At 46.2% G+C, this 60,948-nt stretch overlaps 1 protein-coding gene across 2 annotated transcripts; it reads right to left on the minus strand.

Moving 5' to 3' along the window:
* Positions 1-23,683: 23,683 nt before the first annotated feature.
* Positions 23,684-59,746, minus strand: LOC138672932 (tricarboxylate transport protein, mitochondrial-like). Of its 2 annotated transcripts, none has more exons than XM_069761383.1 (9): positions 53,545-53,785; positions 40,424-40,531; positions 33,988-34,087; positions 28,856-28,994; positions 28,472-28,556; positions 28,165-28,269; positions 26,274-26,389; positions 25,182-25,255; positions 23,684-24,082 (listed from the first exon to the last, which is right to left on the minus strand). In XM_069761383.1, the coding sequence occupies exons 1-9, from the start codon at positions 53,705-53,707 to the stop codon at positions 23,968-23,970; spliced, it is 1,005 nt and encodes a 334-aa protein (XP_069617484.1). In that variant the 5' UTR covers positions 53,708-53,785; the 3' UTR covers positions 23,684-23,967. The 2 variants fall into 2 exon arrangements, with proteins under 2 accessions (XP_069617484.1, XP_069617485.1); XM_069761384.1 differs by lacking the exon at positions 53,545-53,785 and adding an exon at positions 59,616-59,746 and having other exon boundaries at positions 23,824-24,082.
* Positions 59,747-60,948: the final 1,202 nt, after the last annotated feature.

The following is a 60,948-nucleotide window of genomic DNA, read 5'->3' on the forward strand; positions in this document are numbered from 1 at the left end:
TTGCCAAGGGATAACACAAGAGCGCAGACTCCTGTACAGCAAATAACAACGCTCAGGAGGCTGCGCCAAGCACCAAGGCGTTATTTGGGACACCTGTGCTGCGTCTCCTTAAAAAGCCAAGTCACGCATCCACTACAGTTTGACTGTAGAATGGGCTAAATTGTGTACGTCTTTCATTCAGCGTGTGCAAGTAGACAAATTAATAGAGCAACCTTTCACTTGTGCAGTATTAATACTGCACAAGGTGTGTCTCTTGTACTTTGTAACACCTGAGGGGGGGTTAAAGGTTTCCTTTGAAATTGGTTCAACTAGGCTTCGGCCTACACTCTGCTCCTCTCCTCCTCCTCCTGCTTCACCACGGGCTCTAACATCGCTAGTTTTTGCCCGCAAGTGCTAGCTGCACAGAGAAAAACACCCGCCATTGTGTTAGTGGGGTTCAGCAACGCCAGCTGTTCCCCCACTGTGTAGCCGGCAAAGTGTCCTGCAAACGCAACGCAGACACAAAGCTGCCTCCAGTGCAGGCTTCGGCCTACACTCTGCTCCCCCTGCTTACCCTTTGCTCCAGCACCACTAGTTGGGGCTCTAGGAAGACAATCTTTAATAGGCAACGCATCTGGGTTCCAGCACCGCCAGCTGGTTCTCGGCAGTGTTTTTGTCACAGGTATTCCCTCGTGCCAAACCTGGTTTCAGCACCGTCAGCTGTTTCCGGGTTGTGTCAAACTCGCTGAGACGCCTATGCTTGCCCCGTCGTGTTGCGGTCGGGTTAGCCAACTCCAGGGTGCCTCCAGTTTAGGAGCTTCCTATGTGGGCTGCATGAATTGGTAGTCAAGGCTGGTTCTGTAGTGCCAGTAGGCCCAGCTCCCCCTGTAGGACTGTTGGGGTTCGGTAACTGCGGCTGCCTCGCGGCCTAGCTGTTCTCTCCTCTCCTGTGGGCCTTCGGGTCCACCACCTGGTTCCAGCACCGTCAGCTGGTTCCGGGCCGAGCCTTTGGCTTAGGTGCCTCCTCCTGGGTATCCGAGTTCCGCCAACGCCTGGCGGTCCTCGGTAGTGCTTTTAAGCGCGGGCACCTACAGCTTAGTAACCGGGTTCCAGCACCGTCAGCTGGTCCTCGGTCGTGCCATTGGCTCTTGCACACTGGGGCAACGCATCCGGGTTCCAGCACCGCCAGCTGGTTCCCGGCAGTGTTTTTGTCACAGGTACTCCCTCGTGCCAAACCTGGTTTCAGCACCGTCAGCTGTTTCCGGGTTGTGTCAAACTCGCTGAGACGCCTATGCTTGCCCCGTCGTGTTGCGGTCGGGTTAGCCAACTCCAGGGTGCCTCCAGTTTAGGAGCTTCCTATGTGGGCTGCATGAATTGATAGTCAAGGCTGGTTCTGTAGTGCCAGTAGGCCCAGCTCCCCCTGTAGGACTGTTGGGGGTCGGTAACTGCGGCTGCCTCGCGGCCTAGCTGTTCTCTCCTCTCCTGTGGGCCTTCGGGTCCACCACCTGGTTCCAGCACCGTCAGCTGGTTCCGGGCCGAGCCTTTGGCTTAGGTGCCTCCTCCTGGGTATCCGAGTTCCGCCAACGCCTGGCGGTCCTCGGTAGTGCTTTTAAGCGCGGGCACCTACAGCTTAGTAACCGGGTTCCAGCACCGTCAGCTGGTCCTCGGTCGTGCCATTGGCTCTTGCACACTGGGGCAACGCATCCGGGTTCCAGCACCGCCAGCTGGTTCTCGGCAGTGTTTTTGTCACAGGTACTCCCTCGTGCCAAACCTGGTTTCAGCACCGTCAGCTGTTTCCGGATTGTGTCAAACTCGCTGAGATGCCTATGCTTGCCCCGTCGTGTTGCGGTCGGGTTAGCCAACTCCAGGGTGCCTCCAGTTTAGGAGCTTCCTATGTGGGCTGCATGAATTGGTAGTCAAGGCTGGTTCTGTAGTGCCAGTAGGCCCAGCTCCCCCTGTAGGACTGTTGGGGTTCGGTAACTGCGGCTGCTTCGCGGCCTAGCTGTTCTCTCCTCTCCTGTGGGCCTTCGGGTCCACCACCTGGTTCCAGCACCGTCAGCTGGTTCCGGGCCAAGCCTTTGGCTTAGGTGCCTCCTCCTGGGTATCCGAGTTCCGCCAACGCCTGGCGGTCCTCGGTAGTGCTTTTAAGCGCGGGCACCTACAGCTTAGTAACCGGGTTCCAGCACCGTCAGCTGGTCCTCGGTCGTGCCATTGGCTCTTGCACACTGGGGCAACGCATCCGGGTTCCAGCACCGCCAGCTGGTTCTCGGCAGTGTTTTTGTCACAGGTACTCCCTCGTGCCAAACCTGGTTTCAGCACCGTCAGCTGTTTCCGGGTTGTGTCAAACTCGCTGAGACGCCTATGCTTGCCCCGTCGTGTTGCGGTCGGGTTAGCCAACTCCAGGGTGCCCCGAGTTTAGGAGCTTCCTATGTGGGCTGCATGAATTGGTAGTCAAGGCTGGTTCTGTAGTGCCAGTAGGCCCAGCTCCCCCTGTAGGACTGTTGGGGTTCGGTAACTGCGGCTGCCTCGCGGCCTAGCTGTTCTCTCCTCTCCTGTGGGCCTTCGGGTCCACCACTTGGTTCCAGCACCGTCAGCTGGTTCCGGGCCGAGCCTTTGGCTTAGGTGCCTCCTCCTGGGTATCCGAGTTCCGCCAACGCCTGGCGGTCCTCGGTAGTGCTTTTAAGCGCGGGCACCTACAGCTTAGTAACCGGGTTCCAGCACCGTCAGCTGGTCATCGGTCGTGCCATTGGCTCTTGCACACTGGGGCAACGCATCCGGGTTCCAGCACCGCCAGCTGGTTCTCGGCAGTGTTTTTGTCACAGGTACTCCCTCATGCCAAACCTGGTTTCAGCACCGTCAGCTGTTTCCGGGTTGTGTCAAACTCGCTGAGACGCCTATGCTTGCCCCGTCGTGTTGCGGTCGGGTTAGCCAACTCCAGGGTGCCTCCAGTTTAGGAGCTTCCTATGTGGGCTGCATGAATTGGTAGTCAAGGCTGGTTCTGTAGTGCCAGTAGGCCCAGCTCCCCCTGTAGGACTGTTGGGGTTCGGTAACTGCGGCTGCCTCGCGGCCTAGCTGTTCTCTCCTCTCCTGTGGGCCTTCGGGTCCACCACCTGGTTCCAGCACCGTCAGCTGGTTCCAGGCCGAGCCTTTGGCTTAGGTGCCTCCTCCTGGGTATCCGCGTTCCGCCAACGCCTGGCGGTCCTCGGTAGTGCTTTTAAGCGCGGGCACCTACAGCTTAGTAACCGGGTTCCAGCACCGTCAGCTGGTCCTCGGTCGTGCCATTGGCTCTTGCACACTGGGGCAACGCATCCGGGTTCCAGCACCGCCAGCTGGTTCTCGGCAGTGTTTTTGTCACAGGTACTCCCTCGTGCCAAACCTGGTTTCAGCACCGTCAGCTGTTTCCGGGTTGTGTCAAACTCGCTGAGACGCCTATGCTTGCCCCGTCGTGTTGCGGTCGGGTTAGCCAACTCCAGGGTGCCTCCAGTTTAGGAGCTTCCTATGTGGGCTGCATGAATTGGTAGTCAAGGCTGGTTCTGTAGTGCCAGTAGGCCCAGCTCCCCCTGTAGGACTGTTGGGGTTCGGTAACTGCGGCTGCCTTGCGGCCTAGCTGTTCTCTCCTCTCCTGTGGGCCTTCGGGTCCACCACCTGGTTCCAGCACCGTCAGCTGGTTCTCGGCAGTGTCTTTTGCTCTTGTACCTTCTGCTCCCCATCCTGGTTCCAGTACCGTCAGCTGGTTCCGGGCAGAGCCTTTGGCTTAGGTGCCTCCTTCTGGGTATCCGAGTTCCACCAACGTCAGGTGGTCCTTGGTAGTGCTTTCAGGCACGGGTACCTCCTGCTTAGTAACCGGGTTCCAGTACCGTCAGCTGGTCCTCGGTAGTTCCATTGGCTCTTGGACCTTCGGCTACCCATCCGGGTTCCAGTACCGTCAGCTGGTTCTCGGCAGTGTCTTTTGCTCTTGTACCTTCTGCTCCCCATCCTGGTTCCAGTACCGTCAGCTGGTTCCGGGCAGAGCCTTTGGCTTAGGTGCCTCCTTCTGGGTATCCGAGTTCCGCCAACGTCAGGCGGTCCTTGGTAGTGCTTTTTAGCACGGGTACCTCCTGCTTAGTAACCGGGTTCCAGTAACGTCAGCTGGTCCTCGGTAGTTCCATAGGCTCTTGAACCTTCGGGTAGCCATCCGAGTTCCAGTTCCATCAGCTGGTTCTTGGCATTTTCTCAGCCTTCTTGTACCTTCTGCTACATTTCCAAGTTGAAGACCCTAACGTCGACGACCACAAAGACCACCCCGATGATGACGACGACGACGGCGGAGACGACGACGGCGGAGACCACGACACTGGAGACGACGACCCTGGAGACGACGACATGGAAGACCGAGAAGCAGAAGAACAAGAGGCTGCAGAACAAAGAGCAGAAGAACATTAAGCATAACACTTAATATCAGAGCAAAAGATATTATCTAAATTATATGCAGAAGAAGACTAAGCAGTGTATGGGGGTGAGTCCGTTCCTCCTCGTGGTGCCCCTGGATAAAGCCTGATGCTGCAGGCCAAACTGAACGCGGACAAATGTAACTTTTGTGACTGGCAGAACGGAAGGTGTAATCTTCCAACTTTTATAGATAACAACTACGGGAATGCCTGTCACAAATGAGAATATGATAAAGAAGTAGAATAGGAAGAATAATAACAGTTGAATAAAATGAATATGAAGAATGTAATAAAAAAAAAAAAGGTAAAGGATGAAGAAGAAGATGAATAAGGTGAAGAAGAAGTTGATGTCAAAGATGCTGATGATGATGAAGATGAAAGTGTGGGAAAAGTAAAAAAAAAAGAAGGGGAAGGGCGTGGAATAGTGAAACATCAATATCTGACAAAATAAAAAAAAAATTTACATAGTCAATATCTTTGTCACTCCGAACGTCTTTAAAAAAAAACAAAACAACATGCTATTCTATTTGATTGGGCTAAACCTCTATGACTTTAATGTCTCCGCCACCTCCCCAAATACATCCTGCATTATTCTTAGTTGTTTTCCTTCAAGTAGAATGAACCTACAAGGAAAGAAAGGGTCTATTTTAATTCCGATATTTTGGTCCCATTGACTTGCATTGGGATCGGGTATCGGTATCGGCGATATCCGATATTTTTTGAATATTGGCCGATCCTATCCGATACCGATACTTTCCGATATCGGAAGGTATCGCTCAACACTAATCTTGACTGGACTGCTTGGTGCAGTTTTGATATAATCCCGGTTTTATCTGTTGTAGATGTAGCAGTGGTCATTACATTATGCTGCTCTCAGATTAAATAACAAACTGTTGTTTAGTTTATCTGGTCTCTGTTCCTGCAGTGTTCAATTCTTTTAGGCATGCATAAAAATTCAGTAGACCGCACTTCTCAGCACCTCTAAAAAGGTGAGTGCTAGAATAGAGGCCAGACGATGTCGAAAGTAACTGCCTGCCTCACTATATTAAATGACTCTGATGGAGTCCATCCGAGTAACATTTTTCACAGATTTAGATGGAAACCCCAATTGTAAGTGCTTAGCGTAGGTCCGATTGTGCCCCGACAGAACATCACATTGCACTCAACCAATGTTATTCTATGGGACCGTGCACATGTCCAATTTTTTTCCGTGTAATCTGTCTGAGGGAAAAAATTGCAGCATGTGAGGTTTTCATGCATAAATCGAACCGCACTCTGGCACCTAAAGGTCAGCAAATGGCACCTACAAACAATACTAGGAAAATCTGCTTTCTAAGAGTCAATTGGCGATCCTCTCTTCCAGGCTCTGCCATGTGTCCAAACAAAAGTTTACGACCACATATGGGGTATTACCACACACAGAAAAAACAGGTAACAAACTGTATGGTCCTTTTTCTACTCTTATTTCTTGTGAACATGAAAAATCTGGAGCTAAAATAACATTTTAATGGTGAAAATGTATTTTTTTTATTTTATAGATCAATTGCATAAAATTCAGTGAAACTTGTGGTGTCAACATGCTCACTATACCTCTAAATTCACTGAAGTTTCTTTAATGGGGACTTTTTGGGGGTTTCTACTTTTCTGGTACGTCAGGTGTTCTGCTGATGTGACATGGCTCCCCAAACCATTGCAGCAAAGATTGCAGTCAAAATTGCCACTCCTTCCCTTCTGAGCAGTGTGCCCGGACAATATTATCTGGCCACATACTGAGGATTTGCATTTTCAGGAAAAATAGTGTTATGAATTCCAGAGAGATCATTGCGCATTGAGAATCGCAGGTCTTCCATTCAGCCTATGTGTTTTTGTTCCTCACATTAAATATACTTTTTTCCTTTGGCACAGAAGAGGTTAACGACTCTTTGTATGCTGGTTTGAGACATGCAGCTCTCTCACAGCTGCTCCTGTCTTGCTCATTTTCTGTCTCTATGAAACCTGGCCAGACCTTTTCATCCCTGCCTGAGAAAGCTTACTTCCTGGCTTTGCTGGAGTTGGTATGCTGAGTTTGGAGTTGCTGTTGGAGATTGTTATCTGCTGTTTTTGGGTGTATGCTTTCTCCTCACATTAAATATACTTTTTTCCTTTGGCACAGAAGAGGTTAACGACTCTTTGTATGCTGGTTTGAGACATGCAGCTCTCTCACAGCTGCTCCTGTCTTGCTCATTTTCTGTCTCTATGAAACCTGGCCAGACCTTTTCATCCCTGCCTGAGAAAGCTTACTTCCTGGCTTTGCTGGAGTTGGTATGCTGAGTTTGGAGTTGCTGTTGGAGATTGTTATCTGCTGTTTTTGGGTGTATGCTTTCTCCATTATCCTATTCCCATTTGGTTAGTACCTGCCTTCCTTCCCTATATTCCTCTCTACCCTTGATGAGTGTTTTTATGTAAGTTGCTTTTGGTTATCCATGTTTTTCTTACATGTTTATACACCAACATATCTCTCCTAGGCTTCCTAAGGGTACCGTCACACATAACGATATCGTTAACGATATCGTTGCTTTTTGTGACATAGCAACGATATCGTTAATGAAATCGTTATGTGTGACAGCAACCAACGATCAGGCCCCTGCTGGGAGATCGTTGGTCGCTGGGGAAAGTCCAGGACTTTATTTCGTCGCTGGATCTCCCGCTGACATCGCTGAATCGGCGTGTGTGACGCCGATCCAGCGATGTCTTCACTGGTAACCAGGGTAAACATCAGGTTACTAAGCACAGGGCCGCGCTTAGTAACCCGATATTTACCCTGGTTACCATTGTAAATGTAAAAAAAACAAACACTACATACTTACATTACCGGTGTCTGGTCATGTCCCCCCCCCCCCCCCCGTCAGCTTCCCGCACTGACTGGTGAGCGCCGGCCGGCCGTAAAGTACAGCACAGCAGTGACGTCACCGCTGTACTTTACGGCCGGCGCTCAGTGCGGGAAGCTGAAGGCCAGGGACATGACCAGACACCGGGAATGTAAGTATGTAGTGTTTTTTTTTTTTACATTTACAACGATAACCAGGGTAAACATCGGGTTACTAAGCGCGGCCCTGCGCTTAGTAACCCGATGTTTACCCTGGTTACCAGGGACTTTGGGATCGTTGGTCGCTGGAGAGGTGTCTGTGTGACAGCTCTCCAGCGACCAAACAGCAACGCTGCAGCAATCGACATCGTTGTCGGTATCGCTGCAGCGTCGCTTAGTGTGACGGTACCTTAAGGGAGAATGAGGGGACAGCTTTGGGTATATCAGGAGCATAGTAAGGTCAGAAACTCGGGCCTCTTTACCATCAAGAGTACCCCAGGACAGGGATAGTTAGGGTCCCAGGCCCAGGGAAAGTTTGAGGTCCCCTTCCTTACGAAAGTTCATCACAATCTGTTCTGGGTAAAATTGTGATCCAAAAGTTTTATAGCCAGTCTTCTTTTCCAAGCCCTTTCATGTGCCCAAAGAGTAGTCTCTGATGACATATGAGGTATCAGTGTACTCAAGAGAATCTGCACAGCAAATTGGGAGATACATTTTTTGCTGTTAGCTTTGTAAAAATGAAAAATGTGGGGCTACTTCAACACCATACTTGGGATAAAACAAATTCACGGCCCAATGCTATAAAATTCTCTAAAGTGCCTGTGGGTTCAAGATACTCACCCCACCCATAGATTAATTCATAGTAAGGTGAAGTTTCTACAAATTGGGTTATTGGGGGGGGGGAGGGGGTCTGCAAACTCAATATGGCATTTACAGTCTATTACTGCCAAAATTGCACACCAAAAGTAACATTTTCCTTCTTAGGCTGGTTTCACATTTGCGTTTTTTCCCCCTATACTTAACATTAAAAACGCATGCGTTTTTTTGCATGTGTTTTGCCGCCACATGCGTCTTTTCTATGTATGCGTTGTGTTGCAGAAATGCAACATGTAGTAATTTCTAGCGGCGTGTTTTTGCCGCAAAAACACGCATGCGTTTTTTTGCGGCAAAAAAACCTATTGCTGTCTATGTAAACGCATGCGTTTTTAAACACATGCGTTTGCATGCGTTTTTAAACGCATGCGTTTTAATAGAAAAACACAAGAATACACACTGATAAGCCAACCCCCAACCCTAACCCTTACCCTAAGGGATCCTAACCCTAACCCTAAGGGTTAGGGTTAGGATCCCTTAGGGTAAGGGTTAGGGTTAGGGTTAGGATCGCTTAGGGTTAGGGTTAGGATCCCTAGGGTTACTAGGGATCCTAACCCTAACTCTAGCTATTTCTGTTTAAAGTGGGTTTTCTTGTTGATTTTGATGATTGGCAGCTGTCACACACTTCTCATCATGCGTTCTAAAAACGCAAACGCAGGAAAAAACGCATGTAAATGCATCAAAACGCCGCGTTTGTATTAAAACATGCAAAAACGCATTCGTCTAAAAAACGCGGTGTTTTAACGCGTTTACATGCGTTTTTTTCACCACATGCGTTTGCGTTTAAAACGCTGCGTTTTTAAACGCAAATGTGAAACCAGCCTTAGCCCTGCTGTGTCCTCCAAAAATAGCTTCCAACCTCTTATGGGGTATCAGTATACTCAGAGGAAATTGTTCAACTCATTATGAAAATGAGAATTTGGGGGCTAAAGTAACATTTTCACGGAAGACACTTTTCACATCCCAATGTAATAAACTTTTGTGAAGTATCTTTTGATCTAAAATGGCCACCACACCACTAGATGAAGTATCTAAAATGGTGTCTTTTGTAGAGGCTTTCTGTTGTCTGGGCAACTCAGGAGCGCTCCAAAATAAAAAATAAAAATTTTGCTCCATCCCTTATGAGCCCTGCTGTCCTTCCAAAAGTATCTTCCCAACCACACGTGTGTGGTATGGCACAAAAGGGCAACAAAATTCAAATTCAAAGTTCCAAAATTTAGAATTTTTCATCAAATTTATTTTTTTTATATAAATGCTCGATCACTTTCAGAAAAGATTGGATAGGTCTATTTGGACACACGACTCATGGAGGAAATAGATCACACAATGACATCAATATATAAACCATTCTGTTCCATATGAAGCTTACAACAGAGCGGCAAGTGGTAATACATAAATACCAGAGATATTATAAAAAGCCAAGTTAAAAACAACATCACTAAATATGCAGGAAATCCATTGTACGAGACAAGAGATTTAATTTTTATTTGCTCAAAATATGAATAGAGGACCAAAAAAATGTAAAATATAGTTTGCACTTACTTTTGGGTGATGACTATAAATCACAGAGAAGCGGTAAATCATAATAAGGAACACACACTGGTAACACAATGAAGTTCCTGCAAGTACAACATGTTGTAATGATGGGGACATTCGCTCCATGCTATGACAAACTAGCGTAATTCAGCATATCGTAGTATGCCGCAATTCACATGAGAATATAATCGCAGATGGGAGCTGCCCCGTAGGTTAACAATCCGATTTTTTTTATCAGATTACACTCGTCCGATTACATCGCAAGTGGAAGCAAGCCCTAATAATTCACACAATTTTCACCTCCGATACAAGATGCTATTTTGAGTAGAATCTTTACCGTTTTGTCTACAAATGTGATTATTAACGATAGTTTTTAGGCTCCGTTCCACATTTTTCTCTATCATGCTAGATATCAATACACTATATATTTATATTGCGGTTTGTGATTTAAATATTTGTTTTGTTCATCATACAATTAAAAATATAATGATTCGTATTACGTGTCTTTTACAATTTGTACCACTAGAGGTCTCTGTTACATTTTACCTAGTGGCTTCAGATAAGCTGAATGCAGTACCAGACGTCACCACTAGAGTGGAATTCAGACACCTCACTGCTTGTAAACAAGGGGTGCCTAGACTTTCATCATCGTCTTTCTTCATTGCTTCTTACCATTTCATTACCTGGAGACCCCCGATATACACGTGGGTGAGCAGTAGAAAAGTCACCAGGGTGTCCTTGGTAGTGTGAACTGCTGTTGTGCTTGTGGCATTTGAGGCAAATTTTCGATCATTTGGCACCAAAAGTATTTTGGCCTTGGAGGGAAGAAAAGTTCATGATTCAGGGACTTCTGATTTGGGGTATAACATATTCATTGTTCTTATTTGGATTGTAGAGATTTTTTTTATTTTAGGACATCCAGCTGGACTAAAAATGGAGATGGAATTTAGATTATGGTTAGAGTAATAACTGTGAAAGGGCACAGTCAGATGGTACAAGGGGCACAGTCAGATGGTACAAGGGGCACAGTCAGATGGTACAAGGGGCACAGTCAGCTGCCACAAGGGGCACAGTCAGCTGCCACAAGGGGCACAGTCAGCTGCCACAAGGGGCACAGTCAGCTGCCACAAGGGGCACAGTCAGCTGCTACAAGGGGCACAGTCAGCTAAAACAAGGGGCACAGTCAGCTGCTACAAGGGGCACAGCTGCTACAAAGGGCACAGTCAGATGCTACAAGGAGCACAGTCAGCTGCTACAAGGGGCACAGTCAGCTACCACAAGGGGCACAGTCAGCTGCTACAAGGGGCACAGTCAGCTGCTACAAGGGGCACAGTCAGCTACCACAAGGGGCACAGTCAGCTGCTACAAGGGATACAGCTGCTACAAGGGGCACAGTCAGCTACTACAAGGGGCACAGTCAGCTGCTACAAGGGGCACAGTCAGCTAAAACAAGGGGCACAGTCAGCTGCTACAAGGGGCACAGTCAGCTGCTACAGGGGGCACAGTCAGCTGCTACAAGGGGCACAGTCAGATGCTACAAGGAGCACAGTCAGCTACCACAAGGGGCACAGTCAGCTGCTACAAGGGGCACAGTCAGCTGCTACAAGGGGCACAGCTGCTACAAGGGGCACAGTCAGCTACCACAAGGGGCACAGTCAGCTAAAACAAGGGGCACAGTCAGCTGCTACAAGGGGCACAGTCAGCTGCTACAAGGGGCACAGTCAGCTACCACAAGGGGCACAGTCAGCTGCTACAAGGGGCACAGCTGCTACAAGGGGCACAGTCAGCTGCTACAAGGGGCACAGTCAGCTAAAACAAGGGGCACAGTCAGCTGCTACAAGGGGCACAGCTGCTACAAAGGGCACAGTCAGATGCTACAAGGAGCACAGTCAGCTGCTACAAGGGGCACAGTCAGCTGCCACAAGGGGCACAGTCAGCTACCACAAGGGGCACAGTCAGCTGCTACAAGGGGCACAGTCAGCTACTACAAGGGGCACAGTCAGCTGCTACAAGGGGCAGTCAGCTAAAACAAGGGGCACAGTCAGCTGCTACAAGGGGCACAGTCAGCTGCTACAGGGGGCACAGTCAGCTGCTACAAGGGGCACAGCTGCTACAAAGGGCACAGTCAGATGCACATAAATACAAATATATTGGCCTGCACTCTATAATTGAGTCGGGGTGCTGGTGTGACAGACCATAGGGTCTATAACAAGTATTGTAATAGGATCCACCGCACTCCCTATGTGGAATATCTTATACAGAAATTCAATTTTTTGAAATTTGCTAATTTATTTTGTGCAAAAGAACAATCATACAGGTATATCAGATCAAATCAGAATTATTACAAAAATTGTGAATGCGACTCAATATGATTTCGACGTTTCGACCCTTCCCGGGTCTTATTCTTGTGGTCGCACTGTGAATATAAAACGATATATACAAATCTAAACATCGATAATAAACATAGATTATTAACAAATACAATACAACAGACAAATATATGGTACAATATATACATTATAGTTTGATTCTTTAGTAAGTGCTCCCCATCTGTAAACTATTAATACTATGAGGCTGGGCTCTGGTGAACACTGTAGAGGGAGTCTGTCAAGTGACATAGTATCTCACGAGAACTTCAATCTCATCAAGTAGGATTATTACCTTAGTCCAGGCTACGTGAATAGTTCTTAGAACAGAAATGATGTCCCTGTAATATCCAGGGGCTATGGAAAATGATAATTACATAAATAAACGCTACAGGAGCACAGTCAGCTACCACAAGGAGCACAGTCAGCTGCTACAAGGGGCACAGTCAGCTGCTACAAGGGGCACAGCTGCTACAAGGGGCACAGCTGCTACAAGGGGCACAGTCAGCTGCTACAGGGGGGCACAGTCAGCTACTACAAGGGGCACAGTCAGCTGCTACAAGGGGCACAGTCAGCTAAAACAAGGGGCACAGTCAGCTGCTACAAGGGGCACAGTCAGCTGCTACAGGGGGCACAGTCAGCTGCTACAAGGGGCACAGCTGCTACAAAGGGCACAGTCAGATGCTACAAGGAGCACAGTCAGCTGCTACAAGGGGCACAGTCAGCTGCTATAAAGGGCACAGTCAGCTACTACAAGGGGCACAGTCAGCTGCTACAAAGGGCACAGTCAGCTACTACAAGGGGCACAGTCAGCTGCTACATGGGCCACAGTCAGCTGGTGAAAGGGGCACAGTGAGCTGCTACAAGGGGCACAGTCAGCTGGTGCAAGGGGCACAGTCAGCTGCTACAAGGGCACAGTCAGCTGCTACAAGGGGCACAGTCAGCTGCTACAAGGGGCACAGTCAGCTGCTACAAGGGGCACAGTCAGCTGCTACAAGGGGCACAGTCAGCTGGTGCAAGGGGCACAGTTAGCTGGTACAAGGGCACAGTCAGCTGGTGCAAGGGGCACAGTCAACTGCTAGAAGGTGCACAGTCAGCTACTACAAGGGGCACAGTCAGCTGCTACAAAGGGCACAGTCAGCTACTACAAGGGGCACAGTCAGCTACTACAAGGGGCACAGTCAGCTGCTACAAAGGGCACAGTCAGATGCTAAAAGGGCACAGTCAGATGGTACAAGGGGCACAGTCAGCTGCTACAAGGGGCACAGTCAGCTGCTACAAGGGGCACAGTCAGCTGCTGCAAGGGGCACAGTCAGCTGCTGCAAGGGGCACAGTCAGCTGCTGCAAGGGGCACAGTCAGCTGCTACAAGGGGCACAGTCAGCTGCTACAAGGGGCACAGTCAGCTGGTGCAAGGGGCACAGTCATCTGCTACAAGGGGCACAGTCTGCTGGTGCAAGGGGCACAGTCAGCTGGTGCAAGGGGCACAGTCAGCTGCTACAAGGGGCACAGTCAGCTACTACAAGGGGCACAGTCAGCTGCTACCAAGGGGACAGTCAGCTGCTACAAGGGCACAGTCAGCTGGTGCAAGGGGCACAGTCAGCTGGTGCAAGGGGCACAGTCAGCTGGTGCAAGGGGCACAGTCTGCTGGTGCAAGGGGCACAGTCTGCTGGTGCAAGGGGCACAGTCAGCTACTACAAGGGGCACAGTCAGCTGCTACAAGGGCACAGTCAGCTGCTACAAGGGGCACAGTCAGCTGCTACATGGGCCACAGTCAGCTGGTGAAAGGGGCACAGTGAGCTGCTACAAGGGGCACAGTCAGCTGGTGCAAGGGGCATAGTCAGCTGCTACAAGGGGCACAGTCAGCTGCTACAAGGGGCACAGTCAGCTGCTACAAGGGGCACAGTCAGCTGCTGCTGCAAGGGGCACAGTCAGCTGGTGCAAGGGGCACAGTTAGCTGGTACAAGAGTTACAGTCAGCTGGTACAAGGGGCACAGTCAGCTGGTACAAGGGGCAAAGTCATCTGGTACAAAGTGGCACTCAGCTGGTAAAAGGGGCACAGTCAGCTGCTACAAGGGGCACAGTCAGCTGGTACAAGGGGCAGAGCCAGCTGGTACAAAAGGGCACTCTCAGCTGGTACAAAGGGGCACAGTCAGCTTGTACAAAGGAGCACTCAGCTGGTAAAACGGGCACTCAGCTGCTACAAAGGGCACAGTCAGCTAGTACAAAGTGGCACTCAGCTGGTAAAAGGGGCACAGTCAGCTGATACAAAAAAAAGGGGCACAGTCAGCTTCTACAAGAGGCACAGTCAGCTGCTAAAAGGGGCACGGTCAACTGATTCAAAGGGAAACTCAGCTGGTACAAGGGACACGCTTTTCTGGTAGAAGGGGCACACTGAGCTGGTACAAGGGGCATATTTGCTGATACAAGATGAATTCTCTGTTGGAACAAGTGGAATGCTCTGCAAGACAAGTAGCACTCTGCTGGTAAAAGGAGCATGCTCTGCTGGTATTTGGGAAGGGCTGTGCTGATATATGGGGAATGCTCCATTTGTGCAAGGACCATGCTCTTCTGGAACAGTGGCATGGTACAGAAAAAAAGGTAATACAGTTGTGTGAAAAAGTGTTTGCCCCCTTCCTCATGTCCTATTCTTTTGCATGTTTGTCAAACTTAAATGTTTCAGATCACCAAACAAATTTAAATATGAGACAAAGAGAACACAAGTAATCACAAATTGCAGTTTACAAATGAAGGTCTTTATTATTAAGGGAAAAAGAAATCCAAACCTACATGGTCCTGTGTAAAAAGTGCATGGCCCCTAAACCTTATAACTGGTTGGCCACGCTTAGGCTAGGGTCACATTGCGTTAGTGCAATCCGTTTAGCGCTAGCGCTAGCGGATTGCGCTAACGCAATGTTTTTTATGGGGCCGCGTTCGGGGTCGCGGTAACGTCCCCGCTCTCGCAGATCCCCGATCTGCGGGAGCGGGGAACGGACCGCGGGCGCGCCTCGGACGCTGCAAGCAGCGTCCGCGGCGCGCCAGGAATCTCCGGCGCGTCGCTAGCGCGTGCCGAACATGGCACGCGCTAGTGTAGCGCGTTCCCATTAGCGTGAATGGGCGCATTAACGGACGCGTTGCACGGCGTTAATTTCGCCGTGCAACGCTGTCCGTTTAACGCGGTCCCATAACGCAATGGGAACCCAGCCTTAGCAGCAACAACTGCAATCACGCATTTGCGATAACTGACAATTAGTCTTTTACAATGCTGTGGAGGAATTTTAGGACACTCATCTTTGCAGAATTGTTGTAATTCAGCCACATTGGAGGGTTTCCAAGCATGAACCGCCTTTTTAAGGTCATGCCTCAGCATCTCAATCCAATTAAGGTTAAGACTTTAACTAGGCCACGCCAACGTCATCATTTTGTTTTTCTTAAGCCATTCAGAGGTGGACTTGCTGGTATGTTTTGGATCATTGTCCTGCTGCATAACTCAGGTGCACTTCAATTTGAGGTCATGAACAGATGGCCAGACATTCTCCTTCATGACTTTTTGGTAGACAGCAGAATTCATGGTTCTGTTTACCACAGCAAGTCTTCCAGGTCCTGATGCAGCAAAACAACCCCAGACCATCACACTACCACCACCATATTTTACTGTTGGTATGATGTTCCTTTTCTGAAATGATGTGTTACTTCAACACCAGATGTAATGGGACATACATCTTCCAAAAAGTTCAACTTTTGTGTTGTCAGTCCACAGAGTATTCTCCCAAAAGTCTTGGGGATCATCAAGATGTTTTATGGCAAAACCGAGAAGAGCCTTTATGTTCTTATTGTTCAGCAGTGGTTATAATCTTGGAACTCTGCCATGCAGGACATTTTTGCCCAGTTTCTTTCTTAGGCCATGTTCTCACCTTCAGTATTAGGTCAGTATTTTACATCAGTTTTTGTAAGCCAAAAAGTTATAAACTAGAAGCCTGCTCTTCATATCTGTTTGTTAGACATGGTACAATTGCAACAAGCTGACACACAGCCACAAGTCACACATCATAGGTCCACTAGTCACAGGTTGGGGAGTCCTTTTCCAGACCTTGTACTGTTCAAAGTTTAATTTTTTTCTTTTTCTCCACTGTCTGGGGGCACTGTCCCAATGGTTTAGATTTCCAGTGGATCAGACTATACGGTCGCAGCTGAAAGTGTTGGCACCCTTGAAATTGTTCCAGAAACTTAAAGGGTACCTGTCACCCCGAAAATCGCGGGTGAGGTAAGCCCACTGGCAACAGGGGCTTGTCTACAGCATTCTGTAATGCTGTAGATAAGTCCCCGATGTTACCTGAAAAAGGAGAAAAAGTCGTTATATTATACTCACCCAGGGGCGGTCCCGCTGCTGGTCAGGTCAGATGGGCATCTCTGGTCCGCTGCGGCGCCTCCCATCTTCATTACAAGACGTCCTCTTCTGATCTTCAGCCACAGCTCCGGCGCAGGCGTACTTTGCTCTGCCCTCTTGAGGGCAGAGGATAGTACTGCAGTGCGCAGGCGCTGGAAAGGTCAGAGGCCCGGCGCCTGCGCACTGCAGTACTTTGCCGGAGCCGTGGCTGAAGATCAGAAGAGGACGTCTTGTAATGAAGATGGGAGGCGCCGGAGCGGACCAGAGACGCCCATCCGACCTGACCAGCAGCGGGACCGCCCCTGGGTGAGTATAATCTAACGTCTTTTTCTCCTTTTTCAGGTAACATCGGGGGCTTATCTACAGCATTACAGAATGCTGCAGATAAGCCCCTGATGCCGGTGGGCTTACCTCACCCGCGATTTTCGTGGTGACAGGTTCCCTTTAACTATTTCTCCCAGAAAATTAGTGCAATTATACGTTTTGTTATACAGTACATATGTTTATTTCATTTGTGCGTATTGGAATAACACAAAATGACAGTAAAAAAGGCAACTTAGACATCATTTCACACAAAATGGTCCAGAAAAATTGTTGACACCTTGCCAAAATTGTGGGTAAACAACTTTGTGATGGTCGTTTAAGCTTACCTATGGCAAGTAACAGGTGTGGACAATATGAAAATCACACTTGAAACCAAATAAAAAGGGGAGAAGTTGATTCAATCTTTGCATTGTGTGTGTGTGTGTGTGTGTGTCACACTAAGTATAGAGAACAGAAAGATGAGAACTGTGTGAGGACTTGAGGTTACAAGTCCATCTTCAGAGATCTTTGTGTTCTCTTGTCCACAGTGTGCAACATAATCAAGAGGTTTACAACCCATGGCACTGTAGCTACTCTCTTCAGACCTGGACAGCAGAAATAAATGATGAAAGTTTAAAACACAAGATAGTGGATTAGCAGCCTCAATTAAGTCCCCCCCCCAAAAAAAAAAAAATCTGTCCTGCAGGCTCAGGGAGCATCAGTGTCAGTGCAAACTATCTGTCAACATTTGAACTACTGTATATACTAGAGTATAAGCCGACCCAAGTATAAGCCGAGACCCCTAATTTTGCCACAAAAAAACTAGGAAAACTTATTGACTCGAGTATAAGCCTAGGGTGGGCAATGCAGCAGCTACCGGTAAATTTCAAAAATAAAAATAGATACCAATAAAAGTAAACTTAATTGAGCCATCAGTAGGTTAAGTGGTTTTGAATATCCATATTGAATCAGGAGCCCTATATAATGCTCCATACAGTTCATGATGGGCCCCATAAGATGCTCCATACAAAGTACGCCCCATATAAAGCTCCAAAAAGTTAATGATGGGCCCCATAAGATGCTCCATATTAAAATATGCCCCATTTAATGCTGCATAAAAGGTTAATGATGGCCCCATAAGATGCTCCATAGAATATTATGCCCCATAAAATGCTGCACAAAGGGTGATGGCCCCATAAGCTGCTCAATAGAATAATATGCTCCATATGCTGCTCCATAAAGGTTGATGGCCCGATAAGATGCTCCATAGAAGAATATGCCCCATATGCTGCGATAAAAAAATAAATAAAGACATATACTCACCTCTCATCGCTGGGGGTCTGGTGCAAGTGTCCTGAACAGGCGGGGACACCGGCATGCTATGGGGAACAGGTGCCGGAGTCGCCGCTGGCTCAGGACACCGGCACTTGCGATATTCACCTGCCCACGTTCCACCGCCACGCGCCGCTGTGTCTTCCGGGTCTCTGCAGTGACTGTTCAGGCAAAGGACACGCACTAACCACGTCATCGCACCCTCTGACCTAAACGTCACAGCCAGAGGACCCGGAAGACAGAGCCCGGCGGTGGAACGGGGACAGGTGAATATTGCATAGCTCACCCTCCCCCGTCATACTCACCCTATCCTGGCGTGGTCTCAGCTTCTCAGATGGTCTCTGTTGCCGGCAGCTTGTTCCTGTGTTCAGCGGTTACATGGTACCGCTCCTTAAAGTAATGAATATGCGCTCCACGTCTATGGGAGTGGAGTCGCGTCCATATTCATTACTTTAATGAGTGGTACCACGTGACCGCTGAACACAGGAAGAGCTGCAGGTGCCAGAGACCATCTGAGAAGTAGGAAAGTGCAGAGACGGCACCGTGAGCAGGTGAGTATGATGTGACAGCCACCACTCCTGCCGTTCCCCCTCCTCCGCCGACCCCCTGGGACAATGAATCGAGTATAAGGCGAGACTGGCACTTTTAGCCTAAAAAAAAAATGGGCTGAAAATCTCAGCTTATCCTCAAGTATATATGGTAAATTAAATGCTATGGCAGGAGACACGGGAGGAATCCACCACTGACACAGAGGCATAAAAAAGCTAAAATGCAGTTTTCCAAAATGTATGCGAGCAAGCCAAAATCATTCTGGGAAAAAGTCTTGTGGACAGATGACACAAAAATAGAGCCTTTTAATAAAGCACATTATCCTGTTTACTGAAAAATGGAATGAGGCCTACAAGGGAAAGAACACAGTACCTACAGTCAAACATGGCGACGGTTCAAAAAAGTCTTTTTTTGTTTCCCCAGATTGCAGGTGTTTTACTTTATAGGTGGTCATCGCCCCACCATACTAGCACTCTGCCTAAGTTATATTACTCCTATCCTTTGTGCACTATAATGTGGCGGCGTCTTTGTGAGTATCTTAGTCATACCCTTGTTTTTTATCCTCTCCAGGATATTCTTTATAAGCATTCTTTACAAAAATTATTTTTGTTTCCTGTTTATTTATGTTAGGTGCATTGATTGGGTACTGTTTCTTTCCCCATGAACACAGCCCTACTGGCTATCATTAGCACGGTACATTCTCCATTGTGTGGGCTCTTATGGTCACTTATTGTCTCACTTTCTTTGACACGGGGGTAGATATTTGCGGTTCAACCTACTGCCTTTATATCCTATTCTAGTATGATATTCCATTTTGACCTCTTGCCTTAAGTGAATGTTGTATGCCAATTTATTGTTTATATGTTACTGTATGTTATCCTGTATATACCTTGGTTATTTTTGTACTGGTTGTACATCATTTTTTGTTTCTTTATTTTCTTATGATACTGTAGTGACTGATGAAAGTCCCTTTGGACTGAAACGTTTCGAGTGCTACAAATAAATCTATTCCACGTTTACTGAAGATGAGTACTAGACTTCTTTTTTTTATTTGTATTGATGGTCTGGGAACCTAGTCTATGCACCATATAGTGACTGTGCACACGGTGTTTTCACTTACATGATGCGGGAACAGACATTGCTCACGATATGCTGTGTCAGTCATTCGTCGTAAAAGGGTTAATATAGAGGAAAATTAATTTCAGCCTATTGGTTCGGCCCTCCACAACAGTCACGGTCTCTCTTGTGGCCCTTCGGGAAGATTAATTGCCCTCCCATGCCCTACATGTATCACATGGTTGGTTTATTTTCACATATTTGAGGTTAAATAAATCAGCATGGAGCCTGAAAATGTCCATCAGATTAGGAGCTTTTGTATTTGGCAAATAATAGCCACACAGTTACATAGTTAATATGAATGATTGGCACAAAGTTAGAAAAGACAAAAAACTTGAGCAAGGTGCTATAGGTTAAAAAACAAACAAACCAAAAAACAACAAAACATAAAATCCTTCATTCACATACCATTCTGCAGGCTGAGCAAATACCCATGTGGGATATATTGGTATTTAAACCAAAAAACAGATCAGAAGATAATATGACTGCCTCCAAAAGGTAATTCCAGCAGGGCACACTTAAAGGGGTTGTTTGGTGAAAAAACTATCCACAGAATAGGTGACTTATTGATCAGTGGGTGCCTGACTGACCCCTGGAACCCGCACCAGTGGCAGGACAGAGCACATTTATCCCAGCTAGACCCGGGTCACATGAGCATATAGCACCCAATGCAAGAGCATTGCATACAATATGCTCAAACTCTGCTGTGAGCGGGAGCAGAGTGTCAGTGTGCTGTGCTACGATCAGCTCTCATGCGAGAATCGGATCACAGATGAGGAGAAGCAGGAAAGATTAAAGGGAATCGGTCACCCCCAAAATCGAAGATGAGGTAAGCCCACCAGCATCATGGGCTTATCTACAGCATTCTGTAATGCTGTAGATAAGCCCCCTATGTATCCTGAAAGATGAGAAAAAGGATAGATTATACTCACCCAGGGGCTGTCCAGTCCAATGGGCGTCGCGGTCCGGAGCCTCCCATCTTCTTACGATGACGTCCTCTTCTTGTCTTCACGCTGCGGCTCCGGCACAGGTGTACTTTATCTGCCCTGTTGAGGTCAGAGCAAAATACTGCAGTGCGCAGGCGCTGGGCCTCTCTGACCTTTCCCGGTGGCTGCGCACTGCAGTACTTTGCTCTGCCCTCAACAGGGCAGACAAAGTATGGCTGCGCCGGAGCCACAACGTGAAGACAAGAAGAGGACGTCATCCTATGAAGATGGGAGGCCCCGGACTGCGACGCCCAACGGATCAGACCGCCCCCCCAGGTGAGTATAATCTAACCTCTTTTTCTCATCTTTCAGGATACATTGGGGGCTTATCTACAGCATTACAGAATGCTGTAGATAAGCCCCTGATTCCGGTGGGATTAGCTCACCTTCGATTTTGGGGGTGACAAGTTCCCTTTCATATCTCCATCTTCTCCATTGCCTGTTTCGGTGTATATCGGACTACACTGGGACGACATTTGAGTGCAGTCTGATGTTTTGCATGCACCCATTGACAAGATACGCTGCCAATCGCAGCATACAATTGTTTTCTCATGCAGAATCAGCTTTAAAAAATAAAATGACAGATCTTCTCTCCCTCAATGAATAACACCGGCCAGAGTGCAATGCGAGATTTTCTTAGAATGGATCTGCTAATATGCATGTCCAACTATTCCCTGTGGAGCACCGTGCTTGACTTTTTGTGACAGTCCAATGGAGAATGAATGGAACAGAAACCTAACGGGGATAAAAGTGCCCTATCGGCAATAATTATTCCATGTTTTGCAAATATGTGAAGGTTCCAGAAGTTAGATAACTTCCTGACTGGTGGGTATCAGCTATTCTGTGGATAGGGGAAAACTTGTTTTCACCGGAGAATCCCTTTACCATACAAATGACATAGAAAAGGTGTACACTTGTTTTGTAATGTGCCACCCAGTGGGTGATTAGTCTCACTCAATGCAATTCCGTTGTAATATAAATCATTAATTGTGTCTTCCCATGTTACAGAGTTGTACATTGATAGGATATGCCATCACTTTATCATCGATCTCTAGGACTCCCACCAAACCAGAGAATGTAGGGGCCACAGCACCGATGTAGCACTGTGCCATGTTACACAAATGCCCCTGCCAAATGCTGTGTAGGGAGCTGCAATGTAGCCCCATTCAAGTAAATGAGGACCCACTGCAGTTCCCAGCAGAACCAAGTAACTCCGTGCACAGTGTGCAAGAAAACACAGCGCTGTGGACATTTCTCTACCAGCATCATCAGGGGTCTCAGAAACCAATCATATTTGCACCACATTTACTTAGACTTTTTTTTTCTACTCATCTGATAAGGGGGGCATGGATTAGTCAGAAGATGGTGTAGTCATGGTCAAAGAGGCGTGGCTTAAAGTGTGACACGGTGCAGTAAAATGGCAGCACACAAGACAGGATGTTACATTTTCCCAAAAGTTTGTTCCTTTAAATCATTCAGTACTTAATGCTGGTGGATCCGCCTGGCTGCAGTCTGTACAGACGTTCTCCCATTGCTCTGCCATTTTGGTTTCCAGATCCACTTGAAGTGTTCTTGAACGACAGATCAGAGTAATAACAGTGAATCTGGAGGAAGAACCAGTGTTGTGAGGTTGTTACAGGCTGCGGCCAGCGCCATCACTGAAGAAGTCAATGCATGAAAGAGGAGATCATTCTTAAAAGGGATTAGAAAAGTTATTTTTTCCCACAAACAGCAGTACATTGATCCAACAGCTAGTACAATTGTGGCTTATGCCATTCACTAGGATGAGGTGCGACACCGGGAACAGTCCCCGGCCAGTCGTGTTATTTTACCAAGTTGTATATTTAAGGGTTTTATTAATGTTAGGAGGGCAGGGGCCTACGGTTTGGTTTACGCCACATGTTGGTCACATAAAGGGATATACTTCCGTTGATAAAAAATATATATAACATATCAAAATATTTTAAAAAAATACAGAAAAATCAAAGACATATTGATATGAACTTACTGAGAATTACTTCTGAATACACCTGGAATAATCGCCAAGGTCCCTAAGGCACATTCACACTATCAGTATTTGGTCAGTATTTTACCTCAGTATTTGTAAGCCAAAACCAGGAGTGGAACAATCTGGAAAAGTATAATAGAAACACATCGCCACTCCTGTTTTTATCACCTACTCCTGGTTTTGGCTTACAAATACTGATGTAAAATACTGACCAAATACTGAATGTATACATGAGGCCTTACTGTTTGCATATCTGCGTACATCAATTTGACAGGTTTTTATATCACACTTCATGCAGATTTGCTTCAGAGTAAAGTATAGCAGTACAATCGTGAGGTCACGTGTGTAATGTCTATGGATCTTAAGTTGGCAAATTGGAAATAACCCTTTATCACTTAACTACAGAACGTGCTGAACTCTGTAACCACTGGGCCCCTAGCGATCCCAAGAACAGGACGCTGCCCAATTGGAGTGGTGACTGTACAACATGCATGCCAACACTACAATTATTGTCTATGGGCCTAGACAGCCAAATACAGCACCCCTGTCGCAGAGATTAGGCATTTCAGAACTCTGTTCTCAGGATCAATGGGGGTCTCAATGATCAGACCCCCAGCATCACCTATGTCTCACAAGCAGATTCAGACTTCGATTGGTCTTAAAGAGCACCATCTCCACCAACCATTGGCTTATAATGTGTTTACTTCAACTGGATAGAGGGGGGGGAAAAAAAAAAAAGCTGCGGCCAGACTTATTTCTCAGAAAAACCACAGATTAGGCATGATCATTATCTATATGCCAAATCATGGTTTCACCTCCTACATCTGCTCTTAGGGCCCAGTTGATCTTCTGGTATCCACCAATGATCTAATATGTGTATGGGCAGATTTATACCAATTTATCTTCTATGGGGAGACTCAGGTGAGAGCTGTATTGTCCCTGCTGTGGTGATGTGGATAAACAGATAGCACACCCATCGGTCTCTGTCATGTAAATACATCAGATCCACATGAACATTATTTCAGACAAATACAGCAGAAATAATTCACAATAGTGTGTCGGACAATCACAGACTGCAAGTTATTTGGCAGCTTTAAGGCAAATCCAGATATTAGACGAACATTTACCATAAATTAGTAACAGGTTAAAATGACATTTTCTGATCGTTTACAATAAGCACAATCCATACACGAGGTAAAATGTCGATAGAAAACACGTCCCTCCAGAAGGCTGAGCGCAGCTCTCCCAGTCACACCATGATGTTAGGAGGTCTTCCAAACTCTGTTCAGAACTTTAACTACTTCTTCATAGATGACAAAGACGATGGCAACATCCAGGCACACTCTGCCCAAACGTGGCACGGTACCCTTATAGAACCTACAGACGAGAAATATTGGGATTTAGTCCATATTAAAACAAAAAATACAAATTGTGATAACCACCAAAGACTAGGGATTCACTTAGGCTGGGTTCACACAGCGTTCTGTGGCTCCGTCAGGGCTTATGTCAGAACCTCTGCAAAATGGGATTTGTGCATATGCGCCATCGGGGCCATTGACTAGAATGACGCAAAAGACGTCAGCGTGTGTGCACGGCCATCCATCATTTTCAGCTATATACTCTTAGTGGGGGGCAGGCAGCAAGACGCAGACTACTACATCTGCAAACTGCATATGAAAGCCCTGAAAAGAAATGAAGATTGCAGAATGGAACTTGGTGCTATTTTATTAACTAAACGGTAAACAATCACATGGGGGAATAAAAATATTTTTTCATATCAAAAGGTGTCCATAAAAGCAAGCGATTATGTCAAATGCCTGCCTTAGATTCGACCTTCAGTGTCTCATCTTTCTGTGGTGTTGTCCTACACATGTAATAAATACCTACAATTACTTTGCAAATTATAACATTGTCTGAGTGCGGCTGTTTTTCTTTAAGTTATATTCCAAGGAACACAAATGCTATGCACTATAATGTGCTGAAAGTAACTTGTAGGATTTCAATCTCTACGGGGCAGTATACTACAAAAAAAAAATGTAGTCGTATGCTTACATGTAATAGGAGGAGATATTCAAACTTTTTAGACATTAAGTGGAGTGTTACTTTAACAAGTTGACTGACTAAAAAGGAGCCCCCACTTGCCATAATGGTAGAAGAGGCAACACATGGCTATAAAAATATGGCGGAAGTTGTTAAGTTGGAAGCTAGGACTGGATATTAGACAGAAAGACGGAGAACACAGTTGTTTTAATGCAAGTTTTTGGTCATTTCTCATCTTCTAATAAAATAATTCTAGCAATTGTGCTTTGTTATACATCTGGAATAACACTTGTAATAATCATTGTTTAAATGTATTGCACCAGTAAAATTATGTTGGGCTACTGGGTAACTGGGACAAGTTCTATTGCTCGTTCTGACTTACTACCACATTATGTTATACACTGGGAAGAAATTCTTATTATTATTGGTTACTTACGCCAAGGGACCCTCATTGCGAAGTATCTGGCTTGCACAGTCTAACGTGTTCTTATATTTGTGAGCCTCCAGTCCCTGGGAATCAGAACAAAAGTGACCACATAACACATTATATAGGAACAGAATAGTCACAAAATAGATGGTCAACATCATCAACAAATGGAATACGGCGAGATTAGTGGGTTTAGGTTTTCGTCGGGGGTTCCTATTGTATTAAAAAATACCCGACCACTGAAAAAAACAAAGTAGAAAAGTTGGATTCTTTAGGATCCATTTGAAAAGTTGCCATGGCTAGATGATATAAGCATTCCCAATCGTAACAAACATCAAAAAACATTTTAATTTCAAGTGTGCTCATCGTATACCGAAAAGTTCTGCAACCTTCTAATGCTTTGTGCAATAATTCTTCACGCCTTTTTTTGTCCGTTGTCACTGAATGGCAATTGCCATTGTATGACTGCAGCGGATGAGTGATTGGAGTCAAATTTAAGGAGTATACGTTGAAGAATTAGCAACAGAAAACAAAAAGACAAAACAGACTTCTGCCCAAATGTAGCAGCAGATCTGCACATGGAATGGTTCGCTCATAACAGGAAAAAAAAAAAAAAAAGAGCTTTTCTGGGCAGAATTCATGCATATAAGGAGCTTCCTGTAGAATTCAAATTGTGCAGATTTTTTCCTTTGCATGTATTAAATACTCCATTCATATGTACTTGGTACAGAATGTCAGCAGATTTCATGAAGAATGAGGCCTGGGTGCCCACAATCCGGAAGTAGCAGCGCTTTGGACGAAGCGAATGTTCCCTGCATTGAAAGTGCTGCCGTCTACTGAACGCAGGTGATTCCGCTTATGTTCACTGCATCCAATACATTGTAAGGGTGAAATTTCCCTTGCGGAGACTCGTGTTTTGGAGGGAATGAAAACGCCAAAGATCGAAATGTTATCCAACAGTCATTACCGCCTATCCCTGCAAGGATCCTGACAATTTATAAGATCAACACATGCCAGGAGAAGGGACCATGTTAAATAACCAAAGTGCTTGCAAACTGATTCATTGAAATAGGGTTAAATCTGCACTGATAACGTCATTACCTGCATCCTGGTCTTGATAACATCTAGAGGTGTATTACCAAAGACGCTGGCAGCCCCAGCAATGGCACCAAATGTTCCTGTGACAATAGGATTAATTGGCCTTTGGGGATCATCACCTAAAACCAGAAGCAAAGTTATCTGTAAGAAATAGTCAAAGGATGGACAATCTTATAGAAAGAAAGCAAATACAGGTTTCTCACTAAATTAGAATATCAAAGAGTTAATTTATTTCAGTTCATATATTATATGGAGTCATTACAAACAGAGTGATCCATTTCAAGTGTTTATTTCTGTTAATGTTGACGATTATGGCTTAGGGAGAGTAAAGACTAGTCCGGCTCAGACCCTGGCTAGCTCTTCCCAGCGCTGCTAGAAGTGATTGACAGGTCTCCCATTCGGCACATGCAAAGGACCTGTCAATCATCTGCAGAAACGCTGACAAGAGCCTGCCAGGGGTGGAGACTAAGGAGTCTGCTCTCCAGCTATGGTCCCCCGCTGGATCGTCATGCTGCCTGCGCATTGGGCAGAATGACAGACCGGTTCCCTCTAAAATACTAACAGGAAATCAAACTCATCCTCTTCATTCCCTGCCGGTCCCATTATGGCTCATACCTGACTCCCTACGGCTTTCTGGTCCCACCCTTGACAAGCAGGAACTGGCTGAAAATGCATTCTTAGCCAACCACTGGATGATGCTTTTTTTTTTTTTTTTTTTTTTTAAATAGAGAGTCTGAGGCATTTAAAGAATAAAAAAAATCCCTTTGTAGGTTGTCATACATATTCTATAGCTAGTTCACAGAAAAGTCTTACCAATACCAGGCAGATTACCACTGCACTAGCAGGATGCAACAGAGCCCCCATTATAAAGCAGGGGGCAGCACAAATGCAAACAGCCACTCGCAAACTTACCAATTCATGGAAGGGGTGGCTGTGTAGTATTATAGATGTACACAGATTATGCTCGCATAGGACACCAGTCACACAACAGTGTCTGGCTTCCAGTCCATTAGTGACGCCCATACTATTAGATCAGGCTGACCAGAGACAACTTCTCTCATCACTTATCAGTGACAGCAGACATAGCATGATGGGAGGAGTAGTCTCATCAGCCGACACCTGCTGGCCTGCAGTAAGCTTTTCACCATGGGTCATGCTGACATCTGAGAGCATGACCCCGCAGCGCTCTGACAGTCGGTCTTGCAAGCTGTATCGTTACTACCAATCAGAACCGCCGCACCAGTATTTCTCATGCTGTCACACTGATGACAGCATAGGAAACAACATAGGAAGCTAATAAAAACAGAAGCAAAAACTCAGCAAATCTGCGGCAAATTCACAAACATTTTTATACCTGCATTTTTGCTGCGGATTTGGCTGACTCAATTGAAGTCAATGGGTGAAAAACGCTAAAAATTTGCACAAAGAATTGACAACAGGATGCAGAGAAAGAAAAAAAAAATCCACACACTGAATACACTCAAGTTAAATTAATGATCATGTGCACAGCACTTCAGGATTCTCATTGAGGTAGCTGGCATAAGGATTCCCTAGCAATTCTGGCCCATTTCCGCACGGGTAACAAAAACACATTGTGCTGCAAAATTTAAGATTTTACACCCATTTTTAGCATGATGATCCGCCATCTGTTCCTCGGCCTTCAACCCTATAAGTCTTTATGCTGCTATCAGATCCATTTTCAGCACTCTCCTGCATCACTAATGGTCACCCAATATTTCCCATCGGGTTTTCGGTTTTAGTCTAAATCCTATAAACTATTTTATTCGTGGCTTATATCAAGTTATGTGCTTTAATCTGTTTATGTATTTTATCATTACATTGTATATATTCGTGATGTCATCTATATTACATGTTTAACTATCATACTGCTCACCTAGGTACCAGTTACGTAGTGAGGTCATGACATAGAACCGGATTGCTTGGTTGGAGCCCTGCTTTAAAATAGTGGGGGTTAGCCCTTGATATGTCCCACGTAATCCTGTAAGGCAATAGAGATGGACATTATCATTATGATCAACACACATCATCATAGAAATTATCAGTGTACTTGTATTACAGATAAATATATGTTGTACAGTTACATTGTCCCTTTTATATTAAGGAATATTTGCACAATCTGTTTTCAGACATTTCCTCTTCTCTTTACGATATTCTAGTGCTTTCTAGTAACTTGCACCCACCTTGCTCTCTAATAATTTCACGCACTCCATGGACGAAGCCCCGATACCGCGGTGCAGAGGAGGCCTGGTCATGGATGAACTTCACCTGTCATAGAAAGAACTGGTTGAATACTCGTGCTAGCAGTGAGATCATGCAATATTCACCCTAGCGCTCCAAGAAAACAAATAAGAAAATCAGCTGCACATTTTTATAAACAGCCAATAAACGGCACAATTTATCAATGGGCTCTTTCCACAAAAAAAAAGTTTCCATAAAATTTAGGGCGATTATAGTTAATATGGTTGAATTCCCATCTGGAAGTATAGTAGGAAGAGCACAAACTATTAAAGAAGACTCACAGCTGAATGGGAAGAGTTACTAAAGACCTGGCAAAAACCACATACCTTAATAGTTTCCATCGGACATACGATCAGAACCGCCTCTGACACACCAGCCCCTAAACCACACAGAAAACTGGCCTTTCCATCCAATTTCCCCGTCGAACTCCTTGCAAAGTTACTGAGGAATTCAAATGTGCCGAATCTGAAAAAAAACAAAACAAAAAAAAGGCATCACAGAAATAACAATTATATCCTGGGTTCTTTTTAGAAAAGTCCCTATTATGGTTTTCAAAGTCTATTGAAACTTTTGAAAGAGGCCCAAGGTGTATGTGTACATTATTCTAGACATTGACGATTCAAGATTTTCACAGATTCAACACATATCCATTATAGCCTATGGGGCTATTCACAAGTCCATGGCTTTTTGTAGACTACTTGACCGCAAAAAAAAAAAAAATCATGATGACAAATCCATTTTTTGATTCGAGTCATGGATCTGTGTTTAGAGAGTGGTGGCTGTAACCATGCCCCCCTGCACTGACAGCAGCCCAAATGCTGTTCCTGCCATCAGTCACTACCAGGGGGCTCTATACTCTTGAGGGGTGACTGAATTTGTGCCAGCACAACCCCCATGATCAAAAACACAAACGTTGCTGGGAAAAATTAAGTTAATTTCCTCCCGGCACCGGAGCTCCAAGTGCAGGCACCGGGCAGTTTATTAACCTGCAGAATAACCTCATAATAACAACAAGAGGATTACAGAGGATAAAGAAAAGGCTGAGATATTAAACTGGCACTTTTCATCCGTGTTCAAAATTCACAACCTGATATACCGTAACTAGTTTAACACAAAAAGAAGTACTGTGTGTACTCAAGTATAAGCAGAGATATTCAGCACATTTTTTTCCGCTGAAAAAACGCCCACCCTCAGTTTATACTCAAGTGAGGGTCTAGAACATGGAGGGGGGGGGGGTGTAACAGGAGGCAGGAGCCGGCTTCTGCAGCTAACTCCTGTACCCGCTGATAAAGAGAAATGAATATTCACTGCGCTGACCGGGAGTATTCATTTTTCTGTAATAGCGCGCAGTGTCAGACGCAGCCACCAGCTTCTTGCAGAGGTCGGGCGATCACATGTATCCACTACTTAAGAAAAATGAATATTAAATTTCTCTTAAGTAGCTGCCACACATGACAGCCCGGTGGCTGCCACTGTGCGTTCTACTGCATAGCAATGAATACTCCCGGTGTGGGGAGCGGTGAGTATTCCGTCAGCTGTGCTCTGCTTGTAAGCACCGCATGACGTCCCTGCCATGCTACAAGCATAAAGCAGCTGCTGGCACAGGAACACGACACTGAGGGAGCACAGGAAGGCAAGTAGGATGGTTTATTTTTCTTTAATTTTTTTTTTATGGGGGCAATGAATACCAGGATGGGGATTGGGGGGGCAATCATAAGGATAGGGATGAGGAGCCATGCATACAAGGATAGGGATGAGGAGCTACTGCATGCCAGGATAGGGATGAGGGGGCAATGCAGCTACTGAGGGAATTGAGCCCAATAATTGACAGGCCGCTGTATCTCATTCTTAAACTCTCTTGTAACAGGGGTGGTGCCACAAGATTAGAGGATGGCTCACATGGTACCAATATTTAAGAAAGGTAAGAAGGTGGATCCAGGCAACTACCGTCCGGTAAGCCTGACATCAGTAGTGTGCAAAATTTTTGAAGGCATTATAAGAGATGAGCTGCAGAAATATATTGTATCTACTATATAATTGTCTAAGGGTTACTTCCGTCCGTCTGTCTGTCCTGTCTGTCATGGATATTCATTGGTCGCGGCCTCTGTCTGTCATGGAATCCAAGTCGCTGATTGGTCTCGCCAGCTGCCTGTCATGGCTGCCGCGACCAATCAGCGACGGCCACAGTCCGATTAGTCCCTCCCCTGCAGTCAGCTCCCGGCTCCCGCTCCGTACTCCCCGCAGTCACCGCTCACACAGGGTTAATGCCAGCGGTAACGGACCGCGTTATGCCGCGGGTAACTCACTCCGTTACCACCGCTATTAACCCTGTGTGACCAAGTTTTTACTATTGATGCTGCCCATGCAGAGTCAATAGTAAAAACATCTAATGTTAAAAATAATTTAAAAAAATAAAAAATTATATACTTACCTTTCGCGACGCTCCGGTAACCGCTCCATGCAAGCAGCAGGTTCCGGTGCCAAGGATGGTATGGGAGAAGGACCTGCCATGACGTCACGGTCATGTGACCGAACTACAAGGGGCCCTTGGAAGGTGAGTATATGTTTATTTTTTATTTTTTAACCTGTGACATACGTGGCTGGGCAATATACTACGTGAGCTGGACAATATACTACGTGAGCTAGGCAATATACTGTACTACGTGAGCTGGGCAATATACTACGTGGGCTGTGCAATATACTACGTGGGCTGTGCAATATACTACGTGGACATGCATATTCTAGAATACCTGATGCATCAGAATCGGGCCACCATCTAGTAGAATATAATAATTGACAACCAACATGGTTCATGAAGAATAAGTTGTGTAAAACTAACATGTTGGGTTTCTATGAGGAGGTAAGTGCAAATCTGGATGTTGGTAATGCAGCTGATTTATCTGGACTTTGCAAAGGCATTTGATACAGTTCCACATATACTGAATATACTGAAGCTAGAGAAGCAAGGACTGGGGGAAACTATGCAGATGGGTAAGGAATTGGCTAAATGACAGGAAACAAAGTTGTCATAAATTGTTTGTTTTTTTAAATGGGATATAATCAGCAGTGGGGACCGCAGGGATTTGTGCTAAGGACCGATTGTTTTTAACCTCTTTATTAATGACCTTGTGGATGGGATTGAGAGAAAAGTGTCAGTCTTTGCTGATGACATCAAACTATGTAGGATATTAAAATCTGACCTTGACATTACAATATTGCAAAATGATCTGGATAAGATGACTGACTGGGAAATCACTTGGCAAATGAAGTTTAATGGGGATAAATGTAGAGTAATGCACCTAGGACGGAGTAATCCTAATGAAGCGTATACAATAAATGGGAGTATACTCAGGACTACAGAACAGGAGAAGGACTTAGGTGTTCTGATTACAAGTAAGCGGAGCAGCAGTACCCAATGTCAAGTAGCAGCCGCAAAAGCTAACAAGATTTTAGGGTGTATAAAGATAAAATCCCACGATCCTTATTACCACTTTATAAATCACTGATGAGGCCACATCTAGAATATGGGATCCAGTTTTGGGTTCTACATTTTAAAAAGGATATTCAGAAGTTAGAATCAGTTCAAAGAAGGGCAACTAGATTATTATAAGGGATGGAAGGCCTCATATGATGAGAGGTTGGAAAAGTTGGGCTTGTTTAGTTTAGAAAAAAGGATGCTTTGAGGAGATCTCATTTACATGTATAAATATATGTGGCACGTACAAAACACTGGCACATGACATTCCTTCCAAAGACCGGACTGGGGGTGGGGGGGGGAGGAAGGTGGGCACTCCTCTACTCCTTCCCCTAAGGGTGGAATAAGGAGATTCCGATATCTAAACAGGAAAGGGTTCTTTACCGTTAGAGCAGTCAGACTGTGGAATGTCAACCACAAGAGGTAGTGATGGCAGACACTATAGCAGCTTTAAAAAAATAAAAAAAAGGGCTGGACAATTTCCTTCGTAGACATAATGGAGCGCCCCCAGACACAGGGCCGCGGGGTACTCGGTACCGGTCTTCTCTGTCTCGGTGCTGGGGTTGTCACGGTGGCTGGACCCGGTCCGTGACCCTGCTAAGGGGCGTCCAATGAAAGGGTGATGAAAGGATGTCAAGGGTTCGTGACGCCACCTGTGGTATTCGGTCAGGGTGACCAACGCTGCTTAGGGGTCCGCTGGGGTGATGGAATGGCAGCTAGATGGTATATCTTCCCACAGGTGAAGTATATCCCCAGGGCTTCCCAGTAGTGTAGGTGGCAATGGTGTGAGGCGCAGTTAATAATGAGGACACAGGGTTGCAGTCTCTTTACCTTTTTACTGAAGACTTCGGGATCCGCAATCCAGAGCACGGTTAACAGGGCTGGCTGAGTCCGGCCGGTCCGAAGGCACATCCAGCGTTCCCTTTGCAGGTGGAAATCAGTGCCTACCAACTAGCGCCTGTGTGTTGTAGTTCTTCCCTGCTGAGCATTCGGGATAGTCCTCACAACTTTCGTATCTGTTCTCTCTCTCTCCGTCCCCCAAGTTTATATCTGGATAGGACGCACCTGTTTGACGGGAAGGCTCAGAGCTATTCTGGGACCCTAGAGAAGCCCCGCTCCAACTTTGCCCCCTATGTCTGCTTAGGTGATGTAAGGTAGACAGCCAACCTAAAATCAACTGTCCTGCCGCTGTTTGAAGTAATGCTTGAAGTCTGTTACTTCCTCGGCGTTCCGGCCACCGGCTACGCGCCTCAGTAGGATGTTGCCGTTCTCAGGGCACGACTCCTACTGGATATCTCCTTGTGCTGCGATTTCGTTCTCACTTCTCCACAATATCCTTCGCTTCGTGTCCTTCCTTAGGATGCCGCGGCAAGGTAGTGCAGGTGCGGTTCCATAACGTTCTGTCCTTTCTGCTAGGTACCTGCCAGGAACCCACCCCCGACAGGTCCTCCCTGGAGCTCTCCCAGGCTGCGTTCTCCCTAACTTCCTGTCCAACCCCCAGTTTTACCAAAGTGTGAGGAGTGGCCTAATACATAGTGCCTTTTGCTCCCCCTGGTGGCTGGAGTGTGAAGTGTAATGTGTGACTGTGATACCTGGTCAGGTGAACTCATTTAGTGCAATCAGACATAACATCACTCCCCTTAGTGGCAGAGCGACATTACTGCAACGACCAAGACTCTGGGGCGCTGCAATAACATTACTGGTTATAGTTAAATTAGTAACGAAATGTACGATTGGTGGAGAAAGGTTGAACTTGATGGACCTAGGTCTTTTTTCAACCTATCTAACTATGTAACACCTGATCATTAGGAGAACACTGGCCTACTTTTTCATTATAGCATTACATGGCGACCACTGAAATGAATGGCAGTTCATGTACTATAGACATAGTGTGTCATCCACAGTGAATCTTAATTCCGGCATCCAGTTGCCCCGCCAGAACCTATAGACAGTAGTTTTATGCCACTCATTCCCTCCTCTTACCTCACTGCAGACTTCGGAATGGATCCATAAAGCAATGAGCTGAGGCCGCGATATAACCCTCTGACTCCATGGTCCTGTACAGTGAGCGTGACGCAGTGACCTGCGGAGAGAGGGAACAGGTGACAGATGCGGTATATGGATTTCAGATCAGGCACTTGATATGGTTTTCTTAAATTTTAGGCTGCCGTCACACTATCAGTATTTGGTCAGTATTTTACATCCGTATTTCTCAGCCAAAACCAGGAGTGGGTGATAAATGCAGAAGTGGTGCATAGGTTTCTAGTATACTTTTCCTCTAATTGTTCCACTCCTGGTTTTGGCTTACAAATACTGATGTAAAATACCGACCAAATACTGATAGTGTGACGGCAGCCTAAAAAGGAGATATTCATCAACCAGAAAATGACTGCTAGTGTCCCTTCGTGCCTCTTCCTCTCCTCAGCAGGGATGCAGACTTGCTCACCTCCCCATCCGCACTCCTGTTTCGGGCATCCAACGCACCTCCCAGGTCCCTGGGCAATGCGCCTAGTGTGTGTGCAAGCTTCCTGTCTCTTAAAGAGAAAGCACGCGCACTCTTGAAGTGTCCCCAGCCAGTAGCTGTGAGGAGTCTGATATTTAAGGCTCCCTTCCTTATAGGTAGGTAACTGTTCAACATCTTGGACTTCAGTGTTAGCTTGTCTTGAAGCTTCCAAGTCCGTTGTGAGGTCTTGTCTATTCTTGAAACCTTCTGTGGGCCTGTCTGGCCTGGGCCTGAACTTGCCTTGTATCTGATCTAGTTCTGTCTGAATCAGTACCCATCTCTAAAGATCCAGTGTCAGAATTATTACCTACCGCTAAACCTGTTGTGTTTGAGCAAGTACCATTAACCAGCATCCTTTGAGTTCCCTCTGTCTGTCCCAGAACCTTTCCCTGTTCTAGTCTAGAATGCACCTGTGGAATCTGAACCCCTGAAGCCGCTCCGGTGGTACCCGAGCCCAAAACCGAACCTGCAGACCTGTATCACTCACAGTTCCCGTCCGACTGGCCATTTTGGCTCCGAGCAAGTGTGCCTCCCTTGCGATACCGGACACTGCCCTAGAAATGGCACTTGGTGACCAGCACTGGGTCAAGTCTAACTCCACCATCAGAAGCTCTAGTGAAAAACTAGGTGGTCACTTACCCTGGAGGGATGTGGCTAAGTCCAGTCCAAGGCACGAGCGTAACAGTAATCCTTCTATAATCATATTTAGGCCCAATGTGGCAAGTCACTTTATTATCTCCTACTCTGCATAGCTGCTAATTTGCCAAATCCATTTTGTTCATACTTTGCTCTGTTCGTGCAATTTGTACAATGACAAAAGCTTCTCAGACATGAGAGGATGTCACCAATCATACAGCCGTGAGCCTCCCACACAAAGATGCCCTATTGGCCAAAATATCATGTAATTCCATGATCGCAACATTGAAACTCCAAACACCTCTGGATTGGGGAGGACTATAATTCCAGCTGCCTGATCCTAGTTTGTCAGGTTTAAACCTGTCGTCATTACAACTCTCCCAAAAAGAAAGAGGATGATTCCGCTATTGGAGGTGGATACCCTATAAGTCAGTACCCGACCTTTAATAGGTGTTGTAACAGGACATTAGCCAAACCAGAGAGCCATCTACAGGCAGCTGTTTGGGAGGGTGGATTGCCCCTCATCAGTGTAGATCAGTGTGTGGGGGGAGGATCCATCACCACCATGTGCCCCAAATACTTAATTGATATCTAAAACACATAGAAAGTTATCCCGGTCTTAAGGATTTTATTTGAAGTGTTTTCTTCATAGGATTTCCTTTCTTAGTAGAACACCTGCCGCACTCCATCAAGAAGACAGGACGGTCACACAATCAGTTCTGCCAGTCAGAGACACACTGACAGCAAAGCTGGACAGTTTTACTTGTTTGTGCAATGATGCATGGCCCGGCCGCCCTGGCAGATCCATCAGCGAAGGCGCCATACCAGGAGGCAGCATCTCGAGTACACAAACCCATCAGCATATGGACTATGTGACGCACTAAGCTTCTATACAGATATATAACTGAAGCTTAAATAAAAGACCCCATGTAATGTCCGATTATTGTAATGAAAAGTGTTTGTTAAAATTTGGCTCTCAAAAATATTTTAAAAACCTATATGTATGTGTGAATACCCATATTAGCCATTATGTATGAGGCCAGTGATATCCAAATCCTAACTTATCAGAAAAATAAAATTTTTATCTTACACACTAAATGTGTACAGTCATAGCCAAAAGTGTTGGCACCCTTGAAATTCTTAAGGAAAATGAAGTATTTATCCAATACAAATTATAGCAATTACACATTTTGTTATGCACATGTTTGTGTGTATTGGAACACAGACCGCTCTCCAGCAACCAACGATGCCGGTAACCAGGGTAAACATCGGGTTACTAAGCACAGGGCCGCGCTTAGTAACCCGATGTTTACCCTGGTCACCAGCGTAAAAGTAAAAAAAACCAAACACTACATACTTACCTACCGCTGTCTGTCCCCGGCGCTCTGCTTCTCTGCACTCCTCCTGTACTGGCTGTGAGCACAGCGGCCGGAAAGCAGAGCGGTGACGTCACCGCTCTGCTTTCCGGCTGACCTGCGCTCACAGCCAGAGCAGAGAAGCACAGCGCCGGGGACAGACAGCGGTAGGTAAGTATGTAGTGGTTGTTTTTTTTACTTTAACGATGGTAACCAGGGTAAACATCGGGTTACTAAGCGCGGCCCTGCGCTTAGTAACCCGATGTTTACCCTGGTTACCGGCATCGTTGGTCGCTGGAGAGCTGTCTGTGTGACAGCTCTCCAGCGACCAAACAGCGACTCTGCAGCGATCCGGATCGTTGTCGGTATCGCTGCAGCGTCGCTTAGTGTGACGGTACCTTAAGACCGTTCTCTTCTCTTTCAGTTCTGGATGCGTAGTGTAGCACGCACACACAAACACACAATGCAAAGCCTGAGTCAACGTCTCATTTTTAGCTGGATGTGATATTCATATTGCCTACATCTGTTACTTGAAACATGCGAGTTTGGACGAGCATCACAAGCTTGAAACAAAGTGTTTTTTATCCTAAGTCATATGGCAAGGCTTGTTAAAAGGGTCAATAGTGACTTGTAGGACTGCTGCTTAACAGGTGGCGCTATGGAGTTCTAGTCCTCTTCCTCTCTGAAGAGGCAGTTTGCATTATTTTATACACACACGCAGAAAATAAAAAAAAGTTACACATACACACTATATGTGTAAAATTTACATGTACCTATACAATAATATCAAATAATGAACAATTTGTAAAAAAAAAAAAAAAGTCATAAGATATAGAACTATTGGTCATGCACATAAGGATATGCAAATCATATGGAGAAATAGTGCACAGAAAGATAATACAGATAAATTATAAAAAATATTACATTTATTAGAATAGTTAAACAATCAGTATTAAAGATTAAAGGGACTCTGTCACCTGAATTTGGCGGGACTGGTTTTGGGTCATATGGGCAGAGTTTTCAGGTGTTTGATTCACCCTTTCCTTACCCGCTGGCTGCATGCTGGCTGCAATATTGGATTGAAGTTCATTCTCTGTCCTCCATAGTACACGCCTGCACAAGGCAAGATTGCCTTGCACAGGCGTGTACTATGGAGGACAGAGAATGAACTTCAATCCAATATTGCAGCCAGCATGCAGCCAGCGGGTAAGGAAAGGGTGAATCAAACTCCCGAAAACTCCGCCCATATGACCCAAAACCAGTCCCGCCAAATTCAGGTGACAGGTTCCCTTTAAAAAAGTCAGATAAAACCAATAAGTGGAGCACAAACTATATATTGGCAAGTAAGTACATGCACATAATGTTTGATAAAGCAAATAACTTGGAGCTTAAAAATAGGTAATGTATTTGGATCGCCGCCAGACACAGGGCCACAAGTCACTCGGTACCGGTCCTTTCTGCTCGGTTATGCGGTTGTCACGGTGGCTAGACCCGGTCATGACCCTGCTAAGGGGCGTCCAATAAAGGTGATAGTACAGTCTGTCAGGGGTTCGTGATGCCACCTGTGGTGTTCGGTCAGGGTGACCGACGCTGCGGTGGGGTCCACTGGGGGTGATGGAATGGCAGCTGGATGGTATACCTTCCCACAGGTGAAGTATGTCCCCAGGGCTTCCCAGTAAGGTAGATGGTGATGGTGTAGGGTGCAGTCAATAACGAGGACACAAGGTTGCAGTCTCTACCTCTTTACTGAAGGCTTCAATATCCTCAGTCCAGAGCACGTTCAACCGGGCTTTCAGAGACCGGCTGGTCCGATGGGCACATCCAGAGCTTCCTTCGCAGATGGAAATCGTTGCCTACCAATAGCGCCTGTGTGTTGTAGTCCTACCCTGCTGAGCATTCGGAATAGTCCTCACAACTGTGCTCTCGTTCGTTCGTTCTCTACAGCTTTCTTTCTCTCTCTCGTTCTTTGGTTCCAGATGTTACTAGTTTCTAACGTACCCCAGATGTGTTATGGCTAGGACGCCACCCGTTTGACGGGAAGGCTTGGAGGTCTTCCGGGACCCTAGAGACGCCCCTCTCCCAATGTTGCCCCCTATGTCTTCGTAGGTGTAGAAGGTAGACAGCCAACCTATGATTAACTGTCCAGCGGAATTTGAAGTAAGGCCTGAAGTCAGTTACTCCTACGGTGATCCGGCCACCGACTACGCGCCTCAGTAAGATGTTGCCTTTCTCTCTCGGCATGACTCTTACTGGCTCTCCTTTGTGCTGATCTCGTTTACACTGTTCCACAATATCCTTCCCTTCGTGTCTCTCTCCTGGATACCGCCGCAGGGTGTGCAGGCGCGGTTCCGTTACGTTCTGTTCGCTAGGCACCTGCCAGGTTCCCACGCCTGACAGGGACCCCCTGCGTCTTCTCCCTGCAACACCCCTGCCACGGGATGTTGCCTGGTTCCAACCCAGTCAGCTTCTCACTAACTTCCTCCCCAGCCCCTAGTTTTACCAGTGTGAGGAGTGGCCCAATAAATAAAGCCTTTTTCTCCCCCTAGTGGCCGGAGTGTGAAGTGTAATGTGTTCTGGTGATACCTGGTCAGGAGAACTCCTTAGTGCCATCAGACGTACCGCTGCTCCCCTTAGCGGTAGAGCGCCATACTGCAACGACCAGGTCTCTGGGGCACTGCATATTTTCACCTCACAGATAACGGAGAATTACAATAATTATATTCGGAAGACAATGTTATATCAATAAAGTGAAAATATAGACAAAAGTCAATATCTACCCTGTATATATGGAGGTACAAGAAGTCACTGGCTATTTATTCATCCCAAGATATGCAGTAAAGTGCATGTGTGGTAATGGGGATAAGGTTAAATAGTAAGCTATATTTACCAATGCATAGATGTGTCCCACGAGTCCCCTACGCACGTTTCAGCGCTTGCCTTCTTCCGGGACTCCAGATAACAGGATCTCTACTAAGTCTAATAAATATTGTAATTCTCTCTATTATCTGTGAGGTGAATAAACATTACCTATTTTTAGCCTCCAAGTGATTTGCTTAATCACACAACATTCTGTGCATGTACCTACTGTGTTTTCCAGCGTATAAGATGACTTTTTAACCCCTGAAAATCTTCTCACAAGTCGGGGGTCGTCTTACACGCCGGGTACGGCATGTGCAGAGCTCTGAATTCGCCGTATATGGTGCAGGGAGCGGTCCCGGATGGTTCCCAGGGATCCATATTCGTGTAAAAAAAAAAAAAAAAAAAAAAAGGACCTTTGTGACGTCAGAGAGCCAAGAGAACTCCGGGGGGCCGTCGGAAGGTAAGTATATCCATATTTTTTATTTTTATTCTTTTTTTACACGAATATGGATCCCGGGGCCTGAAGGAGAGTCCTGGGAATAATCCGGGACCGCTCCCTGCACACGCCGTATACGACGACACCCAGTGTATAAGATAAGTTGGGGGTTGTCTTATACGCCAAGTCGTCTTATGCGCCGAAAAATATGGTACTTGCCAATATATAGTCTGTGCCCCACTTACTGGTTTTGGTCTACGGTTTTTAATATTTAATACTGATTGTTTAAATAGTCTATACAATAATATTTATACATACACACTATTCAGTGTGTGCAAGCGCAATTTTAATTTTTTCTTTCCTGTGTGTATATAATGCAAATTGCCTCTTCAGAGAGGACGAGCACTAGAACTCCACAGTGCCACTCGTGTGTTAAACCAAACATGAAAGTGGAGCAGATCGTGAGATACGGGTGGAGTTGTGATGATGACCGTCTATCAGTGAGCTGTATATAACTCAACATTAAGACACATGTAAATCAATTAACCACATGGCATGAATTATCCAACATATCTACAAGTGCACAGAAAGCCCAGTGATTACATTGTAATCGTCTTAATAAATTCTTACCTACACCTCGGAACCGAGGAGGATTGGCCCGCTCATCCAGTTGAAGCTGGGTCTTGACATATTCTGTAGGGAATGTGATGCATATTTCAATTCCTCCCGCGATTCCACCTGACAGATACAAAAATCAGTGACCTCCTCAATGACAATATCATAAATAGATTGTTAAGACAACAAATATATAAAGTAGGCCATACAAATGACATAGCTGGCTGCACGCCGCCATCGCTTCCAACTCCCCCATACACGTGAACACTCGGCTCAGAGGAGCAGTCAAGCGTTTTTGTTTTTAATGGGGAGAGGAGAAAGCTGCTGCCAGACACGTCTGACAGCGGCTTATATTCCCTGAAAATAAAGTATTGGATTATGGGCAGTAGACATGTCAAAGTCCTCCTCCCCAATTCCATCACTTATGTCCGGAGAGAGAAGGATTGGCAAGTAGATATATCAATCGGCTCTTCCCTGACATCAGTCATGGAATTGGGGAGGCACCAATATCCGATGGTCAGTAGGTCCTGACAGTAAAAAGGGGTCAACATAGGAATATGGTATTGTAATCATGACAAACCTTATAATTCCTTAAGCTTTATTAAAGTAATGAGCGGTTTTATCACATTTTATGGAAAATCTACCTAATAAGCCATAAATGTTTAATCAGTGGTGTTTTAATTTCTAGGACTCCAACTGATGCTAAAAAAAAAAAAAAAAAAAAAAAACAATGGAGGCCTAGCTGGAACCTGCTCTATCAAGTTTTTTTGTGCTAGATACAAATTTTTACAAACCGCATGTACTGTAAAGATCTGTGTACTGCACCTACAGGCTATTGCTCAAGAGAAGAAGCCAATAGCATTGCCTGGAGTTCTCCATGTTTACTTACGGTGTGTGTGTGGGTGCGTGTATGGGGGTGCGTGTATGGGGGTGCGTGTATGGGGGTGCGTGTATAATATATATATTTTTATTAAGTGGCAGGATTCCTTTCTAACCTCCGATAGATTTCAGCTGGTGTAATGACTTTCTATGGCTATTTGCACCTGTCTTTCTTCATGTTTTCAATACTTTTTCCCTGTGCCATTTTTCAGTATTACACAACTTAATTTACAGTTTTGATTTTTGTGTCTGTGTGGATTGGACGGGTTATTACTGACATCTGGTGGGAATTTCATGTCAATAGCACCTTTAGAAATATATTTAGTTAGAAAACTGGTGACTTGTTCAATATTGATTTCACCCACTGTATAAGAGAAATCTACTTCTTTCTCCTCCAGGACTAATCAGGGCTGTGGAGTCGGTAAGCCACAGTTGCGTCTCCGACTCCTGGATTTGATCAGGTTCTGACTCCGACTCCTTCATAAATGGCCAATTCGTAACAATAAATTTACTGTTGTAAAATATTAACATCGTGCTTATTCAGTTTCTCACCATCATATAAGTAATCAGACCACTTAGAGCAAAAACTATATTTATTAGAATACAATTAGAATATAGCAAATAACTTTTATAAACTTTTCTAAACTCTTGTAAGTAAATATGCAATAAACACTGTTATGCCGTTAATAAGAAGAAATCTATAAATTTGTCCTCAGAAAAAGTATTGCCTCTGTCAGATCCTCCTTCATGGATGCCCTCAAATCTGATCTAATTATTTTGAGAGCAGAGAACGACCTCTCTACACTAACTTGGGTTGGTAGCAAAGCAGTAACCACTCGGGCAACATCTCTGACAATGTCAGGATACAGAGGAATCGCTTGTTGCACTGTTATTTTTGATGAACGGTCAAATTTCTCAATTTCTTTTAGTGCACATGAAAAATTCTGCTGAAATGTACTGGCTGTGTTCTTATCTGCTTATCACTGTTGTTCATAGTTTGATAGAACATATATATTTGAGTAACATTTATAAAATTCATATGAAAGTTCAATTATGAAATATTAATACATTTTTTAACGCTGGAGTCCGAGTCGGTGTCGGTACATTTCTCTGGACTCCAACCAAAACTAACTCCGACTCCACAGCCCTGGGACTAATGATTAATTTTCAATTCCCGGGTAAAATCTGTATTCAGTGAAGACAGATTGTCACATTACTGAGATAGCGTGCTATGGGTAGAAGCTGCCATCTCCTATGAAGAGGGGGGAAAAGGAGGAGATAAAGGAAGAGCTCGTCCCTTTTACATTAAATCTTACAAACACCAACTACTATCTCCTATCTCAGTAATGTAACAATCTGTCTTCTCTGAATACAGATTTTACTTGGGAATTGAAAATAAATGATCAATCCAGATATAGGAAAAAAAAAAAAAAGCAGATTTCTCTGATGAGATCTATTACAAAGTTGCTTATTTTCATGTGTACTATTGATCTATAGAATGAAAAAGACAGTTACATTCTAAGCAATATAAACCTTATACAGGATCAATGAAATATATATATATATATATATATATATATATATATATATATATATATATATATATATATATATATATATATATATATATATACATACATACACACACACACACACACATACACATACATACACACGCACGCACACACAGTCATGGCCAAAAGTATTGCAAGTAAAGAAGCTGCGGAGACACCATCACGTGTTTCTCGACGCAAGCAGTGAATAGCCAGGCCTTTCCCTGGGAAGGAACAACCACGGGAAGGGCAGCATCCTATGAAGGAAAGCCACCTATGCCAAGCATGGTATCCATCCACAGACAGCTGTTTCGGGGTTTTTGCCCCTCATCAGTGTGGAGTAGGAATCTGGCTATTAGGAGCAGTGCCTAGTAAAAAGGCTATAAAGGCACAGATGATTGGCCTCGGGGAGACCAAAACATCCAACACCGCGGAGACACCATCACGTGTTTCTCAACGCAGTGATTCCAGGCCAATCATCTGTGCCTTTATGGCCAAAAGTATTTAAACCCCTGCAATTCTGTCAGATAATACTCTTTCTTCCTGAAAATGATTGCAAACACAAATTCTTTGGTATTATCTTCATTTAATTTGTCTTAAATGAAAAAGCACAAAAGAGAATGAAGCAAAACATTGATCATTTCACACAAAACTCCAAAAATGGGCCAGACAAAAGTATTGGCACCCTCAGCCTTATACTTGGTTGCACAACCTTTAGCCAAAATAACTGCGACCAACCGCTTCCGGTAAAAATCAATGAGTTTCTTACAATGCTCTGCTGGAATTTTAGACCATTCTTCTTTGGCAAACTGCTCCAGGTCCCTGATATTTGAAGGGTGCCTTCTCCAAACTGCCATTTTTAGATCTCTCCACAGGTGTTCTATAGGATTCAGGTCTGGACTCATTGCTGGCCACCTTAGAAGTCTCCAGTGCTTTCTCTCAAACCATTTTCTAGTGCTTTTTGAAGTGTGTTTTGGGTCATTGTCCGGCTGGAAGACCCATGACCTCTGAGGGAGACCCAGCTTTCTCACACTGGGCCCTACATTATGCTGCAAAATTTGTTGGTAGTCTTCAGACTTCATAATGCCATGCACACGGTCAGGCAGTCCAGTGCCAGAGGCAGCAAAGCAACCCCAAAACATCAGGGAACCTCCGCCATGTTTGACTGTAGGGACCGTGTTCTTTTCTTTGAATGCCTCTTTTTTCTCCTGTAAACTCTATGTTGATCCCTTTGCCCAAAAAGCTCTACCTTTGTCTCATCTGACCAGAGAACATTCTTCCAAAACGTTTTAGGCTTTTTCAGGTAAGTTTTGGCAAACTCCAGCCTGGCTTTTTTATGTCTCGGGGTAAAAAGTGGGGTCTTTCTGGGTCTCCTATCATTACAGTCCCTTTTCATTCAGACGCCGACGGATAGTACGGGTTGACACTGTTGTACCCTCGGACTGCAGGGCAGCTTGAACTTGTTTGGATGTTAAGGCCCCTTCACATTAAAAGACGCTGCAGCGATACCGACAACGATCCGGATCGCTGCAGCGTCGCTGTTTGGTCGCTGGGGAGCTGTCACACAGACCGCTCTCCAGCGACCAACGATGCCGGTAACCAGGGTAAACATCGGGTAACTAAGCACAGGGCCGCGCTTAGTAACCCGATGTTTACCCTGGTCACCAGCGTAAAAGTAAAAAAATACAAACACTACATACTTACCTACCGCTGTCTGTCCCCGGCGCTCTGCTTCTCTGCACTCCTCCTGTACTGACTGTGAGCACAGCGGCCGGAAAGCAGAGCGGTGACGTCACCGCTCTGCTTTCCGGCTGACCGACGCTCACAGCCAGTACAGGAGGAGTGCAGAGCACAGCGCCGGGGACAGACAGCGGTAGGTAAGTATGTACTGTTTGGTTTTTTTTACTTTTACGCTGGTAACCAGGGTAAACATTGGGTTACTAAGCGCGGCCCTGCGCTTAGTAACCCGATGTTTACCCTGGTTACCAGTGAAGACATCGCTGGATCGGTGTCACACACGCCGATCCAGCGATGTCAGCGGGAGATCCAGCGACAAAATAAAGTTCTGAACTTTGTTCAGCGACCAACGATCTCCCAGCAGGGGCCTGATCGTTGGTCGCTGTCACACATAACGATTTCCTTAACGATATCGTTGCTACGTAACAAAAAGCAACGATATCGTTATGTGTGAAGGTACCTTTAGTCGAGGTTCTTTATCCAACATCCGCACAATCTTGCGTTGAAATCTCTTGTCAATTTTTCTTTTCCATCCACATCTAGGGAAGTTAGCCTCAGTGCCATGGGTTTTAAACTTCTTGATGACACTGCGCACAGTAGACACAGGAACATTCAGGTCTTTGGAGATGGACTTGTAGCCTTGAGATTGCTCATGCTTCCTCACAATTTGGTTTCTCAAGTCCTCAGACAGTTCTTTGGTCTTCTTTCTTTTCTCCATGCTCAATGTGGTACACACAAGGACACAGGACAGAGGTTGAGTCAACTTTAATCCATATGTCAACTGGCTGCAAGTGTGATTTAGTTATTGCCAACACCTGTTAGGTACCAGACGTAAGTTACAGGTGATGTTAATTACACAAATTAGAGAAGCATCACATGATTTTTCGAACAGTGCCAATACTTTTGTCCACCCCCTTTTTTATGTTTGGTGTGGAATTATATCCAATTTGGCTTTAGGGCAATTCTTTGTGTTTTTTTTTTTCATTTAAGACAAATTAAATGAAGACAATAATACCAAATAATTTGTGTTTGCAATCATTTTCAGGAAGAAAATGGGTATTATCTGACAGAATTGCAGGGGTGTCAATACTTTTGGCCATGACTGTAATATATATAAATATATATATATATATATATATATATATATATATATATATATATATATATATATATATATATATATATATATATATATATATATATATATATATATATATATATATATATATATATCACACTTTTTTGAGCCCCTGGCCGCATATACATGGGTGCTTCTGCTTGGCACTGGAGCATCTGAAAGCCTTTCTGGCAATATGGAAAGAAGCTTTCTATAAATAGAGGATAATACGATCAATGACCCGTATACAATCTCATAATGGCATATATAATGAACCAAATTTAATTCTTTATTGCATAAAAGGAGCAACTTAAAAGCGCAGTAATCAATTGCTTGTGACGCAGAAGCAAAGCCCAACTACATGCCAGTCAATATTAGCTAAGTGTCCTGCCACTAATGAACAAAATCTTGTCCCAGACTAGAAAAAAAGAAAAGCGCAATCACTTTTCAGATCACAGTAAGACGGCAGAGAGAATCTGTGTAGATACGGCATCCGTTATTTATTTACAGCAAGAAGTAAAATAACCCTTGTCATGGCTGGATGCCAGGGATGCGGAATGAATTATGGATGTATCACGTAGAGTACTTGTTATCCATGAAATATAACGACAACCGTCTGATGAATAGCAGAAAAAAAAAAATCAATTTTAATTCACTTGGCGTCAATAAAACTGTTCAGCTGGAAACGTGGAAGGAGTATGACTGATTGGCGTGTAACTTTTCCATCCTTCATTGCCTGGCATATTATTAAACTTCAGCTATTGAGATACTTCTGACCAATTTCCCTTGATCCTTTCATTTAGAGGAATGTCTACAGTTTTGATATCGCTGGACAGGAGATAGTTTGTAAGAGTCCAGTGGGCGTGTCCTCCATGTGAAGTGTCCAGGGCTCTCAGTACTGCACCCAACTCTCGCCTCTGACATATTTTGCGGTCCCCTGGTGGATACTAGAGCAGTCTCTCAGGAGCAGAGGGGATTAGTTCTGTGCCCAGTGTAGAGAGCTCAGGACATTAAGGATCCGCTCAGACACTTGCAACACGATGGATTAAAATTTGCTTCATCTGGTCCCTTCCCAATAGATTTTCATGTAGCATGATTATTGAGTTAGCCTACGCAAAATGCGCGTTGGGGTTAAGGGTGCGCGGAGGGGAAAGATCATGGGTATGCACCAATACCTCTGGATTTACTAGTACTTGGTACTTTTTAGTGTATGCAGACTCATGCTTTCATGCTGTTTATCACTTAGCAGGACCTGATTGTTGCTGCAACCATTTCGTGTTTAGATATACATTTTGGCCTCTGCTTGTGTCTCCTATAGGCATGTTCTGCTCCTGATTTCAGATGTCACTTACTGTACATCTTTACTGTTCTGATCTTACGTGACATTATGACCTGCTACCCATGTGTTTTTGCATCTTCACTTTGGACACCATGTCTTAATAGTAAACTTTTTGATATATTTTGGAAATACATGGTATGTAATAAAATTTGATTTATATTTTTACTTCTATATATTTGGTGCATTTAGAATATAATAATAGAACTTGGACCCTCAAATATTTATACAATCATATGGAGAAAGTCCAACGGAGGTATATGTCTGTCCAACTTCCATCTTTATTGGGATAATTAAAAAATATATGTAACACCCCAGGTAACCAGTTGTTAGAGTGGCATTGCTTTCCTTTCGGGGAGGGTGATGCCATGCTTGGAAGCGAGGAAGGATCCCTTTAACAGGTAATCAGCACATACAACACTGTTCTGACTCCAGGCCAGAAGAGGGAGCTCTGAACCCAGTGTCAGAGGAGCTTCCCTAGATATATAGACATACATATTCTGGCCTTGGGGAGGAGTTAGTTCGTCTGTCAGAGGAGAGTGGAGTGAGGGGAAGCAGACAGAGTCTGGGAAGAAATCTGGGGCCGTGCAGCTACGCGAGGTGCTGCAGCTCCTGGGAATGGAAAGAGGAAAGCAGAGCAGTCTGTAGGAGGCAAATGGAAGAGAAGCAAAAGGCGAAGTGAAGAGCTGGAGAGAAGCTGCGACCGAGCTTACTCCATGCTGAAGCGCATGAAACCGGTGGCTGGAAGACCGAGGTTGTGGGGGTAACTTCATACTCCATGGCTGAAAGCAGCAGTGAGCTGGATTTCAAGTCACCTGTCCACCATTAACACCCAAAGGCACAATAACACATAGAGCCTGGGTCATAATTAGAGATCCTGTAAAACGGCTCACGTTACCTTCCATGTGGGTAGTGTCCTACCTAAAGGGGGACAGAGAGAACGTGTGGACCTTGAGTAAAGCCTAAGGCAGCAAGGGACTACAACACAGCGCTAGAAGGAAGGCTTCTGATCCCACCTGGCTAAGGGGATACCCGAGTTGCTTTCAGGCCGGCCGGGCCACACCAGCATCCGTGATCTGGACCCTGGTCTGTGGCTGCCTTGCATCAGTAAAGAGACTGCAACCTTGTGTCCTCTATCTTTCTACACCATCTACCGCCTGTCCCTACTACACCGGGAGCCCTGGGGACCCAGCTTCACCTGTGGGAAGCCGTACCATCCCTGCTGCCATAACATCACCTCAATGGACCCCTTAAAGCAGCGTCAGTCATCCCTGACCAAATACCACAGGTGGCGTCACGAACAAACTTTATTCAAATACCCCTTTAAAGACCTTTCCCTTTTACTTAGACGCCCAGGGCCACAGACCGGGTCGCTGCCATCGTGACTTCCCCTTTAATGACCACTGGACCCAGTACCCCTAGGCCCTGGCGGGCACTCCATATAGATGTGGGTCTGCCGCCAGAGAAACCCAGTGGTCATCTGTTACAGCTCCGGTCAGGGTGCAGAATAGGAGCTGATCAGCAGTCCTCTGCACATAGTACACATCTGTCCAGCTCCATTCAATGTCTACATCTGGCGGCCACCAAAGCCAAGACCAGCTGATCGGTGGAGGAGATCAGGTGCCTCAGGTCCCCATATTGATATCGATGACCTCTTAGTCAAAGGATAGATCATCAACATTAGATGCCCAGACAAAAAGGACCTTCTCACCCGATTCATGCTGTCCAAGCATGAAACTAACCGTTGATGCACAATTGCATTTTTCTCTGAAAAGCACCGGCATTTCAGAGAAAATATGCTTAAAATATCCGCCCCAGACAGCTCTCCCCAGCCCTACTGCTGATGATTGATCGGTCTCTCCTCATGTACACAAGAGGTAGACAGACACCCATCCATCACTGATGGGAAGATTGTTCATGGATATTTTCTGTGAAACTCCAAACACTGTTTCAGAGGAAATTAGACGTGAAATCAATCATGCCGTGGTTTGGGCAGCGTGAGGCAGGTGACAGGTTCCCTTTAATTGGATCACAACAGCTTTCTACTCTATAGACAAAATTATTACTTTCTACCCTTCAGTTGCATTTTTTTTCCAATTAGCCTCTAAAAACGTCTGTCCTTGATACTTGTATAAGTGGATCAGGAAAAAAATAAAAAAGAAGCAGATAGGCCGGCAACCTGACCTACGGCATTTGTCACTGCAAGACCTTCCACAAGCTCCAGAAACAAACAGACTTCAAAAACCTGGCAGAGAAGTCAGGTGTCAAGTTCCTACTAATCCCCTCCATTTTGGATAAGGACCAACTAGAGAAAGGGTATGTCAGCTGAGAGCAGTGGGCAAGGTCCAAGTCCGAGACATTGGTTTGATCTGTGGGTGGAAAAAAGGCAACATGGCTTCTAGGGCACCGACAAGATCCCCTTCCCCAACTCAATATTGGTTGTGGCACTAGAAGAGACAAATATATTGTTTTTACATTTAGCATTTCTTTGAAAGCCCCACACACACTAAAGTGAAGTCGGCTAGACCCACCAATGCCAGTGGGATCCGATGATGTCTAATGTGTACAGGGGCCGACTGCATCCCCCCACCCAAATAATGATGGCAAAGAAGGCTCCCACCTGCTGAGTTTCATTTGAAGACCCTTTAGTTCAGCTCTCCCATAGGCCTCGTTCACACATCAGTATTTTGCATCACTGTTTGTAGAAGAAAATGAGGAGAGGAGCTTACAGGGAGAAGCTAGAGAGTGTTCAGTGTTTGGAGGCACTCCTGGTCTTGGCAAACAAATACTAATGTGTAACGCCAATACAGCACCGCCAATGCTTACTGGTCAAGTAGTCATGACTGACTTCCCGTATATCAGTCACCTGACTGATGACAGCCAATCACGGACCTCACTGGTCACGTACGTGTAAACATCACTGCCCAGCCGCGTAGTATATCGCCCAGCCGCGTAGCATATCGCCCAGCCGCGTAGCATATCGCCCAGCCGCGTATGTCACAGATTAAAAAATAAACATACTCACCTTCGGATCCGAGAGCCCATTGTAGTTCTAACAAACTCACCTTTGGATCCGAGGGGCCCTTGTAGCGCGCGGCTGCCGCCATCTTCCGTTCTCAGGATGCATTGCGAAATTACCCAGATGACTTAGCGGTCTCGCGAGGCCGCTAAGTCTTCTGGGTAATTTTGGAATGCATCGCCGGGAACGGAAGATGGCGGCTGGCTCTGCAGACAACGGAGGGTGAGTATAGCAGGTTTTTTGTTTTTTTTTAAATTATTTTTAACATTATATTTTTTACTATTGATGCCGCATAGGCAGCATCAATAGTAAAAAGTTGGGGACACACAGGGTTAATATTGGCGGTAAAGGAGTGAGTTACCCGCGGCATAACGCGGTCCGTTACCGCCGGCATTAACCCTGTGATAGCGGTGGCTGGAGGGGAGTATGCGGGCGCCGGGTAGTGACTGCGGGGAGTAAGGAGCGGCCATTTACTTCCGGACTGTGCCCGTCGCTGATTAGTTGCGGCAAAACAGCCAGGACCAATCAGCGACTTGGATTTCCTTGACAGAGGCCGCGACCAATGAATATCCGTGACAGACAAAGACAGAAGGACAGACGGAAGTGACCCTTAGACAATTATATAGTAGAAAGAGAAAAAAAAAAATATATATATATATATATCTGTGTGTGTGTGTATATATCTGTGTGTGTGTGTGTATATATATATATGTGTATATATGTGTGTGTGTGTGTGTGTGTGTGTGTGTGTGTGTGTGTGTGTGTGTGTGTGTGTGTGTGTGTGTGTGTGTGTGTGTGTGTGTGTGTGTGTGTGTGTGTGTGTGTATATATATATCCAACCTGGGACGGCAATGATAATATAATGTGTGCAAACTGTAAAGCGCTGCAGAATATGTTATATGAATATATATATTTTTTTTTTTATTGGGACAAATAACATCATTAAAAAGTTGTAGCAAACAGTTTTGCCTAGAGATGGGCATCCAGCGGCCATACATCCTTGTCCGAATCGCCCAAGGCGGCTAGCCTCAGAAATAAATGCTGTGGCAGCTCGTGGCAGGGCTATGCTGCCAGGTGAGTGTGTGACAGATCGGGCAGCAGGTAGATGTCGCATTACCACTTACTACTACTGAATATAACTATACACACCCATCACCTTGGCGGTTACCTATGCATCATATTACAACAGCCGCAGCAAAAAATAGTAAGCTTACGAAACATGGCATCAGTGCCAATTCTACAAGACACCATGTCACCCATCTACTGGCAGACTACTGAAACATCACTTTAGCTTTTAAAAAAATATATACTAAATTCTAAGGATTTATAGCCTGAGTCACGTGGCAAGGTGCTTTTAAAGGAAATCTGTGAGAAGGCTTGTGACATTTAATCTGAGAGCAGCATGAGGTAGGGGCAGAGAGCCTGATTCCAAGGATATGTCATTTGCTGGGCAGCTTACTGTAGTTTCAGTACAGTCAGTGTTTTATCAGCAGGAAATTATCACTGCCCAACTAGGTTGTGTGCGCAACAATGACCAGCTAATCTGTGTAAAGCCTCGCTCACACATCCTGGAGATTCCTGTACTGGAAAAAAACAGTACTGGCGAAATTCATGGTCCATGTGACTGCAGCCGCTGACTACAACTGGGGGCGCATATGTCCATATTTGCGGTCTTTAAAAAAAAAAAAAAAAAAAACAGACTGCAAATGGAAACTAAAAAAAAAAACGGACACGTGAAGGAGGCTAAAGGGTGTGTAGGATAGGTCATCGAGGTCTGATCAGCGGGGTTACAATACTGCTGACAGCCAGCACCCCCCACCCATCAACTGTTCTTACTGTCGGCCGGAACTGCTCAGTTACAGAGCTGCACAGCCCCACCAACAGTATAGTGGCCACAGCCAGGTACTGCACTGTCGCCGTCCTATCGACAAGTGGGAGGATGTGTAGCACCCGGCCGCAGCCACTATTCCATCGACAGAACTGTGTTGTGCAGCCCCATAACCGAGTATTTCTGGCCGCCATCGCCACCAGGAACAGCCGAAATGCGGAGTGTCGCACCCCCACCGATCAGACATTTATGACCCACCCTAAGCATAGGCCATCAGTGTTAAAGTCCCAACAACCCCTTTAAGGATCCATTTACACTGGCTGACATTCATGAATGTCCATTACACACCTTCGTTACCCGATTGGCCCCTCTACTCAGCAATAATCCAACGATCGGATGTAAGGTGAAATTCAATTTTAAGCTTGCTTAAAAAAAAAAATATTGTTCTTGGCAGCACATCGTTCCTTGTAACCAGACGTGCTGCCGAGAACAATGATATTGTATGGGCACAGAGGGAACGGTAACTGACCGGCGATCGGTGGTCACTTCATGTAATGTAGCCCTAGACCCTGAGGGTTTACCGGGGACATAGTCCGTGCTCGGCCACCGCCATCACTCCCATAGACAATGACTGGAGCAGTGCTCGTGTGTCCAGGTCGCTTTCCGGACCACCAGCGATCAGACATTTACACGATGGAAACCGCACATAAATGTAGTAACTGGCATCATCAGTAACACTATACCACAGAGGAGGTAGAGCACCATTCACACACGGGGCAGCGGAGCCCCCGGCCCATGATAGTGATAAGGGGGGGGGGGGGGTGAGCCTGGCTCCGAGCCTCCGCACAGGGCACAGATGGCGTCCGCTGCCCCCCCAATACAAAACACTGGAGCCCCACATATCAATGGGCCATTGCACTAATGACCAGTCTTCGTGCCACTGGCACCGGGCACACAGGAACTCAGACTGATTGGCATAGGGGGCACAAGTGAAAGGCCCCTTATATGCTGGTTAGGATGGGATCTGCCAGTAAGCCCCAGTGCCTGGTACATGTGCACACCATGCCATCACGGGGCTTCACTTTGTGCCAATCCAATTCTGAGAAAGCTGGAGACACAGATGCCATCATGATCCTACATGGGGGATGTGGGCAGGATGACACTGCCTGTCAGGAGCCTGGGAAAGCTGGAGACACAGATGCCATCACGTGATCCTACATGGGGGATGTGGGCAGGATGACACTGCCTGTCAGAAGCCTGGGAAAGCGGGAGACACAGATGCCATCACGTGATCCTACATGGGGGATGTGGGCAGGATGACAGTGCCTGTCAGGAGCCTGGGAAAGCGGGAGACACAGATGCCATCATGATCCTACATGGGGGATGTGGGCAGGATGACACTGCCTGTCAGGAGCCTGGGAAAGCTGGAGACACAGATGCCATCACGTGATCCTACATGGGGGATGTGGGCAGGATGACACTGCCTGTCAGGAGCCTGGGAAAGCTGGAGACACAGATGCCATCACGTGATCCTACATGGGGGATGTGGGCAGGATGACAGTGCCTGTCAGGAGCCTGGGAAAGCTGGAGAGGGCAATGGAAGCCGTACAAGCAGAAGAAGACGGCTGTGCGTGCACCTGGGCATCCTCACCACAGGGGGTACTCACCAGCCAGGATGGCTTTGCCAGGGTGTGTGATTTTCCCTCGCCCTCCTCCTGGAGCAGCCGCAGCCAGAGACCCGGGGACCACCCCCCTGCCGCCACTCACTGCGGTCCGCGATAGCTCGCAGGGCCCCTCGGTGACGGTGAACGGCTGCAGGATGGAAGACATGGCAGCTGGGAGGCAGCGGCGACGGAATAAGGGTAGCGCGAGCCCACGGGAGAGTAAAGACCCTGCGCGCGGCCACACCCCCTCATTAATATGCCAGCGGGTCTCCGCCTCAGAACACTGATCTTCCCAGTGCAGTCACGCCCACTAACAGGCGCTTATTAATATTAAGTAGGACACGGCTATTAATCGCCACGCCCCTTAGCTGCTCTCATACACGAGGCTCATTAATAAAACATGAGGGGGAACACGCCGATTGGTTCCTGGGTGAACTCCGTGTGTCGTATACGTAATAGATTGCAGTCTGTGAGTAAAGGGGCGTCCTCTGCTACCTGATTGGCTGGACGAGTACTATGGCGATTTTCTGATTGGCTGGTGTGAGATAAGGCGAGACGAGAAGTTGAAAGGGGCGGTGTGATTGCTCGCGGACCCTCCCGTGTCTGCTCACCTCCTGACCTGGTGATTGTGACTGGTGGTCGTCACCAGAGCTGATTACTCACAGCGGGGGCCCCGTGTGTGCTGTGCAGAGGAATCTGTGCCCACCAGGCTATGGCACAGGCTGCATGGGCTCCGCTGGTCCTCAGCTTCCTTCATGCTTCTCACCTCACCTGATACAAGCCCTCAGGTGTCCTCCGCTGTCAGATTGTTACAAGTTTTGGTCAGCTGCTTCTTAAAGGGAGAGCAGGGAATTAAAGGGATCGTTAGCATGCCCCTAAGTGCTGGTGCACACGACCATTTAAATCGGACACGTGCTCTCACATTCCTACCCATGTTATTCTGTGGGGCGGTGTGGAAAAAAAATCGATCGGCCATTGTCTATGGGTCAGTGGAAATCATCGGACGGCGCTCTGAGGTCATCTGTGTGTGCTCCGGTTTTCATGGACGACTGAATGGAGAAGGTGGAGAAACTTTTTATTTTTCTCCACATCCGAGACAAACGCATCCCACTCTGATCAGAATAATCGGCCCATTTCATTTGTCTCAGTCGTGTGACCCCAGCCTTGGGCCAGTCTCACACGTCCAGATAATTCCGGTACCGGAAAAATCGGTGCCGAAATTGTCCGTGTGCTTACCTTCAGCCGTGTGCCGACTGGGTACCACACGGAGCGTGCAGGAGACAGCGCTAGACATAAGCGCTGTCCCCTGCATCTGGTGCTGAAGCCGCCATTCATATCTTCTCTCCAGCAGCGTTCGCTGGAGAGAAGATATGAAAAATCCTTTTTTTTTTTTTTTCGTGTTTAAAATAAAGATCCCTGTCTCCTCCTGTGCGCACGCCCGCTGTTACTAAAATACTCACCCGGCTCCCTCGAAGCGTCCTCTCCGCGCCACACCTTCTCCAGTATGAGCGGTCACGTGGTGCTGCCCATTACAGTCATGAATATGCAGCTCCACCCCTATGGGAGGTGGAGCCGCATATTCATGACTGTAATCCGCGGCACCACATGACCGCTCATACAGGAGAAGCTGGCGCTGAGAGGAGGAAGCTGCGAGGGAGCCGGGTGAGTATTTTATTAACAGCGGGCGGGCGCACAGGGGGTGGGAGGGGACAGGGATCTTTATTTTAAACACGAAAAAAAGGATTTTTCATATCTTCTCTCCAGCGAACGCTGCTGGAGAGAAGATATGAATGGCGGCTTCAGCACCACGTGGGGAGGGGGGGGGACAGCACTTACTGTAGCGCTGTCTCCTGCACGGCACACGGACTGCACACGGACAGCGTCCGTGTGCGGTACTTGTTTTACACGAACCCATTGACTTTAATGGGTCCGTGTAATCCGTGCGCTCCCACGAACACTGACATGTCTCCGTGTTTTGCACACGGTCCGTGAAAACATGCTGACATGTGCAGAGAAATAAGCGAGAAAACAGCCGCACTCTCTCGGGTTATAGCTTGCAAAGTGGTGTATTTATTCACATGTGTTTGACATTCAAATATATGTACACATACAGCAGGATAAGAAAAAATGTGACGTTTCGACCCAATTCCGGGTCTTTCTCAAACTGCAAGTAAACATAAAATACAATTAGTGTTTATGTACATAGAGCATAATGCGTGAAATTAATATTTACAACTATATATACAACTGTAATCACTAATAAAAATTCCATGAGTCCCCTTAAGGTGAAGGATCTTTTTGAAGGTACAATAGATGCACTGCAAGTCCTTTCCCTTGTTGCCAGTGGATATACACAGTATATGGATGGTTTTGTACCGCGAGATTTAGGACCAGAGACACAATAGTGGAGAGAGTATGTGTGGTCAATATGAATAATCTAGGTTGCCCAGTGGTGAACTAAATGCATAATGGTATATAGTGGATGAAAACCTAGTGCACTGACCTGAGTAGCTGATACTGTTTGACAATTTGAAATTAGGTCCCAAAAAGGGCTGCGGGTAGAAAAGGGGGAATCCTTAGTAAGGAGAAATGAGGTCTGTGTGGTATGGAAGGAAATGTAGATTGTGGGCAAGTTACCAACCTCCTCTCGGTGTGGCGCTGGGGTATCCTGCTTCCTGGAAGTGTGTGGGCTAATGTGGGCGTTGTAGCTCCGTTTATAATGCCTGCTGGCCATAAAGTGAGGCCATGTCAGGGCACGGATTGTGTCTAGGCGGCAGATGTGATGCAATGGCTGGGTTGCCTACATAATGCTGCTCATACTTATAAGAAAGGCCTGACATGGCCTCACTTTATGGCCAGCAGGCATTATATTTATTATTATTTATTTTCTACCCAAAGCCCTTTTTGGGACCTAATTTCAAATTTTTCAATTTTCAAACAGTATCAGCTACTCAGGTCAGTGCACTAGGTTTTCATCCACTTCATCCACTATATACCATTATGCATTTAGTTCACCACTGGGCAACCTAGATTATTCATTTTGACCACACATACTCTCTCCACTATTGTGTCTCTGGTCCTAAATCTCGCGGTACAAAACCATCCATATACTGTGTATATCCACTGGCAACCAGGGAAAGGACTTGCAGTGCATCTATTGTACCTTCAAAAAGATCCTTCACCTTAAGGGGACTCATGGAATTTTTATTAGTGATTACAGTTGTGTATATAGTTGTAAATATTAATTTCACGCATTATGCTCTATGTACATAAACACTACTTGTATTTTATGTTTACTTGCAGTTTGAGAAAGACCCGGAATTGGGTCGAAACGTCACTTTTTTTCTTATCCTGCTGTATGTGTACATATATTTGAATGTGAAACACGTGTGAATAAATACACCACTTTGCAAGCTATAACCCGAGAGAGTGCGGCTGGTTTCTCGCTTATTTGACTGGTGTTGGGTTCTTCCCAAGTACAGCCTGCACCACCTGATTTGCTGAGTGTGCTCCATTCCCTTGAATTGACATGTGCAGAGACACATTGATGTGTCTACGTGAGTCAGTGTCTCCGGTACGTGAGGAAACTGTCACCTCACGTACCGGAGCCACTGATGTGTGAAACCGGCCTTAGGGAATATGGACATTATAGATCCACGCGGGGTCCCCCATTAGAGCAGAGTGAACCAGCACCTTCAATCTACTGGTCTGGATCCGTCCTTGTAGTCATCTGTATGGCCAACGTGTCACCCCCATCTCTCCTGCGGCAGTCACGGTGGGTCGGGCTTGCCACAGCTTCCACATAGTATCTGTATTTCTATAATTAAAGGGGTTTTCCACTTGTAAAAGAAGTGGACACCAAATGTTACATCAAAAGCTCAAATAACCGCTGCAGCTGATCACTGCCTGTACCCCCTACATCTGCAGACCCATGGAGCTCAGTGATTGGCTCCAGCCAGGGGAACAACAATAGGTGCAGGGGTTGCAATCGCACCCAGGCCCTGGAGCCTAGGGGCCCAAAAGGTTCCTTTGTCCCATTCCTGTTGGATCTTTTGCATTGGGGCCCACAAGCTCCAAGTTACACCAGTGTCTGCAGCGGTGCTGTAACCCGCCGGTGTCACACAGAGCCCATCTGCGGGAGCTGGTGCTGGGGAGGGTGAGAGCTATCTGTGCGGTTTCATGATAATATGATATGGGGGCACCACAGAAAAATACAACACTGGGATCCAACCCTGACCTTAGAATATAAGCATATACAAGAAAAACAGAGAAACAGCAAAGGCCATAAAATGGAGATCACCAGGCAGCAAAGATTTATACAGCAAACACAGCTTTTATTAAGGTATAACACGAGACAAACATATTAAAAACATTTAAAAAAACATAAAGAACAATTGCCTAAGGTAAGGCATATGCCTGTATACACATAGAACAGGGGACGAAAAATGTGTAAATACTCCTCAAAGTCCTATATGAACAGCATAAGTACTAAAATATACATAAATATATATAGACACCTGAGAATCATATGAGACATAAATAGGACCGAGGTAAGTGGATGCATGCAAAGAGGCAACTCATAGGAGGGCCCATAATAGGTCTTTTACCCACTGAGAACCAGAAATAAGGTATGCAGGATGGTAGCACTCAAAAAAAATATATACATAAGACATGAGGCTATATATGCTTGTTACCCATACTCTATAGACGGTGCAATAACCAAAGTGCACTAAAAGATGGCACCACTCAAATACACAGAGTAAGGCATAAAGCTACATACAATGGATAAAAAAGCTCCCCAGGTAGTGCGGTATAAGGTAAACCAAATGGCCCTAGAAGTCCAAATACTGGGACATACCAAAGCATGCACATATAAACCTGCTCAAAAAGAGCCAACTGCCTACTTGCAAAGCATGCACCCTAATCATACCCCAAAAAGAGAAACCATATGGGTATAATAACCCAAAATAGGTGACAGGCATACAAAAAAGAGAGTACCCTACGCGTGTCGCCACTACGGTGGCTTAATCAGGGGTGTGCGGATTTATGCTGCAGCTATTGTTTGGGGTTCACTATTGCACTCATATTAGTGTGTATAAGTAACTATGACAATAGAGGAACATCTAGACTCGCTGATTGCAATTAGCTGCATTAATTGTCTCCTCACAGGCTGAGGCTGCTGTGTCTCTCCCACGTGCTTTAGGCCTGTCCCACACGTCCAGATAATTCCGGTACCAGAATTATCCGTGTCCGTGTGCTCACGTGGCACCTCAGTGTGGCACACGTGCGGCATCTGTGTGCAACGCCCCAGAGTCCTGGTCGTTGCAGTAATGTCGCTCTGCCGCTTAGGGGAGTGATGTTATGTCTGATTGCACTAAAGGAGTTCACCTGACCAGGTATCACAGTCACACATTACACTTCACACTCCGGCCACCAGGGGGAGCAAAAGCCACTATGTATTAGGCCACTCCTCACACTTTGGTAAAACTGGGGGTTGGATAGGAAATTAGAGAGAACGCAGCCTGGGAGAGCTCCAGGGAGGACCTGTCAGGGGTGGGTTCCTGGCAGGTACCTAGCAGAAAGGACAGAACGTACGGAGCCGCGCCTGCACTACCCTGCGGCGGCATCCTAAGGAAGGACACGAAGCGAAGGATATTGTGGAGAAGTGAGAAACGAAATCGCAGCACAAGGAGATAACCAGTAGGAGTCGTGCCGCGAGATCGGCAACATCCTACTGAGGTGCGTAGCCGGCGGCCAGAACGCCAAGGAAGTAACAGACTTCAAGCATTACTTCAAACAGTGGCAGGACAGTTGATTATAGGTTGGCTGTCTACCTTACATCACATAAGCAGACATATGGGGCAAAGTTGGAGAGGGGCGTCTCTAGGGTCCCAGAATAGCTCCGAGCCTACCCGTCATACGTGTGCGTCCTAGCCAGATAAACTTGGGGGACGGAGAAGAGAAAGAACGAACACGAAAGTTGTGAGGACTATCCCGAATGCTCAGCAGGGAAGGACTACTGTCACCACCTCGCAGTCCGGGGCGCCTTCTTTCTCTTCCCCGCCTGCTCTTACCTCTTCTGGTCCTGTCCTTAGTCAGCAGGGTCACGCTCTGGTCGTCCGCCGGCGCTCCGGGGTCCGTCCCTGCAGACATGCTGCCCGGGTCCTTGCTCCCATGTCTGCTGCACTTCCTCCTTTCTCTCCCTCTCCTAGGGAGTGCATAGGGGGCGGGCAGGTGAGCTCTCTGGCTTCTTAAAGGGTCAGCCCCTCCCTACTCACTGCCCCTCCTCCCAGCCTATCACCTGGAGGCTGGAGGTATATAAGGATCTCAGTCACTCCTGGACGCTGCCTGGGCAACTTCTATTATCCTGAAGTTGCTGCTCCAGGTCTTATCCTGCTAGGCTTATCAGTCCAATTTGCCTGTCTTACTCTGTGTTCCTTTTTCCCTAGGATCGAGTCTGGTCTCCACAGCATCCGGAGTCCAGTATCCTGTGTAGTTCCCTGCAGTCTTCTTCCTGCTTCCAAGTTCCACATTCTGCCCTATTTTGTTTATTAATTTCTTCCTACCTCCTAGGTCGGATTAACACAGGTGTCTGCCTCATCGGACCCTCTATTGGTGGTCTAGGGGAAATCCCTGTATAGGGGTCACTCCAAGCCTTGGTCTCCTTAGAGGCTTTCTGGTGTTGTGGCCCTGTGGCCTTCCTTTGGGGTGTCTCCCCTAGTGTTTGTATTACTGTACAATAAAGCGTTTGAACCTGCTTTCCTGGTCTGGTTCTCCCTTCCTGGTATCAGTAACCGCTGTATTTGCGGTCCAGTGGGTCCACCTGATAGACACGTCTGTAGGGCGTGACAGATTTTGCCCAGGCCATGGACCCCGCTGATGCCAGGTTCGATGCTCAGAGGGAGCTTGCTAGTCTCCGCCAGAGCCAGGAACAGGTAGTTGCGTTCATGCGTACCCTTGAGGCCCGTCTAGCTTCCCCTCAGGGGGTGGATGCATCTTTCTCCTCTCATCTTGCAGATCTCCATCAGGAGTTGGATCAACAAGGACGGATGCAGACCCAGATGCTGAGTTACATGACGTCTGTGGATGAGCGGCTTTCGAATCTGCAGCGATCTCCTTCTGCTCTGGTTGCCGCACCCGTGTTGGATCCCAGTGCCGTAGGAGGCGTCTACTCTTCCCCTCGCCTCTGCAAACCCACCAGGTACTCTGGGGATCCAAAGATGTGCAGGGGTTTCATCAACCAATGCCAGCTGCATTTCAGGCTTCTCCCTCATCAATACCCTACGGATGTGGCGAAAGTGGCCTTTCTGGCATCACACCTGGACGGCGAGGCCTTGGCCTGGTTCAACCCACTACTGGAGAGAGAGGACCCCATTGTATCCAATTTGCGGGCCTTTTTGGACACCT

This window comes from Ranitomeya imitator, chromosome 3, assembly GCF_032444005.1.
Source record: "Ranitomeya imitator isolate aRanImi1 chromosome 3, aRanImi1.pri, whole genome shotgun sequence".
NCBI classification, from domain to species: domain Eukaryota; kingdom Metazoa; phylum Chordata; class Amphibia; order Anura; family Dendrobatidae; genus Ranitomeya; species Ranitomeya imitator.

Coding starts and splice junctions, on each gene's coding strand:
- LOC138672932 (XM_069761383.1), bottom strand. CDS start 53,707: ATGTCTTCCATCCTGCAGCCGTTCACCGTCACCGAGGGGCCCTGCGAG. Junction 26,390..28,164: donor ACTACGTAACTGGTACCTAG/GTGAGCAGTATG, acceptor TTCTGGTTTTAG/GTGATGATCCCCAAAGGCCA. Junction 24,083..25,181: donor CGCAATGAGGGTCCCTTGGC/GTAAGTAACCAA, acceptor TCTCGTCTGTAG/GTTCTATAAGGGTACCGTGC.